General features: G+C 37.8%; 4 protein-coding genes, 1 long non-coding RNA gene and 1 other non-coding gene across 9 annotated transcripts; 3 read left to right on the top strand and 3 right to left on the bottom strand.

The window, feature by feature from the left end:
- Nucleotides 1–10,444: 10,444 nt before the first annotated feature.
- Nucleotides 10,445–14,277, bottom strand: LOC145767559 (uncharacterized). Its single transcript, XM_082579403.1, has 5 exons — nucleotides 14,003–14,277; nucleotides 13,609–13,657; nucleotides 12,636–12,722; nucleotides 11,751–11,914; nucleotides 10,445–11,307 (listed from the first exon to the last, which is right to left on the bottom strand). The coding sequence occupies exons 1-5, from the start codon at nucleotides 14,066–14,068 to the stop codon at nucleotides 11,167–11,169; spliced, it is 507 nt and encodes a 168-aa protein (XP_082435529.1). The 5' UTR covers nucleotides 14,069–14,277; the 3' UTR covers nucleotides 10,445–11,166.
- Nucleotides 14,278–21,110: 6,833 nt separating this feature from the next.
- On the bottom strand, nucleotides 21,111–26,973 carry LOC145766482 (uncharacterized). The gene is made up of 5 exons (XM_082578208.1): nucleotides 26,908–26,973; nucleotides 25,585–25,621; nucleotides 24,384–24,470; nucleotides 23,556–23,716; nucleotides 21,111–22,616 (listed from the first exon to the last, which is right to left on the bottom strand). The coding sequence occupies exons 1-5, from the start codon at nucleotides 26,932–26,934 to the stop codon at nucleotides 22,410–22,412; spliced, it is 519 nt and encodes a 172-aa protein (XP_082434334.1). The 5' UTR covers nucleotides 26,935–26,973; the 3' UTR covers nucleotides 21,111–22,409.
- A 2,322-nt stretch (nucleotides 26,974–29,295) lies between these two features.
- LOC145766484 (uncharacterized) lies at nucleotides 29,296–37,233 on the bottom strand. Its single transcript, XR_014288720.1, has 4 exons — nucleotides 37,067–37,233; nucleotides 35,936–36,023; nucleotides 31,307–31,428; nucleotides 29,296–30,560 (listed from the first exon to the last, which is right to left on the bottom strand). It is a non-coding gene; the product is annotated as an uncharacterized LOC145766484 (long non-coding RNA).
- A 4,181-nt stretch (nucleotides 37,234–41,414) lies between these two features.
- Nucleotides 41,415–41,516, top strand: LOC145767670 (U6 spliceosomal RNA). The gene has a single exon (XR_014288838.1). It is a non-coding gene; the product is annotated as a U6 spliceosomal RNA (small nuclear RNA).
- Nucleotides 41,517–45,357: 3,841 nt separating this feature from the next.
- LOC145767473 (uncharacterized) lies at nucleotides 45,358–51,148 on the top strand. The gene is made up of 5 exons (XM_082579300.1): nucleotides 45,358–45,528; nucleotides 47,045–47,090; nucleotides 47,435–47,563; nucleotides 49,490–49,638; nucleotides 50,780–51,148. Exons 1-5 carry the CDS (start codon nucleotides 45,517–45,519, stop codon nucleotides 50,897–50,899), a joined length of 456 nt encoding a protein of 151 aa, XP_082435426.1. The 5' UTR covers nucleotides 45,358–45,516; the 3' UTR covers nucleotides 50,900–51,148.
- Nucleotides 51,149–66,014: 14,866 nt separating this feature from the next.
- LOC145767309 (uncharacterized) lies at nucleotides 66,015–70,942 on the top strand. 4 transcript variants are annotated; one of them, XM_082579102.1, is made up of 5 exons: nucleotides 66,015–66,330; nucleotides 68,038–68,161; nucleotides 68,610–68,682; nucleotides 69,066–69,300; nucleotides 69,709–69,897. In XM_082579102.1, the coding sequence occupies exons 1-5, from the start codon at nucleotides 66,318–66,320 to the stop codon at nucleotides 69,777–69,779; spliced, it is 516 nt and encodes a 171-aa protein (XP_082435228.1). In that variant the 5' UTR covers nucleotides 66,015–66,317; the 3' UTR covers nucleotides 69,780–69,897. The 4 variants fall into 4 exon arrangements, with proteins under 4 accessions (XP_082435228.1, XP_082435230.1, XP_082435231.1 ...); XM_082579104.1 differs by having other exon boundaries at nucleotides 66,019–66,330; nucleotides 68,038–68,120; XM_082579105.1 differs by lacking the exon at nucleotides 66,015–66,330 and having other exon boundaries at nucleotides 67,788–68,120.
- Nucleotides 70,943–71,651: the final 709 nt, after the last annotated feature.

Here is a 71,651-nt window from a genome sequence, read left to right as displayed (position 1 = left end):
GTTAGATCTGAAGTCAGATTTGCTTTGTGCAGTATCCAAAATCGCACCCAATATTGCATCGATTGTACACAAAAACAGCGCAAATGTCTCACTGAAACTATTGATGCCGTTCTTTACGTTAAATGTTGTTTTTGCTGAATAACGCTGTTTTATATTTTTAATATGGTAAAATAGATAAAATTAGATTTTGGGTAATGGGACTTTGATCTGGACAGAAATGGGTAATAAGGGAAAAAAGGTTAAGAACCCCTGGTCTATATGAAGCAATACTTCGAAAGTGTGTCTTTGGTATTTGTCACCTCAACTCCAGTTATAATCAACAACGGCAAAGGCTGTTTTAGTAACCTGCTCTGGTGATGTCGCCAAACTTTTAAGCTTTTCTTTCACACGTTTGAAATGAATCCTATTTTTAGTTTATAGACACCAAAGTATTTCACATTTTCATGTGCTTGTTTTGCAATGAAAGTGAAAAAACATGTTTTGTTTTTCAATGTTTGCTTGTGTATAATAGGTCCTTCAGGGGCAGGATCGATTATACACTCTTCAAAAAAGTTTGTAGGCCTATAAGCTTTAACCTCACAAAAATGAATTCGATTGTCAAGATATTTACACAATCAATAAACATTGACCTTGGCCGCATTCTCTAAACATTTTGTTTTATTTTGATATAAGCTGAAGAAATGAGAGTAAAAAAGAAAAAAATGTCTAATAGGTCCTGCATCTCCCCTACTATACGAAAAAATAGTAAAATTGAGTTTTTTGCTTATAAATATTTTTCAAGTAGTCCTAGAATAAAAAGTGTTCTTAGAGCAGATATAAACATTAGGGCAGGTCGATTTTAAAATTTGATATGGAATAAAGTACCGGTAGTTGCCAATAAGTGAAAAACATCTTTCGCAAGTAAAAAAAAATAAGTAAAGTGCAACGATCGCTTGCGGAAATACGATTAAATTCTTAAAAGTTGCTCCCCGCGTTTTTTTTAAAAAGAGCTAATATGTAGCGCCGTTAGCGGAAGTCGTCATAACAGCCCCGCAAACGCGCGATGACTTTCTCCATAGTTTATAGACGATGTAGGCCTACCTAATCACAGTAAGTTAGCAGAATTTTATAAGAATAGGAGACCTGAACAGTGAAAAAGTTATTGTTTAGCTCGAATTGAAATTAAGCACTTAATTCAGTGATAGACTGTAGGCCTAGTGCTTGTTATAAGCCTGACGCGTCTCTAGATACTTAGGTTATTCATTAGATTAAGTAGCCTAATCAGCTTATCATTACAGCATTGGAGATGTGCTTCTTATGAATATAATAGATCGTTTTGAGAAATGATTTGAAAAGCCAGTTAATCAGTTGATCTAAACAAAGCTTTTTTTAAATCTTATTTAATTTCAGCTAGTATGTGATAAACTTTCTTGTTTACAAACTCTTATTGAAACATGCCAAAAGAAAATCCGCGTTTAACTCGACAAAGTGAACAGCATCATGGAGGAGACCCTTGCGAGCTTGCCAAAACGGAACCTAGCACTTATAAACAACTAATTCAATATTATTACCACCTTAACAATGCTAAAATTAAAAGAAATATTTGGGGTATTGTTTTGCGCATCAGCGAGGATTTAATTAGTATCTGGCAGGCAGTAAGCTAAATCCTCGCCTACGTTTGATTTCTGACAAAGCCACCAACAGAAAAATTAAAGATTTATTGAAATTGGTTAAGAATATAAACTGCATACACGCAAAAGGCCAAGCAAAAGCTAATCTGGGCATGTATTTGTTTGCTGGAAGTTGTGGCATGCAGGGATACTCGTGTCAACTGCAAGCTCTTGGATTGCAAGAAAGAGCATATTCTCTGTGTATTCTCTGCAAATGCCAAAATTCCATTGGAAGAAAGAGCTTATCTGATGGATCAATCATCAAACGCTAAAAATTGGTCTTAAAGGTATCTTTCAAATGTTATTGGTTGATCGATCAGCAGTTTCATAAGCACAAAATATTGAAAAATGGCTACAAAAACTTCCCCATGACTTCCACGAGGAGGAAGGCGACATACCTGGACCATCAGAATTACCCGAGGCCGAATGGATAAGTAGCTCAAGCACGTCAAGTTCGGCGTCAGACAAGGTAAGCACGATTTATTTAGTCGATTGAAAGTGATAGGCTGCATATGAATTGGTACCACAATGAAAAAATCAACACGTGCATCATATTGATGTTATTTAATAAGCTCAGTGCACAAAGAGTACAAGTAACCTAAAAATTTATATGCCGAAATTATTTTACCTTTGTTTTCCATAAATCTCTGATGTTTGAATGTTTATAATTTAGGCCAGTAACATTTGATTTGTATCACAGATTTATTATTACCGTAAGTTACTTTTTTGTTGTTGATGTCATCGTGTTTTATTTTAGGACAAGCAAGAGTGCCGGCCTGCGAATACAGCACCGTAAAATTTCCTTTTTTCCGTTTAGAGCTTGTGAGGAGTGACTGTATCATCGCTTGGCAATGCATTATTACATGACATAAAACATCTTTTGAGACCGTAAATTGATCTCCGTCACATTATTATGAATAAGTCCAAACTGGATCGAGCCAAAGCAAAAACCAAAGTTATCGGAGAAAAATTACAGACAGCAGCAAAATCTGAACTGTTTTTTTTCTTGGCGTCGATAGTAAAAATTTTAGCAGTCGCTAACTTATTTTGTATTTTTCTAGCGAGCACAGGGCAGCAAAACAGATTCCATTAGTCAACTGGAATGCAAACGAGTGGCAAGAGTTAGTGGATATCAGCGATCTTGAAAGCCCAAACCCACCACTGACAAAGGAAGTTTCAAATTAGGACCTTCAATCATTCGTTGACAACGATCGGAAACTGAACATTTCTGATGTACCTTCACATTCGCAAAGTGTGGAGAGATGCGTAAACTGGTTTCGGAAGCTTTCGGAAGCCAACTTTCACTTACTGTAGTTCGCGTATACTGAATTTTTGTTTCATTTTTATTAATTTTTTACTTCGAAGAGTACGCCTGAACATAAAAGTTTTCACTTTGAGTTCCCGAAGGATTGAGTCAAAGCAGTTTAAACGAAAAATAAGCAGCCATTTTCGAAGTTGGTTTTGCGCCATCTAGCGGTAGTGCAATTTTCTTTCAAAAATCGAAAAAAAATTCAAATCCATTTCCGCAAGCCGTTTCTCATACGTTATGGCTGATATTTCACAGAAGTGAGTTTTTCAGCTAAATCTAACTACCGGTACATTATTCACTTTAATATTCTAAAAAAAGTATAAAATCGATCTGCCCTAATAAACATGCCACTTCTGCAGCTTTTGATGTAATGTTCATCTTTTTATCTCCAGTGGTTTTCGAAATATGACAATTTTTATGAAAATGGGTACTGGTAACCATAGAAACGCCCAGTGCGACCGCGTGACGTCATTATTTTCAATTATTTTTTTCACGTTTGTGTTTGTAAAAGTCCACTACAACTTTTCAGAAAGTTAAGGAAAAATCCATGAACCTCGCCATTTTTTGGCACAGCCTATTGTCTATAATCAAAGAAAGACGGTTTTATAGACTCTCACAAAAAAGATGAAAAAACAACTCATTGCTTTTAGAGGAAACACTGTTTTAAGAGGGAACACTGTTCATAAGTTACGATAGAAACGTTTTTTCGTTGATTTCCACAAGCGTTTGTTTCGTGGTGCCTGGTTTCTTTTTCCCTGTTATTGGAGCTTATTTTTTGCTGATATGTTCAGTGGCGCGGGAACTATTTTTCTCTAGGGGGGCTGAAGCTGCCGTGGTGTTGTTAGGTTCTGGGGAGGCTTTGCCCCCCAGACGCCCCTATTTCGGTCAAAATTTGGAATTGGTATCGGGCTTTTGGTCACCTCCTGTGTAAAAAATAAACCGTACCAAAGCACACACATTGTAAACTGTAACAAATGAAGAACGGCAAATAACAAACCAGCTATTACGAAATTAAAATGAAAGCCAAAATATTAATTAGAAAGTGATATGAAAACGACAGTTTGTGGAAATGAGCTCTCACATGTTTCCGAAGATTGATTTTCGCTCAGGTGTTTTCTCTATGAATTGTGTCATGAGTTCTTTGTCATCGATAGTGTCCAAAATGTTTTGGTGGCATGCATCAACGGAAGATGAGTAAGTCTTTTTTGTGTCATTGAGCTTCTCAACCACGTTTTCAGGCGTCTTAGAGCAGCAAAAGAACGTTGTGATGATGCAGCTGAAACCGAGAGGCAAAGGCAGAGCTTCACGAATCTTTCGCGTTTCTTTGAAAAGATCTAATGTTCGAGGGTTTAGTTGCGATAGTATCTCTGCAACCTTTTGAACAAAGTTTGCGATTTTTCCACTTACAACATCGCTGAGCAAAGTAGGCTAACTTCCGTTTTTAGGCGATCTTTTCTGATGGCATCGGGTAAGCTGATCTCAGTATCAGATCTTTTTTCACCGTTTGCACAGATCAAAAGGGCCTTCTCTCTGTTGGCTGCTGTAAGCAGATCCGCCTGGTCGAATCTTCAATCAAGCTCAGCTTGAACCAAATCAAGGGTTTCGTTGTATTGCCGTTTCCACGCTCCTTCTTCCGCAGACGACAAAGCATCCGATTCCTCTGTCTTTCAAAATCTTGCTGGAGTGTTGCTCACTTGGGGATCCTTTGGCGTCTTTAGGTTATTGACAGACGCAAAGATGTTCGCTGCTTCCACAAGCTTGGAAACGGATTCATCTTTTCTGAAATTTTTGATCCGTTCGTGGAGGATGGTGATGGATACCAAAGCTGAAGAAGCAAAGATCTTCTTATTTTGGAGCTTTCTTGCGACGTCTTCTGCAGGCTGAAAAACTTCACCGCTGCAGGTAATCGCAAAATAAAGCCGCATCGTGCTCAGTAGCGGCGCCACGGGGTGGACTGGGGTGGACATGTCCACCCCACTCCTATTTAGGGTCAATTTTGTAATTCGTCGAGATTCGATGAGAAAACTTGGGGGGTGTATGCAGGGGGTTAGGGGGGCCTAGTGACTTCGTCATAAATTAATTTCAACTTCTTACATATGAATTACTTTTGCAGCATTGACATAAGAAGAAATGAAGAATCTTCATTGTTATCGCTCTGTTGTATTGATTGATTGTAGTCTAATTTTACCAATTTGAGGTGATGGCTTTTATCACAGCTGAGACACAAGCTTTGCAAGACCTAATAGACAAAGGTTTTGATGGGGCCACCAACATGTCAGGCAAGGATTGAAGGCGCACAGCAACACCTAGTTGCAGCGGGTGCCAAACTGTCGGTATATTTTCATTGTTTTGCACAACGATTAAATCTTGTGCTTGAGCACAGTGTTGAAAACGTAGCGACAGTCAAAACAATTTTTGAAACAATTGGTAACATCTACCACTTTATGGACTGTTCTCCCAAGAGACATTTTTTGTACAGTAGGCTATAAAGAGCATTTGAAAAAAGAGGGAATCATGTCTGGAAAAATTGCATTGCACTCGTTATCTGATAGGCTACTAGATGGTCTGCAGGTTTAGATGATCTGGATGTTGTTATTAATGTAGCCTATATCCAGCACTGCTGTCAATGTTCCAACAAATGTCAAACAAAGGTAACTAATAGTGTAGCTAATGGTTTGTTGTTCCGCATCAAGCAAACTGAATTTGTTACTGCTAGTCTTATTCCTCATAAATGATTTTCGTTAAATAAACAGGCTTCAGATTATTTAAAAAGTGAAGAAATGGATCTCACCACTGGGGTTGCTGCTATCAACGACTTGACAAGAGCATTTGACTCACTGCGTTCAGAGGAAGATTTTAACAAATTGGTTTTCAACTCATCGCTGTGTGCGGATCGAAATCAAATTACCAATGAAACCACCACACCGGCTAAGCGATGCCGCTACCCACCAAGCCATTTCCGAGATGGTCCGATATTATTGATAGGTTGCAACAGTCTGCCGTGGAGTGAATCTGAATCCATTACAGAAAAGTTAAGAAGAGATTTTTCTTTATCCTTTGACAGAATGCTAAATGAACTTAAAAAGCGTTACTCGGATCAAGCATGTGAATTAATGTCAAATGCAGCTGCATTTTATTTCATTTCAAATTTGCCTAAAGTTGAATATTTAGTCAAATTCTATAATTTCGATTAAAATCAGGTTGGGCAGCAATAGGATCTTCTTTTTTTGAGGTCAGCTAAGTTATAATTGTCACAAGTGGAAACTAGAATTTAAAAAGCACCAAAATGGATTGACCAAGACCGCAGTTGTGTTTGCCTTCACTTTTAAAATAATTGTTTTGACAAAACGATCTTAAATCATTTGTACAGCGATTTGTTTCAAATTATTGCTACTTTGCCCATGACTCGGCATCTTGTGAACGTATCTACAGCAAAGTTAAGATAATAAACAATTATCTACGAGCTGCCATGTCATCACAAAGACTTGAACATCTGGTGCAGATCAGCAGTGAGCGAGACATTGCCGATAACACTGATCTTCAAAAATTGGTGAAAGCTTTTAAACTGACCTGGGAGCGCAAAATAAAACTTTAGTGCAGTGATTCTTAACCTATGGCTATGGGTATTATTGGGTAGGTAATAGCTAAGTTTTTTAAAATTCTGTTTAAGGGGCCACCCAATAAATTTTTATGAGGCCGCCTATCATTGCAGCAGCTCCATGACATAAAATAACGACAAGCTTGCTAAAATCAAGATCGTAGTCGGAAATTCCATGGACCGCATAGGAAATGTATAGTAGCGTTTGGCCCCATTCTATTCTTTTGTTCATAATTTAGAGTGCGCTCATTGGAAGACAAGCTTTTACCCCCTTTCAATTTCCTTTGTTTATTTTTCAATAAATTTCACAACCGAGCTGCAGTGAATCACTTCGCAATTGGTAATCTAAGTGACCATATTTTACGGTAGCATTTTACCTCGAAATATTTTTGTCCACCCCACTCATTTTTGGCTGGCGCCGCCCCTGATCGTGCTTGCTTGTTTTACCAAGCTGAATATCTTTGCACCTGCGTCTCCTTTCATTGCACTATCTTCTGTCATGTCGGTCAGATATTACAAAGCAGTGGCGTAGCTAGGGAATGTGCCGCCAGGGGCGGATTCAGATTTTGCCGCCCCTTCAAGAAAAAGCATGTGAACATAAAATGCGTTTTTTTATCAGCACTGCAATACGCAACGTGCTTTTTTCAATTTGCGGTGTAAAGTCAGACGAACGTAGGTTATAATTTAGTAATATACTGAATGCAAAAGCACAAAAACTGCTGCAGAATTAAAATAATCAATTTGTAACCTTTTACAAGGCTACCCAAATTAGAAGAGCATGTTTCCGCCTCTGCTTAATAAAGGCTAGTAGGAATTTTATAACGTATTAAAAACATAACGGCAGAAAAATTCATTTAATTCATTTCTACTAGACTGTGTAATATAGTGTAATATGAATAGTTGCTTATCAATGTAATGATATAGACGTTTTCTTCTTTTGCTCATTGAACTTTTTTTACTTATTCGCAACGTAAGTTTTATAATTTCTCCATTAATTTTTATATACTTACAATACTTTAAAATAAAATATGGATAGAATCATATAGAATCTTATCAACTGTAAAACGAATACAAAATGAGCAAGCGCACAAATTACAAGGTTGCAAATGCAGCAAAATCATCTTTAAGTAGACTTTAGCCATGCTACTGTGCAATGTTTTCACTTTTCGCAATCTAACAGCCACATTCTAGTGACGGTAGCAAAGTTATTTATTACAACAGTTAATAAACATAGTGTTGAGCTCCCCCTCTCCCTGTATTTAAAATATATAATTCAGGATGCAAGGCCGGTTTATGTGGCCAAAAGTGAAATCCAGTGCGACATGGCATCAGTAACAATAGTACAGTAGGTAGTAGCCTATATTGTTACAGCAATTAATAAAAAATCTAAATCTGAAACAATGCACTGCGGAGCTCTGCAAAACCAGTCTAACTTACTCAGCGATAGGATTATAGTTTTGCGTAAGTAGAATTCAAAGATTTTCTGACTTGTTCTGTGGGGGGTTAAGCGTGGATCGTGTGAAATCGATTTGAAACATGAAGCGTCTGTAGACTCCATATACACTGCCTTATAGCGCTGTACGGTAAAATCATTTACTGAAATGTTTGTACTGTATAGTGCAGCAGCAGTAGATTACTATGGTTAATCAGTATTCAGCAACGATGTGTAAAAACAAGGTAGGCCTAACTCCCTATTTCACTAAAAATTTTCAAGTTTTTTCTCTACAGCTGTAATGAAAATGCACGGCCACCTTATTTAACTTATTTAATTAATTCATTCTATATCCTTTGGTCAATGTTTCTGGTAAAATATTTTGTAAACGCAAACGTTGGTTAATAGTTATTACTGTGGAGTAGCTTATTTAAAGAGTCAAATAGTAGCCTATAGCCTATGTTGCAAATGTAATTGTCTTACATTTTAAAGCAGTTTCTGTAACATAAGTGACTCAAAGTGAGATTGTGCATGAGTCACTTCAAAAACTAATTTTTCTGCTCTTGTGCTGTGCAAAGTCGTCAATTACCAAATCAAAATTAATCGAATCTGCAAGATCAGGCTCAATGGGGAGTATTGATAAATCAGTCAGTCTAAACTGGCCCATGCTTTCTCTGAGATAGTTCTTGATCAACTTCAGCTTAGAAAATGTTCGTTCACAGCTTGCTACACTTATGGCGCAAGTGAGTAAGACACGCAACAAGACAACAACAGTAGGAAGAGAATCAGCAAGCTTATAGGCCTACGCATGGCCACCTGAACATACGGCCTGATTTGTCACATTTTGCAGAAATTTCCAGGTTTTTCTAACTTTGGGCGAACGTTTAAATAAATTTTTCTAAAAATTAGATTTTTACGCTTTCCTTATTCTTTTCCCCAGATGACACAATAGGTTTTAACATTCTCACATGTTAAAAAACAAAGAAAATTTGATTTCGAAGATTTTAGTCAGACTGTTAATTTTCAATAACAGTCTGATTTTGAGTTTTTCAACTTACTTTTTCTCATTTGCAACTGCTTCCCCAAGGCAACAAAAAAGTTTTATGTCGTTAGGAAACCGCAAAAAGTAAAAACAACTCAAAAAATATCAGTTAAGCACTGACAGTAGCTGTAATCAAAATCTGCAAAATGTGACAAATCAGGCCGCATCTCCAGGTGGCCATGGCCTACGTTTGAATAAATTGCAGAATTCGGAGAGGATCTTCCAACTTTGCCTTGGTCAATCCACCAGCAGCACTAACAAATTGTTGCAGCCTCTTTCTCTCAATTAGAAAATCGTGCATCTGCACATCTTCATCCACATGATCCAATTCACAATGATAATTTTCATTCGGCAAGTTTGAAGGAATCAGAAAGTCAAACTTGCTTGCCAGCTTAAACACTTGGTCAAATCTTTCTGTTAATTCAACAATTATTTGATCAAGGATGCAGAGCATTTCTTGTTTGAGCTCACTCTCAATACTCTGCTGTATGCCACTCGATACTTCTCCAGGCATTTTCTTTTTCTTCCGAATTCTACGCTCCGTGTCGATTCCCAGATCCTTACACAAACTCATTGAAGTTGCTAAAGCATCGTCTACTAAAATACTTCGACTTTTAACAACGCCTTTCTTTAAAGCCGACAGTTTCAGTGCACACTGACTTGGGCTTAGCCCTTTGGTCTGCAGGTATCCTTGTGCGTCGTTGATTTCAGAAAGAACAGCGCTCCATAAACAGAGAAAAGCACAGAATTGCTTTTATTTTTCGTGTACTTTTGCATTATAAAAAAAAACGTCCTGCCTGAAAGTGCCGCCCCCAGACGTGCCGCCCGGGGCAGTCCGCCCCCTCCGCCCCCCCTCTAGCTACGCCACTGTGACAAAGCAATATCATGCATTATTGTAATGTTCAGAAGTACGTATGAAATGTAAATATTGCAGAATGATGTCCAATAAACGATGGACCGCTGTGTTAGTAGGGAGGGTAGCTAGTACCGCTAAATGGCGCTAATGCGAGGTATAGCTTCCTGGGATTGACGACTCTTTGTTGCGAATGATGAGTGCGACCACACGTAACAGGAACTCGATTCATCGTAGCAATTATTGTTCGAATAATTTTCTGAAAATATGCTATGTAGGCCTACCTTAAATTGTCAGAATTTTGTAGGGGGGGGTCTGAGGAAATTATTGAAAATTCCAGGGGGGGCTGAATTTGCTCTAGGGGGGGGGGGGGGCTGCAGCCTCTTGAGCACCACTACTTCCCACGCTCCTGAATATGTTTGCAGGTCACTATTGTTGCCTGTATTGCGATGTGTCAAATATTTCCTTTACTGAAACTGTTAATTGTAAGATATCGTTTGTGAAGCGAAGTGACAACACCACTCTTGCTTGGCGATGAATATTCTGATGAAACAGCTCGCTTCGATATAAGTGCGCAAAACAAGTGGCCTCGTTTATTAGGCATTGTTAAAAAAGTCAAAAGTGTTGTAAAAGGAGCTTGACCTGGCAGTAGCGGTGTTCGATTAATTTTGTTGCTGCATTATTCTGACATAAATATAAACATGTAACGCTGGATACTGGGTACGAAATGCGCTCTTTTCTAGCATAAGAGTCAACCTACCTAACATTTTATTAGTGCGGCCCGCCACAGCTCTCCTTAGTGCCAAAGTGGCCCGCATGCAAAAAAGGTTGGTGACCCCTGGTCTAAAGTCATCTCTTGTCTTGGTCCAAAATTATTCCTCACAGCACTGGTTAACGCTACTGTGGAAGGGTTACACGAAATTAGAGTTTATCACTTGAGCAAATGTTGGCTTGCAACCTCTGAATGTAAAATAGTAACGCAGTAATACAATTTAGGAATAAAAACATATTTTAATTGTATTTGTTAAGGGTTTTTGCATCCTGACTGTTTGTGCATCCCTGACGGAGTGTGTAAACAGCAATCAGTGGTCAAGAAAAAGAGCTTAAGTATGATGTTTAGCACATAACTTTCAGGAAACGAAAAAAAAGTCAAAACCATCAACAAATTGTCGAGTTTGCATCTAACTTTTGTTATCAGTAAAGCAATCACATTGTTGATAAAAGCGATTTTGATGAATTCTCTAAATATTTCTGATGCTAAAACGTAGATTGAAAATCTTTTATTAGTGGTGTGTTTCGGCCAACGTTTCTAGTGATAAATTGTCTTCAGCCGAAAAACTCCCTGTTTCCATGCAGTTTGAGCTTAGAGATTTTTCTTTGAGATTCGATGACATCGAATGTTCATTGATAGGAAAGCTTGGATTCTGAAATAAAGTCAACAAAAAAAGTTATCAATTTTTCTACAGCCATTTTACTATTAATAGTCTCTTACTGGATGCAAAAAATGTGTGTGCTATTATAAGTTTTAAATTTTTATTGTGCCCTTCGTCATTCGGGGCTTTGGGCCGAGAGATTATCTCTTTTCCATTCCACGTTGGCAATGTTTTTTCCATTGATGCCCTAAGCTCATGTAACAGTGGTTAAAAGGTATGAAGCAGCACCCAAGTTTATTTCGGCAAAGACAATCCACCTAGACAGGTGTAGGCTTTGGGATTTTGCTACTGCTGGGGCCTGGTTGTATTCAGAATTCACTCCACTTTTTATTTAGTTTGCTTGGTAGGAATTCCTTAAGATTTTCAGACAAAAAAATATTAGAATAGGTCCTAACGCCGAAGAATAACTGCAAATATTGTATAAAAGTTTATACTTCATAAGCGGTTGTAGAAGTTCTTGCTGGTTGTCGTGGGCTCACGAGTACAGGTGGGTGATTTGATTCGTGGTGTATTTGACGTCTATCATGCTGGCGCTTGTAGCATCCCAATGCAATCGCCAATAAAAGAAGAATCAATACGCCAATGCCAGTCCAAAAATCTATTAAAGTGCAAAAACTTTAGCCGGGATACTTTGTAAAAATTGAAGGCTTCTTTATGAAGCACAGAAAATTTGAAAGATCAGAAAAGATCACAATTAGTTTGAGCGATAGATAAAGTAATTAAAACATGCCAAATTCGTGCAATGTAGCTTAACCCAGTATTACAGTATGGAAAACCGGCGGCTTTGTAGAGTTAGAATGCCACTTATGGGTTGGTAGTTCTGTGTTTGATGCCAGATCTGTTTACATCGAAAACGTTTTGAAAATAGTGTTAACAAATCTTTTCTTGGTTGTCACACAGCACAAAAGTTATGGATGTTCGGAAATAGTGCACTCAGTTTCGCCTCTATAAGACTGCGCAAAAATTGTCTATCTTGCGCATCCCTGATCTTGCAAAGTGCTGAGAGTAAGGCGCATTTACGATAGTTGCAACGTTATATGGACTTGTAACACATACTGCTATCACTACCGTAGGCTATATCTTTCACTTTTAATTCGCTAATTATAGCATGAAGTAGATTTATGTTACAAAAAAATTACTGTTTTTGAGAGCTTTTTTACGTATATGTAAGTTACTTCTCATAAGGATGCCTGAAAAGAAAAATCGTTCAAAGGTTTCTTCAGCTTGTTTGGAACTTTAAATTACGTTTTTTTTCTCGTTTAAACAAATTGCTTTTCAAACACCCTAATCAATATTAGATTATATCAGTGACAACTTACACCACAAGCCCCAAACGGCCGTATAGTAGCAGCAATAGTATTGGATGGAATTATGTCCGCAACAGTAAGCTATTTTGGAACCTATGTCTGAAATAAAAAGAAAAAAATTTACCCCAATTGGAACTAGAAAGTTGTTTGAATGGCTTATCGTCAAATGCGAGCACAGTAGGCTACAGTATGAAACAAAGTTGGAAGATAAACGCTCCGTTGACGTTTTTCGGCCTGTAAACTGAATTCACATCAATTCTCAGGAAAGACTTGATGTTCCATGCAAAGTTGAAGATTTACTCCAAAGCACCATAAAAATGATTGGTTGGTTTTAAATCTTTATCCTCGGATTGACAAAGCCTTGGCAGGTTATTCTTGGTAGCTTCACACCTACTTGTACACTCGTAGAGGCTTTTGACGCACGGCCGGTTACCGAGATTGACAGAATGAAGCTTCTGGTTGTCAAAGTGTTGTTGCAGGGGAATTATTCGATTTATTAAGTGCCGCTGAATGGAGAGTAATCCTTTGAATACGTTGCTCAAGTGCATACCCTGAGAGTCGAACCAGCGCCACTTGATCTTGAAGGGTCTTCGTTCACGAAGTCAAGTGCTACGGGGCGAATAAAAATAAGTTTCAAAATTTGTCAGAAACACATTTTTTGATTTTTTTGAAATAAATAAACTGACTGAAATGTGTGGTTTTACTGTGGAATAATGCTAAGACTATTGTTTGGTAAAGTAATTCCGCTTTACATCATTAATGAGCCTTTCCAAAGTTTAGATTTGTAATTGTCAAAAAGAAATGCAGTCACATAGCCTACTTGTTTTATTCACGCGGTTACTGTTGCATACCTAACAGCTATTCTGTTTTTAATATAAATCAACATCGCTTACATAGTTGACATTGCGTTTTGGTTGTTTTGTAGTTCACTATTTTTTTCTACAAACGATTTAGGTTTAGTTAAATTTCCTTGCTATAAGCTCACCTGAACAGTACCACTGGCGGTAGTTCAAAGGGCCACAGTAGTCATGTGCCTAAACAATTTAAATTAACCCATTGAAAATAAAAACTAATCAACTTTTTTACATAGTTTATTGGTTAATATTTTTGTTTTATTTTTAATAGAATAAAAAAAAAAAAATTAGGTTTATGCTTAAACCTAAAGAGCCGCCATAGTCACTATCACTAAATATGATGTAGGTAGCCTATGCAAGAAGAGTAGGCTTAATGTAGGCCTAAAGTCTTACTTATTATTATGCAATGAAATGGTTAATAAAAATAGGCCGTAAAAATCACTATAGGTGACTTGAACTACATTTATTAATGTAAACTTAAATTTTAATTTTAGCCTAATTTGAAAAGTAACAATAGCGTCTCACCAGTACAGCATTGTAGAAGATCTGAACAATTATAATCTTCAGCAAAGCTTGGAAAAGAACTGGCATTGTCTGAAGAGCTTACCAACAAAATTAACAGTTCAGTCTTAAAAAAAGAAACGCAAACTTATTTAAAGCAATAGCCTACTTGTGCGGTAGACTAATAGCCCTGATAGCCAGCGACACGTCTCAAAAATTTTATTACAAGTTCTCAATAGCTGATATGTGGAGGTGACACCAAGCATTTGTCTTCCCACGGTCTTTCTTACATAAATATTTACATATTTGAAGCTCATTTTTTACATTGCCTGCTTTTTTTTTGTAACGTTTACTCTGATGAAATTATCTTAGCATATGTCCTCCAATTAGGCTACACTTTTTAAAGGTCGCATACTGAAGCATGGTAATGAAATTTTCATATTTAAAGGAAGATTCCTTTGTGCTCTCAAAAGGGTGAGTAATCGCCTCCCGCCCCTAATTTTATCTTGTTTCTTCCTCTCAAACAAAGTTTTTGACGCTACTACAACGTTTTAATGACATTGTATTACATGTTGAATGACGTTTTATTAACGTTTGGCTGCATTTGGGATTCATGTCGTCTACCTCCGCGTAGTGAATCCTGGAAACTGGAAACTTTTTCAGGCTAATGACGACAATCAGAAGCAGAAACTGCAAAATTGCAGGTCACAGACAAAGAAGTCTGATAAGCGTGACGCCTCCCCTGAGCATGTGCCCTTGTTAGGGCATGTATATTCTAACACCGTAAGGAAAGGCATCACGCTGCTACAGCTAAATGTAGAAGGTCTAACATCAGCCAAAATTTTGGTCATTGAACATCTGATCAACACAACTGCCAACGCCACTGTTATCCTACTACAAGAAACACACGCAGTGGATTCTTCCAGACTTAAAATCACTGGTTATGAACTGGCCGCCTATACCCATAGCGCTATTCACGGAATTGCTACTTTTGTGCATAGCTCTGCGACATGGCTTCCCCTCGCCTCCAGCAAGGAATCTGATGAAATAGAGTGGGCTGCTACAAAAGTTGACAATATCACAGTGGTTAACGTTTATAAACCACCCTCGACCAAACTATTCGATACCCTGTTATGACTCACCAAGTATATATGCTGGTGACTTTAACTCGCACAGCACGGAATGGAGTTATGCTACCACCAATAGTGACAGCTCTACACTAAAGAACTGGGCTTCCATAATTAATGCTAAATTGCTCTACGACCCAAAACAACCAGACAGTTTTTATTCTAATAGATGGGGAACTACTTCAAACCCTGACCTTGCATTTGTTAAGCTCAATGGCTCCTTCCCTCGCAGAGTTGTTTTAGACGCTTTTTCTAAATCCTAACACGACACTCTTTTATAAGCCCTGCACACCCCATTATGCCACTAAAGTCAAAACCAGTAAATCGATGGAACTTCCGCAAAGCCAATTGGACATTATTCACGGAGTATCTTGAACGCAAATGTACCAGTTTACCAAAACCAGCAACCATGGACATAAATGAAGCCTACACTTCATTCTGCTGTTAGATGCAGGTAAGGCCGGTATCCCACGAGGGCGAAGAAAGCAATATATCCCTACCTGGGAGAAAGAATGTCAGTACAAGTACAATCATTTTCTCAAGGCTGAACCTGGCAGTGAATCAATTCAAAGAGCAAATAACCTAATGGAATACCTTGATAAGAATCGCAGAGAGCGCTGGGAGGAAACTGTCCAAAGCATTGATTTTACTCATTCCAGTCGTTTGGCATGGAAGAAATTCAACCGTCTTTCTGGACGCACCTCTGCTCCCAAGCGGTGTCCTGTCTCAGCAAACGCCATCGCGACACAAGTGCTTCGTAATGGAAGATGTAAACAGATTGACGCAACATCGTCCAGAGCAGTCAACCGTGAAATCAAACAACTTTGGGCGACACACAACTCTGACATTTATCTTGATTCTCCTTTCAAGATCACGGAACTGCGTAATGCAATAAAACTCATCAAGACTGGTAAATCTCAGGGTCCGGATAAGATATCTCCTGAGTTTCTCAAGCATTGCCCTACCAATCTATTAGAATGGCTAGCTAAGTTCTATACAGCTTGCTTTCAGCAATTGAAACTCCATAAAATATGGCGTAAAGCTTCAGTGATGGCTTTTCTCAAACCAAAAAAGCCTGCCGATGACACCAAGAGCTATAGACTAATATCTCTCCTTTGTGTCCCATTCAAACTCCTAGAACGACTGCTTCTTTTACGTCTTGAACCAATCATTGCACCTCAACTACCGAAAGGAACAAGCCGCTTTTCGTCATGGACGATCTACATTTGATCAAGTTGTGAAACTCACTGACGACATTGAAGATGCATTCGAACATCGAGAGAAAGCTGGTCTGGTACTGGTTGACCTAACTGCAGCCTATGATACGGTATGGCATCGTGGACTGACTCTCAAGCTTCTTCGTTTTATCCCTAGCCGGCACACAGTTCGATTCATTTTGGAGATGATCTCTAATAGACGCTTCACACTTTACACCAGTGATGGACAGAGTAGTCGACCTCGCGCTTTGAAAAACGGTGTGCCTCAAAGATCAACCTTGTCACCACTGCTATTCAATATTTACATCAGCGACTTCCCCTGCACCAAGTCAAAGCAATATGGTTAAGCCGACGATTTAGCCCTACTAGCCACTAATAGAATCTGGTCCAATGTAGAGCACTCACTGGAGTCAGATATGAAAAGAATTTCGGAATACTTAAATACGTGGAGACTGCAACTCAGCACTACAAAGACTACCTTCAGTACTTTTCATCTCAATAATCACCAAGTCGACAAGAAATTGAAGGTCGAAGTCAAGGGTTGTCAGTTACCGTTCAAGAGTCAACCAACTTATCTCGGGGTGAAACTGGATAGGCAACTGACGTACAAGCAGCACATCCAAGGCCTGCGTGCAAAAGTAACTGCACACAATGGACTTTTGAGGTGCTTGGCCGGCACAACATGGGAGGCAAAACCATCTACCCTCCGCATAGGTGGCCTGGCGCTTGCCTACAGTGCCGCAGAATACGCAGCTCCGGCATGGTGTCGCAGCAAGCACACCAAAAAATTAGACGCCTGCCTGAACGAGACAATGCGCATTATTACTGGATGCTTAAAACCAACACCACAGCAATACTTTGCAGTGCTGTCAGGTATCCTACCCGCTAATGTACGCAGAGAAGCGCTGGTGTCTTTGTTGGTAAATAAAGCCTGTGCTGATCCGAACCACATACTACACGATTGCGTATCCACTCTCAATGTCCCAATCATACAACGTCTACCATCACGGTGCCCTTTTGTAAGACATGCTGCAAAACTCCAGCTCGCTGATTTCAGCACGTCAGATGCTTGGTCCGAGGAATTGAGCACTGTGCCAAAAATAAAATCTCGCCTTGTTCTATTTGATGTCTTTCCTGCCTCTTCACTCCCACTTGGTTCTGAACTTCAGAGAAGGGAGTAGGTGACACTTAACCGAATAAGAACGGGAGTTGGCCGCTTCAATGCATGCTTGACACGCTGGGGCATAAGGGACTCTGCTGCTTGTCAGTGCGGTGCGACGGAGCAAACAGCTAACCACATCATCTTTGGGTGTCCCATCTATTCCCCTCCCAATGGAATAACAGGCCTCCGCACACTTGACGATCTGACGAAAAGTTGGCTCCAAGTCCTTCCATTCGGCTGACCACAAACTTTCTGCTTCATACGAACGACGACGACGACGGCTGCATTTAATATAATTATATCTTTAGACAAGTTATTTATTTTAAACATTAAAATGCTTGTCCCCCCAAAAGTTGCTGTTGCCCTCGTAAAATTTTATTCTACTGTAGCTACATCTGACTAGTTTGGTTGTTTAAATTTCACTAGGGTAAGCCTAAGTATTTAATTGACTAGTCATTGTGGTGTTTGCGACTCTGTGGTACGAATTAGCTGTACTTTGCTGATAGAGCAAAACACTTATCTATTGCTGTAAATTCTTGCTAATGTACGATCGGCTGCCTCAAAAAAAAAATCTTTGCATTTGTTATTTCGATATTCGTAATAAAAAAAACTTTTCTAGCCGTTTAAAAATTCCACATAAGGGAAGATAGTGTTTGGAAGTTGCCGTGACTTAGTAGTAGGGGACTTTTATTTTGTTAATCGTCTCGATAAAACACTGAACAATCTACATCTATCACCAATCTATGCTGTACCCAGGCAAGCTTTATTTTCTAAGTAGAAGTCTCATTTTAATCAAGTTTTGGACATCTTGCAGTTAACAAACAGTGGTTTGAAGCTCTGTCAGCACAGCGTAGTTGTAATATCGCATAAATGTGTGTTTTCATCGACTATGTTTGCTCATTGATACGTTTTCAAAAAGATTTATGTAATATTTACAAGCCAATGTTCATGTCGTTTTATTTAAATACAGAATGAAGATTTATCAGTCTAGTTTTAGTGTAGTCAAACAAAGAAAGAATTCACATGTTTTTAAAATTTAAAAGTGACAGTAACTAAGCCAAAATTGTTTGTCGTATCCAAGCCTGCGCTAGGTTGGAAATTTAGATTAAATAAACAAGGAAGCAAAGAAGCCAATCATCGTGTCCACCTCTAGGTCACATACCTAAACGTGTTCTTTTATATATGGTTGGTTGGTTTTGAATCTTTATACCTCGGAGTGACAAAGCCTTGACGGGTTGGTTATTCCTAGTAGTTTCGCATACTTGTCTAGGCTTTTGACGCAGGGCCGGTTACCGAGATTGACAGAGTGAAGTTTTTGCGATTGTGAAAGTGTTGTTGTAGGGAAATTATTTCATTTATTAGGTGCCGCTGAAGGGAGAGCAGTTCTTAGAATACGTTGCTCAAGCGCACACCCCTAGAGTCGAACCATCGCAGCTTGATCTTGAAGCGTCTTCGTTCACACAATCACTCCCTAACGAAATGAGAGCTATCGTGGCATATGCATGGTTTTGAGCGGTGTTAAACCGTCAAAAAGTGAAGGTTTGCGTTTAAGACAAGTAGTAGGCCTACTTAGGTATACATATTAACTACTTACTTCAACTTCTCTTGCTTAAAAACTAGCATTAACTGGCTTTGGAAACAATCGCAAAGTCAGTAATAGCGGCCTGATTTAATCATTAAACATCAGGTCCCAAAATCAGCAGTTCCAGCTTATGGTTCGGCTTTTTCTCTTTGAAACCGCAGGTCTTGGCGTTATGTCAATCACCAAAAATCACCGGTGCCTATTTGAACAGAAAACCTCAGCGTCACGTGTAGATAGTTTGGGGGAAAAATCACTTGGGTTTAAGCGTGAGAGACAACAATAAAACGAAAAAGTAGCCAAAACTTTGGATTAGATTTTCTTATTCTTCGCAGCTTACATAGTTCATTCTAAACGATATTGTCTTATGGATTTAGCCCTTATAAATATATATATATATTATATTTTTTATCTTTGTATGAACTGTTATTGCTATCGGCCATATATAATTTATTTATCTTTTTATATATAAATGATACTCCATTGACAGAACAATTAGATTAACACCTGCCTACTGGAACTGTAGATTCAGAGAAATATGTCATAAATCTTTTATAAAATTGAGATGGTCTGAAACGTAACAGTTGTTTTATTTACTTGCTTGAAATCTGTAAAAATAAAAGTTGTTTTTAAGTGGCCTACAATGGAAGCATTTATTATTTTAAGAGTAACCTTTATTTTTTTAATTTACCACAAAAGCAGCATGCCACACAGCTTCTGATTGTTTCAACTGCACCTTTTGTTTTGATAAAAAGTTGCTTTATGGTACAGAACTTAGAAATAGCGAGGAGAAAGTTCTTCTTACCTCGAACCTGCAGCTTTTTCATCTGACTCTCTTCAGGAGCATACTCCTGATGGCAAGCTCCTGTAGAGAAATGAAAAGCTGCAGCTTCAACCTATAAAAAATCTTCTCTTCGCTATTTTCATGTTTTGATCATCATCATCATCATTTTGTTCCTTCCTCGTCTGGAGGGTTGGATACAATGCGCCATTGTTCTCGACCATGAGCTGTGCGTACTGCACATTCATAACTTAATTTTGTCCATTTTGTGATGTTTGTTGTCCAAATCATTCTTGGTCTGCCTTTACTTCTTTTACCGTTTATCTTCCCTTCTATTAATGATCTTTGATAAAGATAATTATTTTACCATTGGTTAAAAATTGATGCATTAAATGCAATAGAACTTTTTACTGAGTGTTGCAAGAAGTGATTTGACATAAGGGTGAAATAAAGTATGATATTGCATCAACAATAGGGTGGATCGAAAAACCCAAAATTTTTATTTTTCTAAGCTAGTATGTGAAAAAGGTGCGAAATACCCATAATAACATACATGCAAATTTTTGTTTGGTTTTGACAATTTTTTGATCGCCCCCCGCAAGGTTTTAATTTCCCTAATATCGGGTTGGAGAAAGTCTCCCGCAAAATTGGTCAAATGCATAAATACTGTGTGACTCACTTATGCGCTTTATGATGTCATAATAAGCGACTTGTGTTCAAACAGATAGGCTACAATTGACCGTTTTATCACCATTGCTAAAATACTTGGTTGGGTATCTCAACAATTAGCTGATGTAGCATTTGATTCTTCAAAAGAATTCTAGATACAAAAGAAGCTTTATAGTAGAATTATTGGAATTTGCTTGCACTGCAGGTTCCACAAATTTTAATAAAAGTTATCATATATGCGCTTCTTACAGATTAAAAGGCAGTTTACTTAGACTAGTATGGGTAACTCTTCTGGGCGATGGCCTAGTTTTATTATTACTTGGTACTCCCTTCATCAATCTTCACCATTCAGTTTGACTGCACTGGTGAATGTAGCATTGATCTGGCGATGCGAAATCCAGGATGCTTGAATCACTCAGACACTCACGATGGCTGACTACAGCTAATTAATAGAACCCTTAGATTATATGTCAGCGATAACAATCCGTATGGGAGACGACAAGCATTGGTTATGTTCATTATCCGTGTTTATGCTCCAATGTGGTTCACAATAAAATCACATTCATCTTGCAAAGATGGAGCTAGACACATTCACCAAATGATAACCACATCACGATATCTTTGTCAGAAACACAAGAAAATTATCGACCCAGTTATGCACCGCAACTCATGCTTTGCTCATCCGGAAAATATAGGCCTAACTTTGGCTATAATAACTTACCATCGACCACATATTCGAGAACTAGGCCTGCGTGGAGTGATGAAAGCTAGAGCTGCAAAACCCAGGGGAAAAATACAAAAATTTAAAGTTCCCTCAAAGCTTAATTTTGATGCAGTGAAATACTTCGAATTGATTAACTGGACAGATCTTCCTATCACGGAGCCTCCTGTAATTAAAACAATGACGGATGCTGAGCTCCTGCAATTCATCATGATAGATGTGACTCCCACTGTATTTTTTCCCGAATTTCCATGTCACACGCAGGCTGTTAAAAGGCTCGTGCAAGCTGGTTACCGATGCATCTAAAGCAGTTTGTGGACCGACATATCGAGACGGCTTCATTTGTGCCCGAATTGCTTCTCGTCAGTTAATGCCAACATTTGAGTCTAAACGTGACTTTACTCACTTCAACTTGTAACTGTTTGTAATATTGCTTGCAGTCTTTGTATGCATGAGCGCATAAATTAATAGGAAGTGACTTTGCCAATGGGCCACCTGTCAAATCAGTCATACAAAGTTTAAGCTTGTGAGTCTATACTCGGCCATCTGATGGTGATGGTTAATAGGCGTTTACCTATTGGAACCGCGGGTGGTCCATCAGCCAAGTCACTTTAAAATTAATATGCTGAAAGAGGGTGAAGTCAAAACTCTTAAGTACACATATTTTCATTGTATTTGAACCTTATATTAGAACCTTTTGCCATGTCTGCAAAGCGAGTTAAAATCGAAAAAAAATTTGCCATGCAGTTCTTGTATGTATAAGTGCCTAAATTTGTATGTCGCGGGGGGAGATCAAAAACTTGTTCAAACCTCTTCAATTTTTTACATTGTGTTATGGTGATATATTGGCAACTTTTGCCATATCTAGCTAATCAAAATTGAGAAAAAAATTTTTTTTTGCCATTTTTGATCCACCCTAATCAACAATGGCAAACGGATGTTCACTTTTTCATTTTATTGAGACCAGACCCAACGTTAGGCCTATAAAGGGTTTGATACCGATTAAAAAAGATGTTAAGCAATGGCTAACCGACGAGTACCCTTACATTTCATGCGAAAATACGAGAAAGGAAAAAGAAAAAGACACAAAAACAAACGACGAAACATTACACATTTATGCTTGCTTTTTTAAAAAGTTACACTGTTTTGGCGTGGCGCAGGATGCATCCATTGGTTTAGGTTACTGAATCTGAAGAAGTTGATGGCTCATTATAAGCAGACTGCTGTGAACAAAGTGCATAGCAATGGATTTCGCTGTAGGACGGTGGACCCAGGTCAACTTGAAACGATTCTTTTGAAGGTTCTTTTTGCAAAAATGACTCCTCCTGTTGTTGAACTTGTTCATACGAAGGAAGAACATCTTCATTGTAAAACTGGTTACTCTAAAAATGGGAATATTTAGGTTAGTACGTTGTTGATTGATTGAATCTTATCCTCCGACTGAGAAAGCTTGTTTGGAAGCTTAGTTTTGGCAGTTTCACGCAGACCCCGTCACCGAGTTTGACAAACTGGAGTTTCCGGTTCTTTTTGAAGTGTTGTTTCACAGCAAAAAGAAATTTTATGCAAGCTGGTTCTTTGTTAATTGCATAATATTACTTACTGTCTACAGCCAGTGCAATCTGCTCGTTTTACGATTGGTAGCTTAGGCTACACATGTTCATTTTCAACATGAATATTTTTAAATGAAAGAAACGCTACAGCATTGTCATCTTCGTCAAACCTTTAAGGCAACCAAATTATGCCAGATCTTCTTAGTATTAGTGTTTCTCTATATTTGTTTTCTTATATTTGCATTTTATTGATCGGAGAAATGCCTGGACCACTGTATAATTGTTTGTCTGTTTACCGCAACTCGAAAACAAGCAAAGTGAAGTTGTATGACCTGGAAGGGAATCGAACCTTGGTTATAAGAACAGGAGAAGATGAAGCATGTTAGTTTCCATTTCAATAGGCTGCTTATGTGGGATGCATAATTGCATAGCAGAGTAGTGAGAGCCTTGGTAGTCGAAAAATTGGCAGTCGAAAACAATTATAGGCGCAAGCTTGAAGGTGGCCACGACGATTAGATGCCTTCCCATCCACTTAATCTAAACCTTTAACTATCCGGCATAGGTGGACACGAAATCGGATACGACAAGAATAAGCTTAGATACGACAAAAGCGGATGCTTTGTCTGCAGCAACCATTTTTCCTTTATTAATGGGCTTGTTTCTAGATACACAATCAATAAATTTGTTTTTTGTTTTAATATTATGTAAGCAATTACATTTTAAAAGCTTTCTACTGTATTAATGCAAACGTGAGTGATGAAAACTGCATACCTGACCACTTGATGAGTTTGTAATTGGAATGGGACGTTGACGAAATGATGAGCTTTCACTAACAGAGCGGCTGGGAGTGGATGGGTAGCAGAGTCTATTTCTTTTTCTCATCACACAGGCAGCTAGAGTGAGAAGAAACAAAACAACACCGACCCAAAAATCTGAAAAACAAACATTGAACGATGATTTATTTGGAATCGCACAGTAGGTTATAAAATAATGTTCTCATCAATTAGACCTTTGGCACTAATAAGAGTAGGGTGGCCAGTTCCTATGTCTCGGCCGTCTTTCCTTCAGCAACTGTGCTCACCCAATTTATTATACACTCTGGGTAATAGAGTTTAGCGTTGTTTGGCTTAAGCCGAGTGTCGAACCTGGTTATTGGAAAGCCAACGCTTTATCTGCTACGCCGGGTTATAAAGACTTGACACTGTTTTATTTGGCAACTGGTATCATTGAAAGAAGTGTTAGAGGTGGAAAAAACACAGCAAAGTTATAACGTACCGCTTCAAAAATAATGGAATTGTCGCTTCGCATAGCCTAAGTTTCAAACTCGTACCAGAATAAGGGTTAAACCTCAATGGTACGTTCAGAACTGATTTGAGAAAGCAACGTTATTGGTGCATTATTTGGACTGAAAGATGCAGGTACACAGAAATTGGGAGATACACAGATATTATGAATTTTTTTTCGTTTTTTTCAAATACAAAAATATTTCTTAGGCTGCTTGCTTTTATCTTTTTTTAGCACGTATAGTCCTAACAGTTTTGTCTTTTTTTGTTGAGAAATGCAAACAACTAAACTGAAATCATATAGCCTATTACTTACACCACAATGTGAAAAAGTGTTCGTAGTAGCAGCAACTGGGTTGTCCATATGCATTTTTACAGCAGTGTCCTATTTTTGGAATACGATCTAAAAAGAAGAAAATATTACGTAATATGGACAAGTAATCTCATGAAAAATAGTAGTTGTGTCAACAACAAAAAACTGTAAGTATTTTGTACTTGCAATAACTTTCATAAACTGAAAGCAGTGTGCAACCTGCTGTGCGTAGTCTACACTTATAAAGACTAAGTATATAGTAAGCTGGTTTATAAACCAAGAGGTAAAATTGTTTGATTTAAATGTGTATAATGTTAGTGCCGTACAGCTCAAATAGGCCTAAGTGTTTAAAAACAAATTTCTTTCTGTCAAATCTGTAAAGTTACAATTAAGTGTGAAGAAATAACTGGAATGTCCATCACCAGTAGGCTTAATGATGAATATGTAGTTATTTAAAAACAAATGTAACCAGTATCGTTTTGAATAGACCTACTTTACAAAACATAAATAACAAGTAAAAAAGTAGAAAACGTAATTGTACGATTTCCAAATGTTTTTGCTGAAAAAAAATTACCATAACCAAAAATTAGGGTCTTATTGCAAAATGTAACAAATTGTCATATTATTCTTTCATCACGCCATTCTGAAAGTTGTATAAATTGTGTTCTTTTTTCCTAACTGGTTGCTTTCATAGTTAACGTGCCAAATAAATTTATCTCATTTTTTCTGTTCAGACATACTGTATATACTTATAGCCAGCCTAAAGTTATTAGAGGAAGTAGTTATTTTAGTGTCCATACTGCGATTTATATATTTGCTACTGACATGTGCAGGGCATCACGTAGTGGTTTTGGTTATTTGTTCGATTTTCGGGTATGAATGTGTAACTGTGACAAAATCCTATAGATTCATTGCATTGAAGCAACATATTTTGTGATTTAAGGGTTTGTTCTGTAGTTTACAGCAAATGCAGTGTTTTTCGAAGTTTCTTCAGTAACTTTGTTTCCTGAACAGCAGACATCAAGAAAAGAATTTCCATGAGAAGAAAAAAATGACGCATTGCTTTTAAAGCTTTATACAAAAGAATGCGATGAGCAATTTGTCAACCAGGTTTATGTTAACTGTTTTAATATGTTGAAGCAATGCGAATCTATTGTATTCAGCGTATCGGAAACCAATCTACAAAACAAAATTTTTAACTCACCAAAGCAAATCAAACTCCCTCCGCAATATTCCTTTGCCTGAAATAAACATGTTTTTTTTTTAAAACTGAAGAAGTGGTTGCAATTTTACTTGATATGTTACCTTTTATTTGTTAAACATAAAGCAAATATGGATTAATACGAAAATACTAGGCTATTGCAAACTCTTCTTGCCTTTTAAAAATACACTAGGGTTGTAGCGCAAAATGTAGCCCTTCAAACTAAACTTACGTTTGTTAATTGAAAAACATATTGTAGAGTTGCTAGCACAGTTATATAACCTAGGCACGCAGACTCCATCTTGTAAAAACAAAAGCAGATGATAACAAACACAAATTCTAGAGCAGTGTTTCTCACACTTTAGGTTTCCAGGTAACAAAATTTGATTGTTTTTATTGCTGAAATAACTTTCAAGACCTATTTTAATCTCGCTTTTCCCTTGTTTCCCCTGTAACTCTCTTGCAATCAAAGACTTTAAAAAGGCCCAAGTTTAATTTCTCCTCGATCCAAATGCGGCCGTGGCGCATCGTCGAGAAAGCAAATGTCCCTTCTTAAACGAATCCTGTTAATACAGGCAACAACCAAAATTTTATTTTGTCACAAACTTTTGTCTTGGCTTTTTTACTTAAAATCCAAGATTAACATGAGCTCATAGCATAATTCAGGCTGCACGAAGAAGCTCTGGCTATTATACTTTCGCAACAATCCAAAGGTGACAACAAAACATCAAAATTGTGTGTTTTTAAATAAACCTACCGATTATTTTGACCTATTTGTTAAACTGTTATGAAGAAAATAATTTCTCATTTTTAAAAACTTCTTTTACATTAGTTTGTGTGTAGCCTATTTTGTAAACAATGCTAGTTAATACTGTAAACAAAACAATGTGTTTTGTTTGTATTTTTTCTTGGATTGGACTACCGGCAACTATAACGCCAAGTAGACAACTAGACATGTTAAGGCTACTGCGTCTTCATTTTTAAGGTGATAAAAACTATAAGTGTAAGTAGCAGGGCTATTGAAAGCATAATTTAGGCCGGACTCCAATGCGATCCTTACAGTACAAATCAATACACGTCTGAGATGAACGCACTATAGGCTATGCAACAAATACGAGGCGGTTTCTTTGTTTGCAGATCCCTTGGAAAGGTTACTGGCCCGTGAAATCATTTCAGCCATGGTCTAAAAGTACCTCATGGAGCCCCTACCAACTCTATTAGTTATTAGAATCTATTCTAAAAGATTACGTTTTCTTGTCATACAAAGTGACATTAGGCTTAAAATATTAGTAGTTGACTATTTTGTCTACATCCGAAACGTGGTACCTTTGTATTTAATGGCCTTGCTTTCATACTAATCACCAATAAGTAGACATAGACTGTACTACTCTCCATTGGCTGATCTTAATGCACCAAGTAGGCTACAGTAGATTAGTTTGCACTTTAACAGCAGCATATCGGTCACCATGCTAGTCACTCTATAAACAAAGTATAACTGAGGCCCTGAGGGTGCTTCACGAAGGCTTTTTAGACAAGGAGAATTAACGGTTAATTCCTAAAAGCGTCACAATTTCTAAACAGGCGATTTTTTTCACATGTAAAAGACATCTCAAAGACTACAATCGCTGAAAAAGTTAAGAAATTAAAGTTAAGATTTGCTAAACTTGTTGCTGACCTATGGCTAACCATTACAGCAAACAAATTTTCTACAGCTGAACTGTGTATCTTTATGCAGTTAATGTTGTACATTAATCTGCAGTAAGTTACTTACAGTATATAACATAATCAAGCAACCCTTTTCTTTATTGATAAAATTATATGTCTAAAACTTTCTGTGTTAAGGTCTCTCACCGTTTCAGCTCATTTGGCTACATTGGGTTTTTAATTAAACTATTGTTCAAATTGTTCTGACACTCGTCCAAACTACAACTATAGAACTTTAACCATTATTCAGGAAACTAATCAGTAATCACAAAGTATATCAGTGTTACATTTGCATGTTTTATGACGCCATCTTGTACGAGTTCTTCTTTGTCTCAGGCTTTACATGCCACGGCGTCACGAAGCGAGCTATAAATAGCCGGAGAACAAGAAGCGTTTTCTAAATTTGCGCCTTCAAAGACTTCGAAACTATTTCTTTTATCATTTTTGCTGACTAGTCAAATACATCAAAAATCACTTTTTGTCGCTGACTAAATACAAGCCAAGTGGTGGTCGTTGCGTGGATTTGTGGACTTCTGCTTGCTCGTTTCGTACATGCATAAAAGAAATAAAGCGCGCTAATTGAAAATAAATTTTAACTTTTCAATCTAAAGAATTCAAAATCTTGAACGATCTAACATCTTGCTTTGCAGCTCATAAATATCTTCAGGCATTATTTTGTGGTTTAGCCAGCAGATTAAGTGTGATAGTGAGGATTCACAAAAACTGCTTTATCATGGCACAAAACATCTTTAGAGACGGACTTGAAAATTATTTTGAAAACAAGAAAAAACAAAGATAAAAACATTTATCTTTTGTGTGGTAAAAAAAACTTGTAATATTTCTGTAGGTTATAATGTTGAACACGGCACAATGTAGGGGAGGTGCAAGAAACGTAAGTTACAGTAAGCTATAAGCAGAGTTGATCCACTACGAAAAATCATGTAATTTAAAGCATCGTAATGACATACTTGAGGTTCAGGAGCGTAGCCAGCACAAAATTTCGGGAGGGGGAGGGAGCAAATAATTATTTTGGCACATGTGATTGAGTCTGGAAAACGCACCATTACCAGAAAATTTTGAAAAAATATCTAATAAATGCGCATTCCGAGGGTACTTTCAGCCTAAATCGATAATAAAACTTTGTCAAAATGATCCTGTGCCACTGTATGAAAGCTTTATTTAATATATTGTTTGGGGAAAGCAATTGCCTTCTTTGTCGTCCCCTGACTACGCTCTGTTAGGGTTTTCAGGTAGCCTATTCGAAAGAACGCCATTTTCAACTCGGTTACACTGCCAAGAAAAGGGTGGGTTAAAAAAACGTGTTGCCAGTTGTTTTTTTAAATTTTAGGCAGAAATGGTATTTTATTGTGTTAGTTGCCAGAATCTTGTCCATTCAAAAACAGCCCAAAATTGAAGGTAAACAAAGTTAGTCCAACACAATTTGCATTCAACTCATCTTGCTTTGTAAACTTCCTTGTTATAAAAAGGATACTACACTTTAAAAAAAAATACTTGGTTGAGGTTTTGAAACTAAAAACATTGAGAAAATGAAAACTACGCCTAAGGCATTATTAGCCTATAGAGCATCATGTGTCCAAGTGATAAATTTTCCAATTTCTTTCTGGTTGTAAGTTTTACAAGTAAATTAAACTTGTGTGAACATTATCATCATGTTATGATGAGTTTGCTTAAGGTGATAATGTAAAATAACACTTTACCGAAAAAGTTTGAACAATATCTGGAAATACTAAACTTTAATACATCCTCTTTATTTCCGGGAGTTGGGTATGCCGCACTTCTAGAAATCCCTGGCAGCCTTCTATGTGCAATATGCAGCATAATTGCCATTTTGGTTCAACTACGGTACTGTAAAGTAATTTTGTAGGTAGCCTAGCCTTCAGCTCGTCGAAGTGAAAAATGTGAAAATCAAACTTAAGTGAAGTTTTGAGTCACAAGCATTATGACTTAGCTTTGTCAAAGCGAGGCCTTTTTATCATAATCATTATAAAAATTATGCTTTATTTTGCGTCCATTGCAACAACATACAGTACACTGCGATTACATATGCAACACAACAGTCAACAGAAAGCGGCGAAGGAACATGTAGTCATCGAATTTGCTACCATAAGACAACTGTAGCAACTACAGGCCTTAGTGACACCTGAAATCTATTATTTTCTCATTTGAATAACACTTTATTGTGTATTTTTGAACGTAAATGAACTAATACTTGAATTACTTTGGCATTGAAAAATATCCATTGAACCAGCTAATTTCTCAGCAACATCTATACCAATAACAAATTCATTTTATATACGGTAATCTAAATAATGATTGGAAAACATACGATTTCACATTTGGTATTAGAGTTCTTTGCTCACCACTCCAAGCACCTGATTTGTTTGAGTTTGAAGTTCCCCACTTTTAAGGCGATAGATGTCAATTTGATACATAGGGTCACTCAAAGGCTTCACAAATATATTACTCAATCTTCATTTTCTTTTGGACTGAGCTTGAACGGAATGAATTTATAACATGTGCTCAGCTGCGCCAGTACGCGTCTGTTCCAAAACTGCTATTATTATGCAGGGTCGAGAGCAACGCATGAGTATCTTACCACCATTGTACTAACGCTACTTCAAAAAGGCAACCGAAATTTTTAATATATTGTCCTCAACTGTTGCTTTTGCAAAGTAATTGTACTTTCTAGCACCTCACATTGCTGTGGTTTTCATATAGAAAATACAGAAACTTAAGGATTGCACGGTTGTTTTTTCTTTCTTTCGTTTGATGTGATTTTAAAGCGCTTCTCAAGACTTCCAATTTTTTTTGCACCCAGGCTTACGCCCGGTGGTTGAAGTGGACGAGAAAGCAAGGAAGCCAATCTTCGTGTCCACTTTCAGGCTGGCCTTAAAGCGTCTTTCCAAAGACACAGCCGTATGCTCTTAAGCGGTATCGAACTGGCGCACTTTCGAGTGACGTTTCCAAGGCTCTCACCAGTCACCACTGGGTTATGCAACTGGCCACCATTGATCAGCAACAATTGGATAATACGATGTTTCAATCTTCCTTCTTTGTTTCATAAGTTAGTGATATACTTCAATCTCTATCATCAACACATCAGCATCATCTGCAAACGCAACATCACCAATGGCGACGGAAAGGTGATCCAAAGGGAGTTCGATGTACTGCACACTGATCGGAGTATTTCTTGTCTGTTTTTCTTCTTTTGGTTGATGTCGACATGGAGTCACTGTAGAAATGTTACCTTTACTCTGAAAAACAAAGTTTACAAATCGGGGATAAAGAAGAAAGTTCGAGATGAGTTAAATTGATTTTATCGGTGCAATTAAGCTTAACCTACTTTAATGTAAGCTTAACGTACATTAATGATTGATATATTCCAAAGCTCACTGTAATGAGAATGCTTTTGTTTCCAGTTTATGTCCCATTACGGTTATTGTCCCAGTAACTGTCCTTGATCAAGTTTGCTCATATGAAGGTTATCAGCAAGGGGTTTGTAACTTTTCAAAGTTTGTTGAGTAACATTAACTTGAATGACTGAAGTGCACCAGCATTCTATTTGTGAACCAGCGTAAGTGTCAAGTCTATTTGTGAATTACCACTGCTATTGCAAGGTTTCTTCTACAAAAAGAAATAGAAAAGACATTTTAGTCAAATCTCAATTGGATGCAAGCCAACATTGTTGTGCGTTGTTAAATGTAGGCTACTTGCTGGAATTACTACATCAAAGCGTTGTGATTACTGTATGATAACCGGAAAAACGTGGTTGCTGGGATTTGAGTGGTGTAGCGAGTGTGTTATAAAGCCATCTCTGCTAATCAACTTTGTCGTAGGCCTATATGAATACTCAAAGCTACTGCCTGAAGACCCGGATAAGTGAAAAAAATGAAAAAAAATCAACTAATGTTTATCTTTAACGTGCTATGGTTGTCATGATTGCTGCCATGGCGTTTGAGTAAAGAAAGCTTTTATAAATAGACCATATATAAAATATTACCTTTTTTTCATTAAAAGATGACGAGATGTGGCGGAAGAACTTCATCTTAATTGATTTTCCTGACAGTTTCTTGTGTTGTTTTTTCAATGTAAATGTATTGATGCTACCCATTAATCAGTAGTCTATAAAGAGGAAATACGAATTAGATTAGAATCCATCAATCACAAAAACATTTTTCGTGTATGAAAAAATATTCTAAACATCACTGAGCAGCTAAAACAATTTGTTTTGGTGGTTCTTTGTTTTTTTCGATTCTTTGGATATCAATTAAAATTAATTTATTTCGATAAATTACTGTTGCGTACTTAGATAGCCTAAGTTTTGAAAATTTTACTGCACAAAAGAAAAAAAAAACAAAAAAAAACACGAACAACTCTGAATTACAGTTGACCACTAAAAGTTGCTGTGATATGGTTTTATTGCAACCGTTTGGTTAGTTCTATTTTTTTTCAAGATCTTTGCAATCTTGTCTGTTTGTGCAAACAATTTATAACTTGAATACGTTATATCTGATCACGTTTCGCGATCAGGCTGCTCTAGATACCTTACACTTTTCGTATAACCTATTCCGAAACTTAACTGTTGTAATGAATTGCACATACAGTTTACAAGGACAAAGGTGTTTTCTCATTCTGTATTTTACACTATACAAAGACTCTGTTACTTCTGCAAGTGATGAATCGATTGAAAGATGGCTGTGACTTCTGAAAGCGAATGACAACATTTTCTGTTGTTTGAGTGTTAATAAGTGAAGCCACTTCCTGCATTTACTTCCGTTTCAAAAAGAACATTACGCAATTGAAATAATGAACCATAACCTCTTACGTAACAAGTGAGCGGGGATAAACGGAATATCCTACGCACCAACAATGTCTCAGTGAAAGTACGATTACTTATCTGCCCGATAATGGATTTTTTTTCGAACTGCGACGTCATTGAGAATTAAATCATAGGATGTCCACTAACTCAAACTCGTTTGAGTTGGTTTCGTTCCAATAAGAATTCTTTAACTTATTTCTTAAACTAGTTTAATAAAGTTATAGCTCTGGCAATGATGAAAATAGTCAGTCGCAATAAACATTGATAGTTAGCTGTCAAAGTATTGCTGGCATTTATTTGTCATGGGACGTTTATTTTTATCACGAGGTGATTTATTACACATTATCACTGTAACTTTCCCAACAGCTTACCGTAAACTGTTGGGAAAATTACAGTGACAGTCACAAAATTTAAATACAAGCAATTTAAAAAAACGTTTTGGTCTCCCACAAAAAAATCTCATATATCTTTATGCCCAATCCTGAGGTTATGACCTACAAGAAGCCAAGCAAAGTTGTCACGCCAGCTCTAAATATCTGGAAGCAAAACAAGGTTAGGATTTCAGTCCTAATCTCAAAGCTACCGTTTTTACATACTAACTACTGTAGGGATGACAAAAATGACTTTTTGCACGCTTTTAACTGTTTAGTGATTTTCTTTTCCTTCTTTGTTTGATGATTTTTGTTCGTCCCAATAGCTCAGCCTTTGTTGGTTAGCGCGTGACTTCGTGAACAAAGACGCTTTAAGATCAAGCAGCGCTGGTTTGACTATCGGTGCGTGCGCTTGATTGAGTAACGCATTCTAATGGCCACTCTCCAGTCTCCTTGCAGCGACACCTAACGGATGGAATAATTTCCCATCAACAACACTTCAACAATCAGAAACTTCACTCTGTCAATCTCGATAACCGGCCGTGCGTCAAAAGCCTCTAAAAGTACACAAAACTCCCAGGAATAACCTATCAAGGCTTTGTCAGTCCGATAATAAAGATTCAAAACCAAACCAACCAAATTCAACAGTTTTTTCACTTTTCAAGTGTAGCTCCACGTTCCACGTTTTCTGACGTCACTCATTCTTGCTTTGCTTCAAAATTCTGTTATCTGTAAAATCCCGCAGGCTCTTAGTTCTTTCCTGCGGTTCTCGCGGCAGGCTTGCTTTCCTTCATAACCTTTAAGATAAAATTTCATACAGTGCTTGATCACTTTCTCATATTGCGTTATATTTGTAGTTTTGTTTGTGCATTTACCGTTTTACAATCTGTGTATCGTGATTGGAACGCTCTGAGCAACACATCTTCAATCGAATTAGGGCTTTTAAGCAGCTGCCACCATAGCTGCAGACTTCAGCAGTATAGTACAGTATAGTGCTGTTTATGTTGCTAATTTTTGACTCCGGGATTGTCAGCCTTTAGTTCTGTTGTTATAGTTGTTGGTCTCATTTAGAGGTCGGTTGAAAGCGGTCATGGATTAATTTCGACGCTAGATTGGTCGACCTATGCTTGTTCTCTGTTTAATATTCCGTTTGACATTATGCTTGCTGTGTTGTATTTAGCCTTCAAACTTGGACTCAAAATATATCAGAACGTGAAGGACTGAAAGCTGTGTGTCCTGCTCCTGGTCACCCCTCACCACCATCGTGCCAAGGGGTGTTGTCTTCGTGTCAACGGCTATATACAGGAGCGGGCGTCCCAACATACGACAGGCCAAGTCCGCTACAACAAGCTATAATGAAAAACTTAGTGACTGACAACTACTCCAGCTTTTCTAAAGAGAATTGTGATTTCAAGACGAAATTAAATATTTTGAACCTCAATCAACTTCTTTGCGCTTTGATATGCGTAAAATTTTGGAAGCATTGCAAGACTTTTCAGAGAACTGCTTGGTAACGGAAGATCGCTAAAACACGACGTCGACTTCGTTGCATGAGCCTCTACGGCCGATGGATGCTTAATATTGATTGGTTGAGTGGCGTTTATTTTTGTTGCGAGTATAAATACACACATTCAAAGCAGTCAAATAATACAAACGATCACATAGAATGTGTGGATACTGCAACGGGTGGCTGCGAAGTGACCTGGAAGGTCTTCTAGTCAAGCAGCCACCCTCAATAATACAATCTTTATAACTTAAGCTCAATAATGATAAAGACAATGGCAAAAATCAGTTGATTGACCGAAGACAATGAACAAATTTTGATTGCCTTTCAGTTCAGCTCAAAAGTATTGACTATTTGTGAGTTTGTTAAAGCAAGTGCATTCTTGTTTGGTAGAGCCATGGTTGGTGCAAGGCTGTTTGATATAGGTAGTAGGTACCGTTGTGAGTGTTTTCACGATTGGTTACGCTCGAAACAAAATGTCGAATCGTTTTTGATTCGAAGATTGAGTTGAATCAAGTCCGTCTTGTTTTTCAACGATGAAATCCACAATTTTACGTTTTCATTGAAAACGTGCAACAATATCCTCAACATTAAGGTTGGAGGTTAGTTGAAAAATTTCGAAAAACAAATTGCATTTCTCAGCTGGCAAAATTTGTGTTTTTACATTGAATCAACACAAAAAGGGACCATATTGGGCGGACTTAAGTGGAATTCAGGCGTAAGTGGCCACAACCGTCTTCGCACGGTCGTCGGACTTTTCTGCTCAGCCATGCACCAATGGAGAATGGTCTCTTCTTCCTCCTGTGAATGTGGTGCCGAGGAACAGACCGCAGCCCACATTATGAACGATTGTACCATCTTCAAGCCACCTAACGGAGTGGAAGGTTTGCGCGTCTTGAATAATAAAATTAAAAACTGGCTGCTCTTTGATAGCCTCCCAGTGTAGTCGGGACATTGTGAATCTGGGGTGGCAAAAGTATAGACCCTCGACTCCTCGAGGCCTCGACCGTAGTGACTCACACAACGAAGAACGTAAAAAGGACAAATTCTGCTGGCTAAGTTGTTATACCTTAACTTGGATCAACTGTAAACTTATATATTTTTTTTGTTATAGCCTAAGCAACATTTCCGTTTTCAAAACTTTCTATGACTTAATCAGCGCAATTCAAAATAACCTACAGTTCAGAAATCAGTGTTAGACATCGAAAAAATTTGCACAGTAAACTGGTATAGGCTGTTTAGAAATTTAGCAACATGCATTCGAACTTCTGGTTTCATTTGAAGATAATTCAGTGAAGCAAGTAGGTTAATGTGAAAAATGTTTGAGACTCGTGTGCAAGCCTTAGCTTACGCAAATGCATGACTTCGAAAGCGCATTGGCGTAGGCTAAGTACATTGATAATTATCATGTTTTAGTGACTATTTTTGTAAAGTTATTGTCTGTATGAAAAATTTCTTCTTTGGCCATAGCCTAGTTATGAAGTCGAAGTGCAGCCTACAATCTGATTCCAGCCTTATTACGTCAGCACTCTATTGTATATGAGATGCTAGGTTTGTGGTCATTGCAGACAACGAAAGTCAATAACTTGTAACCTATTTTGTAACTGCAGCGTTTTTATTTGTTGCTTATCTTTGTTACATCATCAGAATACAGTGAGTTAAATCTGAATAAAATCATGCCTCTGTAAAACTGTTATTGTTTAAACTAAAATATTATTTCTGGACATAACTTGGACATTTTTCGTGATGTTAAAATATCAAGTTTATTTTAGTTGTAAAATGAACAGGAAAAATACTTTTACACGAATCAGCTCTATCATAAACAGCTAAAAATCAATCAATTTTGATCTGCTAGCAGCTAGATCCTCCTCAGTTGAGCCTATTCAAGTAGTTATAGGCTAAATGAGCTATTTGAATGTAATGTTCATAACTTACGTGTAACGGTAAGTTGATCTTTGTGGGCTCTTCGTAAATCAAGATGAAGGCAGATTCATTTACTCTAAAATCTGGTGACCTACCACAGCTGTAAACATCACATAATAATAATGAATGGTTTGATCGGTACAGTGCAGTAATCAGTGAAGCGTGTTAAATCCGCATGAGGCAGTATTGCTTATCTGTTACACCTCCCTTCTTGCAGGATGTTCTTAAGCATTACTAATGACATTCACAACTGATAACAAATCACAAGCACGGTGTAAATAATTCAATCACGATATCTTGCAGGTGTCTTAATATGTCTGCCAGATCGTGTCGTGCGATTAAGAGTATTCTCAACAACCTGCGGAGTAGTTTCATTTGGTGGGGACACTAGGTTGCTCTGTGTGGATGACACTTGAGCATTGTGTGGGAAGCTGGATGAAACTATGTCATCTAAATAATCATAGTTACGTACAGGTGTTGAATTACAAGCTTTGTACAAATCACGCCGGTTTCGTCTAATTTGTCCATGAGAATTTTCAATGACGTACGAACGAGGCTCATCTCTTTCATTATTTACCATAGCTTTTTCCCAATAATTGTCTTTACGATAACGTACTTCATCTCCCTTTTTCAATACAGGCAATGACTTAGTTCCACGGTCATAATAGTGTTTCTGACGACTTTGCCGGTTACACAAATCATCGTAAGCGTCAACAATTTGCGGTACAAGCAACTTCGTCGCGATAGGCAATTTTGTACGTAGTCTTCTGCTCATCAACATTTGTGCAGGTGAATACTGCAATCCAGCAATAGGCGAGTTACGATACTCTAACAATGCAATATAGGCTACAGATCAGTATCATCATCATACGCTTTTTTCATCAAATTTTTGACAGTTTGGACAGTTCTTTCAGCCTGGCCATTACTTGTTAAAAATTTGATGAAAAAAGCGTATGATGATGATACTGATCTGTAGCCTATATTGCATTGTTAGAGTATCGTAACTCGCCTATTGCAATATAGGCTACAGATCAGTATCATCATCATATCATCATCATATTGCAATATAGGCTACAGATCGCCTCCGAATGGAGGCGTGGGTTCGAATCTCACTTCTGACACCATGTAATGTTCATAACTTACGTGTAACGGTAAGTTGATCTTTGTGGGCTCTTCGTAAATCAAGATGAAGGCAGATTCATTTACTCTAAAATCTGGTGACCTACCACAGCTGTAAACATCACATAATAATAATGAATGGTTTGATCGGTACAGTGCAGTAATCAGTGAAGCGTGTTAAATCCGCATGAGGCAGTATTGCTTATCTGTTACAGAATATATCTAAATGTATTTCAACAAAATGTTTGAATCTATTGGCATATGTTTAAATACAGATGATTTAGAGACTAACATATGGAAACCGATTTTCTCTTTCTAACTGTTTATGATTGAACTGACACATGTGAAAATGAATTTGCTTGTTTTGCAAGACAGGTAATCGAGTCGTTCATATCAAACATCGTTGTAGGTTTGACATATGTCAGAAAATACTTTTTCATTTTCTTGATGTGGGGAAAGATTGATCATTACAATGAATTTTAAACGCTTGTACATTCTTGAACAGTTCCGATAAGCAGGGCAGTTAAGAAGATAGTTTTGGCTCGGTTCCAATGAGATTCTTGGGCCCAAGTTAACACAAGAATACGAGGTGGTTTTTTTAAGTTCCCGGACCCCCTGGAAAAGTTACAGACCCCTAATATCCAGTAGCGTAGCCAAAGGGTTTTTTTTTGGGGGGTACAACCCTCCCTTTGGCACGCGTGTGACGTCACGATATTGAGAATGATGCTTTCAGTCTAAAAAAAATTGCCTAATTTTAAACAAAATTGCATTAAAAGAGTGAGTTTTGCCAATACCAAACATTCAAACATCTCAGCCAGGAATTAGCAACAAGAAAACACAGAGACTTAGCTTTATTTCCGAAAAATACCGAAGAAAACATGACCTTATCCTTTTGCTGTGCCACCGGACAGCACCATTTTACAGAAATATTCGTACCCAAATTTTTGTTGAAAATGCTCTCAGAATGCACCAAATTCAAAGTAATTTTTCAAAATTTCCTGGGAGAGGCCCCCTAGACCCCCCGTCGCTAGGTGGTCAAAACCCCTCCTTTCAAAATTCCTGGCTACGCTACTGCTAATATCATCTCGGGGCTGGGTCCAAAAAGTATCTCTTGGACCCCCCTGTCAACGGTAATGCCGATAAGTGTCAAATTGCTAAAACACTTTCGGAGTTTAGGCCAAAAACTAGCACTCATAGCTTTAAGACATCGTGTTGGATTAGTTTGGTCTGCGTGCAGAGTCAGCAAATCTATCTTTTTTGCATTGATTTTTTAAACTATGAGACAAAATCCTTGTGTTTGCTTTGCCGTTTCGATCTTGAGCATTCGCGTTTTGTGCCTTTCAGTCTTTTCCAGACCCCTGCTATGTTATGGCAAGTGGTAACAGTTTTGGGAGAGCACTTAGTCCCATGCCCACGCCAAAGCGGAAACTCCTTTTTTTAGAAAACTTGTTCGCTTGCATTGCTTGCTCAGTCCCATATCATAAATCAATTTAACGATATAAGTGCACGCGTAGCAAGGGAATTTAAGAAAATATTAAAATATCTTGATCACAGCTCTTCAAAAACTAAAGAATAAAGATAATTTTATAAGTAAAACAATCCTCATTCAAATTAGCGTTTACAAAGGGTACTTTTGGAACCATGTCCGTTTTTTGGGGCCCCTTAACATTTCCAAGAGGCCTGGGAACTTAAAGAAACCATTTCCTATTGATTAGATCATCATTCATCATCATCATCAGCCAGTCATGCCACTGCTGGCAGATAGTCTCCATATATGTTACCACGCTTTCATCCAGGTGACGCCAATCTTTTGTTCAATGTCATTCCGCTATCATCTTTACTTGGATATATTTGCGTTTTTTCATAGAAGTACCATTATTTTTCCACAAATTACCGTCTGAACTGTCCTGCATATTCAAGTACATTAAGTTGGTAAATGGTAAGCAACTTCTAAAGTCTTCCTTCGTCCGAACTATCATGACTTTCACCAAATTACTGAAAGTTGCTGTATAAGTTTTTAAACATATTAAATTATAAAATGATTTTACTGGACTTCATTTATTGTTATAAAAATAGTAGCTTTGAACTTAAACCAAACGTCTACAAAACTCCAGGATTGGATTGATAATAAATCATGGTTAAATAGTCTACAAAGTGTATGTTCTACACAAAATTCATTTATATGTTAAACATGCACAAAAAGCGACCAAAAGAATGCAAACATATTAGAATTTTCTGAGGGTACCACACATTTCCACTTTATTTCTTTAGCATTATTCAGGTTTTAAACTATTATTTTGTTAATTATGTATACATCTAAAAAAAATTTGCTTTAACTCAATTCTGGTGCCCCCCATTTTTTTCCAGAGGCGCTACTGATGGCAAGTGATACTTTTCGCTTTGGTGGTCGGAAATAATACATAGAATTGAAAAACTAAACCTAGTGACGGAGGACTGCTTGGCTGGCTGGGAAATTATCTGAACATGAACCGCACGATGCCGTCAATATTTCGTAGTTAGGCTACAATACATCATCAGCTTTGAATGGGGTAACTGCTGATTACACAGTCATTCCAATATTCTTCAGAGCAGTTCTATTCCAGCCAAAAAAATGTTTTTTTTACATTGATTCAACACATGTAGAATGTAGACCTTAAAATATTGTACTGTAAAAGCAATCAATTTTGCTAGATAAAATTTATGGTCATTACAACCTGAATGGAATTTCCCTAATTCTTGACGTTTCGGAACTGTAAGTTATGACGTATCTCCTTTACAAGTGTTGGCCCCGTCGATGCGTTAAATCAGTTCTTTTGCTGGTGTGTATGTGCGAGCGTGACATTGCCTCGGCTATTTCTGCGAAGCTGAATTCGTTTCACATGACACATTTTGTTTACTGCATGGTTAGCAAGAGCTGGTTGCGAAGAAGTGTTACTGCAGTGAAATTAAACTGCTTCAAGCAGTTTTCATGATTGCCAGAAGAATGGTTTAGTCCAGGGGTCACCAACCTTTTTTGCATGCGGGCCACTTTGGCACTAAGGAGAGCTGTGGCGGGCCGCACTAATAAAATGTTAGGTAGGTTGACTCTTATGCTAGAAAAGAACGCATTTCGTACCCAGTATCCAGCGTTACATGTTGTTCATAGTTATGTTAGAATACCGTAGCAACAAAATTAATCGAACAACGCTACTGCTCGGCCAAGCTCCTTTTACAACACTTTTGACTTTTTTAACAATGCCTAATAAATAGAGGCCACTTGTTTTGTGCACTTATAGCGAGGCGAGCGGTTTCATCAGAATATTCATCGCCAAGCAAGAGTGGTGTTGTTACTTCGCTTCGCAAAAGATATCTTGCAATTAGGGAACGTTCAAATATTACGTAACGCCTTCGAGGGGGAGGGGGGGTTTATGCAAAGCGTTACGTTAGCGTCACATCGGGGGGGAGGGGGTTCAAGCAAAGCGTTACGTAACGCTTTCGAGTACGAAATGGTAGTTTTTTGTGCTGAATTCGTAGTGAAAAAGCGTTACATGGGGGAGGGGGGGATTGAAAAAAGCGTTACGTTGGCGTTACATGGGGAGGGGGGGTCAAAAATTCGGAAAAAAAGCGTTACGTAATATTTGAACGTTTCCTTAACAGTTTCAGTAAACAAGGAAATGTTTGACACATCGCAATACAGGCAACAATAGTGACCTGCAAACATATCAGCGAAAAATAGGCTCCAATAACAGGGAAAAAGAAAACAGGTACCATCTTCTCTTCTCTCGTGTTGTCGCTATATGTCAGGGCATCCGTTGGCTAACCACTGCCTGGTGTCGTCATCGATAGAAACTAGGCCTTCCATACCATGAGGAGGTCTGTATAGCCGGCAATCCTTGATAATGTGGGCTGCCGTCTGCATTTCACCACATTCACAAGCAGCACTCTCTGCCGAAGAAAGCAAGTACCTCCACCCGGCCGCCCCGGCAAGTACCGACTTTGGAAAACTAAACTTGCTACAACTGTCGCTATAAAGTTATGCGGAAGAACAATCATCAGAATGGCACCCCCAGACCAAGCACAGCGCCCTTGCGGCCCTTGTCAGGGCGAACAGCACCAGCTGTTGTAGGTCAAGGAGTGACCATTCTGCAACTAAATGTTGAAGGCACCACCAACGCTAAACTAGACATCATCACACCAGGTGCCATGAAACAAACGCTTGTGGAAATCACCGAAAAGTCGTAATTTATGAACAGTCTTCCCTCAAAAAAGCAATGAGTTGGTTTTTCATCCTTTTTGTGAGAATCTATAAAACCGTCTTTCTTTTATTATAGACAACTGTCACTTGCGGTGCTCATCAGCGTGGCAAGAATTTGTTGATTAACAACATTTTGCAGTACTTGCTTCGGCAGTACATATACTATAATTGGAACGATACAGATTAGCATGGCTCCTGCGCAAGGATGACACGCAAAATCGTGAAGCGTTTCATATTTCTTAAAAAAAAAAAGTTTTGCAGTAGGCCTACTAAGCTAAATATTTTCATAATATACTCAGAAAAAGTCTCTAAATTTATATGTAATATATTACCAATTTATTATAAATTGAGTTGGCACACCGACCCATTTTGTCAACAAAAACTTGCATAAAGAGAACACTGCTCGTGAAACACAATAACGGTGAAACTCGCACTAGTGTTTACATGACATTTGCAAACTTAAAATAAGCAACCCTATGCTCACAGACAATTTCAAAATTCGAAAACAGACGTTTTAATCAACCACTGGGACAGTGTGGCTGGACATCGCATTGGAATAACTTTAAGCAACCCCCACCTAGAACTATAATCTGATTGGTCGATCGGTGGAATCGTATGCAAAGCGAAAATATGCTTCCAGGAAAGTATTTTTTGCCTTCGTGCTCTGTAACTCCTTCAAGAAAAGTATTTTTGGTTATACTTGTATGCTGATACCTTCCGCGGGCCGCAGCGATACAGCGTGGCGGGCCGCATGCGGCCCGCGGGCCGCCATTTGGTGACCCCTGGTTTAGTCAGTTTGGTTTAGGTTTGGCTATGTTGTCTCTTTGTCGAGAAAGTAGCCACAAGGGGAGGGGGGCTAGAGGAGCAAATGCCCTCCCCAAATAATTTTTTTTTTAAGCTCTCACAACGTTTTAATGACGTTGTATGACGTTTGCATGACGTTTTAATGACGTTTGCATGTTTACTGACGCTTCATAAAAGTTTTACCTGCATTTACTAGCAATAACCTATTTTTAAACAAACTCTTTGTTTCAAATACTAAAATGCTTGCCCCCCAACAGCTGCTTTTGTCCCACCATAATTTTCTTTCTGGATACGTCACTGCCTTTTGGAAACATCAGAAACCAGTTAAATTAAAAATGCAATGAAATTTTGACAGAGGTATGACTGATTTGCTAACTTTTTTTCTGCTACGGCTGTGTGGTCGATAGAGCTTGGAGTTAAAAGTATGATTTTTTCTATAGATGTTGTAAGTTACTAATACGATCAAAATGTTATCGATATTGTTATGACTAACTATGATCTATGTATTTTAGGAAGAAAATTCACGACTAGTTTATATGTAGAAAGATTTAGCCTCTTTTTGCAAATAGTGTTTCAGATTCTGTTGTGTTGAAAATGAATTCTTAGTTCCGCCCGTGAACTCACACCCATAGATGAGAAGTATAAAACAAATGATAACTTTAATGTACAAACGATACCACCCAGTATATCGTGGACGCGTGAAAATAGCAAGACAGTCCGACCCTCGTGTCGTTATCTTCTATCGTTGATCACGGTCTTTCTGTAAACGAAAAGACCTTAGCTACTAACATGAAATAATTGCGCTTAGAATTATGTTATAAGCACGTTCAAATCAAAACAATCTACGATATATAAGAATCAAAGGAATCTACAAAACGGCAAACAAATCTACAAATCAATGTTACGTCGGAAGAACCGAATTATTAAACATTTTATCGAAATGTGCTCCGTTGATCAATAATAATTAAAAAACAATAATGAAATAGCAATATACACTCACCAAAATTTTGTCGGGCGATCCTTATAACTACTAAATCGATTCTCAACAGAATTGGTACGTTCATGTACTGTAGTTAACTAATATAACATTAAAATTATGAATTTCGCTAAGAAAAGACTTCATATATAGTACGAAAAGAGAAGAGAAATGATTCGAATGATAGCGTCATACTCAAAAAGATACAAGCTGCCTTTGCCGGCGCAAACTGCTAACTACGTTGGTTCAACGACAAGATACACAGAGTAGACAAAATGTAAGATTTTGCTGACGCTCAAATAAACGGCTAAACGAAGCAGCATTCACAATAACAACACATTGGGCATTACGTAGCGGGTTTAACATCAAAACAAACCAGTCAGTTGAAGTCAGTCGCCTAAAAAACTCTGTTAATGGCACAAATTATCAACGGGGGTTATCAATCAGTGGGGACATTCTCTTTAAATGCTCGAAACAAAGGAAATAATTTGTTTTTCTTGTTATGACCCGAAGTTACATAGACATCAACTTCCGATTTTGAAACTAAAAAACAATGATGTAACAAGGGTGCGAACAGTGAACGTAACAGATTCTTTTTGAACAATATTCAGTTGTGCTGAAAACGCCGAAAGCGCTATAGCAAGGTAATAGACCGTAACCAAAGCTAAGAGAAATGCAATTGAATTTATTCTGATAAGTTATTAGTTGATAACAAACTGATATCATTATAGCCTATTGGAAACGCAGACTAAAAATGCAAGCCAAACAAGGTTAATTTCGTACACTACTTGACAATTGGGACTAGGAAACGATCAGACCTCGAAAAAAATCCCCTGAATAAGATCGTGAATATTACGTGTCTGGGAGAAAGGCTTTCGTCTTGTTTACTTCATAACTTCAGTCCGAGGCTGCCTGAAGCTGGGTAGGTTGCTTGAAGTTAGGTCAACTTTTTTTGGAAAATTTGCAATTCCTTTAAATTTGTGGAAAAGTTTAGACGAGAACCATCAAGGTCACAGAAATTTCAAGACTGATAATAATCGTTTGACACATCTTTTGTCGCATTGCTGGAAAAGTGTTTTGATAATGTCAAAAAAATAGAATAAAAAAGCATGTCGAATGCTTAGTTTGACGTTTGGATGCCAGGAAGTAGGCAGAATTAATAGGTTAGAGGCCTAATAGCGTAAAACATTTCTTTATAAATTGGGGTAGTGATAAGCAGAAGTTACAGGCAAAATATCTAATTTGGAACACACTATTGAGCTGTTGAGAAAAATATAAATTCACCTCATATTGTGAAGAAAGAAAGATTTTAAAAAAAGGAAAGGATCTGAATTTGACCATTAGGTGTGTTTCACTCTCTGCGTCGTTGGTCAGGTTTAGCTTTCAGTTTCCGGTACAATCCGAAGATTAATGACTAAGATTGATCGTCAACTGAGATCACTGTGGCATTGCCTGTTTGTAGCATATCGATTCAGTAAACAAACTCTAAGCCGAATTCAACACACGAAACTGTCAAATAGTTTTCAACAAATTTCAAAATTCAAATGTGAAACTGTACATTTGGATGCGGTATGCTATTTTAGAGTTTGGGAAAAAGTTTAGTTGACATGACAATGAGAAAGTGTAATCTATGCTTATGCACAAGAAAGTGTAACCTATGCCTGATAAACAAAAAGTAGCCTAGAAGCTAGCCTATCTGTGTAGCATGCCAAAGGTTTATAAACTGATTAGACTTCTGTATCTACAGTTGATATGCAGATTAAAAATAATATCCATAATAAGAATTAATAATAACCATAAAAGTTGATATATTGATTTGACTTCTGTATCTACAGTATAACATCTAATGTATGATGAGCTGACATCAGCACAAATATAAAATCTGCAGACGAGCGTTATCTTCAGGGGCGCGGGAACGATTTTTGACTGGGGGGGGGGGGGCAGGATTATGAAAAAAGGGCACTTTTGTTGTTTTAAGATAAGATATAGCGATAATGCTGGGCAGTTTGTTAATCGTTTCCCCTCTATTAGTCATATAAATCAAAATGCGAGACAAATGAAGATAAATAATGAAATATACTGAAATAGCTTGAACAAGAAGAAATGAAAGATAAATTTCACGTTCATAGCGTCACAATCTGCTGCAAAGTATACCTGCAAAGCAAAGCAATAGTGACCTTCAAAGAGCACCTATGTCCCCCTATCCAGAGACAATTTGAGGGCAGGGGCATCCGCCCCCTTTGCCCCCCGCTTCCGGCGCTCCTGGTTATATTCTTACATGCCTAGGTAGCCTATGGTAGCCTAGCCTACACTGAAAATAAATGTTGAGCTAACAAAGTGTGGTTTCGTTTCACTTTCTTTTTAGTTGACGTTGCCAGGCTGCCTTAAGATTTCATTAATTGATAAACAGATTGTGTAAATATTGACAAATACAAGTCGGTTTAAAATTGAATTAAAAAAATGAACATGCTAGTAAGTATATATGCTACAATTGATCGTTGTTTTATTTTTTATTTGCTGTGCATTTCATATTACTAAAGCTGTGCCTACTTTTATGCATTTCAAGATACCAGTATTTCGTTATTCGAGTTGTATTTGTCAGTTGTCCTTGAAAATCATGGTTACCACATTTTTTACATAGTGTAAAGATATAACGTGGCCATTTTGTCTAGTTGACGCCAAATTTTGCAATATAATGTTGACTCTTGGTTGGTTGCTTTGGTTTTGAGTCTTTATCCTCGGACTGACAAAGCCTCTGTCTGATAGATTATTCCTGGTAGTTTCCCATACTTGTAGAGGCTTTGGACAGACCCCTTGTGTGCATCAAGAAATGTTGCAAGACATTTTACCATAAATTGATTTTTATCTATACTTAATTTTATTAATTTGTTTAATTGATTCTTTTTTTTAATTAACAGGTAATGCAGTGTAGAATTACAGTAATATCAAAAGAAAATGTTAGATTGATTGATTGAATCTTTATCCTCGGACTGGGAAAGCTTCTTGAAGAGCATAATCCTGCCAGTTTTGCATACTTGTAGAGGCTTTGAATCACTGACGCAGGCCCGGTCACCGAGATGGACAGAGTGAAGTTTCCGATTGTTGAAGTCTTGTTGCCAGGGAATTATTCCATCCATTAGATGCCGCTGAATGGAGGGCAGTCCTTAACGTGCGTTGCTCAAGCGCACACCCCGAGAGTCGAACCAGCGCAGCTTGATCTTGATGCTTGATCTTTGTAAAAATTGTTATAACAAACTCAATTTAAAAAGTAACTACATGGGCCAAATTTAAAAAAATCTAGTTTGAATAAGCCAAAGTAATCAACTCTTTGGCAAAATACCTATACAGTGTAAAAAATCTGGCAGCTCTGGTACGAAATGATGAAAATACATTTATTACTTTATGTTTAGCCGCCGGATGCGAACCTTATGTATTTTCATTTCTTTAATTCTACTTTATTTTATTTTGCTAGTTATGCCATACATAAAAAACAGTTGTTGCATCACATAAGAGATACGTAAAACCTAGGACAAATGAGCTGAATCTAAATATTGAATTATTATATATACCCAAGAATGTCGCAGCTCCTCTTCGTTTTAAGTTTTGGAATAAGCTTATAAGTGAATGGCCGCCCCAATTGTCAACCGCACAATCTTGGAAGAGTTTATTTGCAAAATTAAAATTTCATTAATTTTGCAAATAAACTCTTCCAAGATTGTGCGGTTGACAATTGGGGCGTTCATTCACTTATAAGCTTATGCTTATTCCAAAACTTAAAGCGAAGAGGAGCTGCGATATTTTTAGGTATATGTAACAATTCTATATTTAGATTCAGCTCATTACCCACCCTGCCACCCTCAAGTGTGGGTAATTATCCATACAAGTCAAAACCATTGCTGTAGTTATTGAATTTATTTTATTCATTAAATTTTTACAATTCTTGCTTTTTGCAGTAAATTTTTTCTTTGCACTTGATTTTTTTTTTCAGGATCGAATTCCGTGCGGTTTCTCAGACAATGTGGTCTATTGCAACGGTAAGTTTTTCGCTCTTTTTTCTCAACCAACAAACAAATTTTTTTCACATTGATTTAACGTTTGCAAACAGCAGCCTAAATCAATTGAATCTAATTTTTCAATATTAACTTATCGGTTTCGGTTTGTTGTCTAATATTGCATATTTTTTTATGATAATCAAGCCATCGTTCGTTGTCATTATAATAAACCTATCGATTCTTTTGTTAAAGTGGTTTAGCATCCTTCATTATGCATGTGGTTGCCTAATGCCTATGTTGAAAAACATGCTTTGTCGTTATGATGGATGCGCGTGGTTAGTTTACCTTCAATCAAATTTTAAAATACTATTTTTTTCTTAATTCAGCTAAGCTTGAACGATGCTGTGATGCAGAGTTACGTTTGTGTTGCTTGAAGACGAGTGATTATGACAGTGACGATAAAATCCACATACACTACAACACATATACTGAAGATTTGTGGTATCACAAATGGTGTAAGTATGACTATTTCAGTCTTTGTAAAATAATTTATAATTTTCTGGCTGGGAAGTAGTTTTCTAAACCTTTTACAAACAATCTGCTTCGATACCTTCTTTGGTTAAGCGCCTGACTTTGTGCATAAAGAAACTACAAATTCAAGCAGCGCTGGTTCAGCTCTCGGGTAAGGGCTTGAGCAATGAGCAACGCATTTTAAGGACATTTTCAGGATAGCTCTTTATTCAGCGGTTTTGTAGATGATGTAATTCCTCGGCAACAACACTTCAACAAGCAGAAACTTCACTCTGTCAATCTCGGTGACCGAGCCTGCATCATTAGTTCAAGATCTCCACAAGTATGCGAAACTGCCACGGTTAAGGTTTCAAATAAGCTTTCTCTTTCCTAAGATATAGATTTTCACAACTAAGCAATCAATCAAACTTTGATAGGCGAGTTGCTTTGTTGGAAGATCAGCATATGAAACCAAGCAACAGCTCTTTATTTACCACGTCACAAAAAAAAAAACTTTTACGAGTACTTCGAATTCAAGTGAAATACAAACTGGTCTTTCAAATGCTCGAAGAGGGTTAGAGCTAATACAGTAGTTTGATCACATAGTAACATTACTTTGACGTGTTCAAAAGTGGAAGAAAACTAACTGGAAAATCTGGTATTAAGACATTTCCTCAAATGGGTGATCAACCTAATACTGAAGCAAACACTAAGAAAACAAATCAACAGTTTATTATGTACAGTCTAAAACTCAAATCATTTGGCTAGACAAGGGCTACTCAACTGGCCGACTGCGGTCCGAATCCGGACCTTCTGGGTGCTGATGGTGGACCTTGAGCTTTTGGAAGAATGACTTCATTGCCACGTTTCAGCACTTCTTTAAACAGATTTCTACTGGGAGGAAGCAATTTTTACTGTGATTATCCTAGTTTCTGGGGGGCTTCGACTGACAGACTCCCCAACACTTTCTCAGAAATTTAATTTGAGTTACATTTTACCTAAAAACGTAGTTTGGTACAGATAGTTTAACTTTCGTGGTTGGGTGTAAAATAACTTATTCACCGGACCCCTAAAAATATTCAACTTGTCAAACTGGACCTTTGGGATTAGTTGAGTAACCCGGGGCTAGACCAACACGCACAACAGTATTTCAATAAAGGTTATAATTTATGTTGTGTAGTCGGTTTTCGTCCAATAGGACTCCCCAGCACAACTGGATCGAAACGTATAAATTACAATAAATTGACAGTAGGCTAGAGCTAGCCCGAAACAAACGAAAATTAAATAAAAGTTAATTAATGTTTAAAACCTCCATTTCTTTTCTTTTTTCTTTTCATGATACAAAATATGATACAATGCGTGATAGGATTAGGATTGGCCCATGACACAATTATTATTTTTAACAAATTCCAATCATTGTTTAGCACAACTTTTCTCAAAAAAATCACACTTTCCAATTGGCGGTAAAATTACGTTTCGCTGGAGCCCGAAATTAGAAATTAAATCAATTCTCATTGGCTTATCAAATCACTCTTAGAAACCATCATTTCAAAACTTCAAGACAACTTTCTACTTTCATTTTACTACGCTGAAGAGATCGGAAGATCTAAACACTGGCCACTGTCAGTAGTTACTTTCATAATGTATTTTTGGACATTGTTTTTAAAGAAATAAAAAAGAGTCAAAAGTCATGCAAATTTCAATTTGTGTGGAGCTACATTATTTTTTTATTCACTTGTTGATTGTATCAAGAACTTGTATGAATATTTTCACTAAAAGCAAACGCAGGCTGCAACGTTTCGGTCACCCACAAAGCCATTTTTGATTGTTAAAAAGACTGACATACCAATCACTATTGCACGTCTCGGAATAGCAATCACAAACAGCCACTCTTTTCTCAATCATTTTTAAATACGTCATTTGATTTGTAGACTTTTGGACTGGGATCGCATTTCTTCATCTGCTTGTCGCTGTCCTTCTGATGGTACGATATCGAATGAACAGATCACGAACTATCCCATATAGGTCATTGCCGGGAAATCGCAACAGTCCTTCTAATGCTGCGGCTTCACCACCATGGGTAAGAAAAACGAATTTACTCAGAATTAGAATTTCAAAGTTACCGATAAGCTGCTATGTGACAATATACAGCAATCTTCACAAACTATAATTAGATATATTCTTATTGTATATGTGGCTGAGTGGTGAAAGCATCTGACTGACGTTCTGAAAGTGATTGGTTCAATCTCTACCACGAATCATACCAGTAAATAGTAATACTTACGTCTTAATTTTTTTTCACAATTCTGTTTATTGAAGTTAACATTAACTCATAACTCATACGACGAAGAAGAACATCATTGTATACGTTTTTAGTATGCGATTTTAGCAGGAATTGAGAACGATAAACACGTGTTTTACCTGGCAGGCTAAGCTTTTTTTGCAACTGTTTCTATTGAACAGGCTGCTCAGCCTTGTGCTGACTACCGGGAAGAACGATTTTTTCTACATAATGTGTACCCTTGGTACCTTGACAAGTGGTGGGATTCGGCCAGTTCGTACCGGTTCGCGCGAACCGTTTCCTAAGAATAGAAAAGGTTGCAGAAACGGGTTCCTGGCTAATTTTTTGGAATGAAACTGATATTATCACCGTACACAGGGTTGCCAAATGTGGCTAATTTCAGTCAAAGCAAAGCGGGTGCTAACTAGATTGAATCCCACCACTACACTTGGCACATGCTGGTTTAGTTGTTTTCTTTTCACTAAAATAAGGGTTTAACTGACTGGTAAATGCCGCGATCGATAGTTTGCGACGTTGCACGTTTAAACAATGGTGGTTCTATACTGTACCGATCAGCATCACGGGCTATAGTTGATAGTTGACGTAGACGTAGTAGACGTAGACGTAGACGTAGACGTAGTTGACGTAGACGTAGTTATAGTTGACGTAGGCTATAGTTGATAGGATCGTCTTAGTGACTAGCGTGGAAGCTACAGTACACAATGATGGTTAATGAATCGCAATTTATACGCTGTTTCCAATGAGTTGTCTATACCGCAATGCCGGGAAGAACTCTCCTTTCTACATAAATTTACATGTAGGTCTACAACAAATACAGTTACTATCCACTATTTTATACATTTTGCGCCAAACGTAGTTCGTACTTTTCAATCAAACGTTTTATGTGAAAATAAATAGGAGCATGCTTTTTCTGCAATAGGACAACCGGCAAGAACCTCCACCACCTCCCTACTCGGACATTACATCTTCTCCTCCAAAACCTGTCCAAAGAAATGCGGAAGAAGCTCAGACCGTGGAAGCAATAATTTTGTGCGAATGAAATGTTTCATGATTTTCTTGTTGCACCCCAGCCAGACAAACCGACGGACTTGTTGGCTGGGACAGTCATAAACAACAGCAGAAGACTAAAAGTTGTACAGTATGCTTGTTCTATGGCCAATTAAAATAGATCAAACTACATAGCTTCAACAACTCTTTAATCTTTAATTGTGTAAGATTATATTTTGTCAATACGCAATATATTCGCTTTGTGAAAACCATTGAAAAATCACTTCATTTTGAGCATTTATTTGTCATGTGACGTTTGAGTGAAATTTTTGACACGAGATGATTGATATCACGTGATCGCAAATTGAGTGTCATGATTCATGACAGAATCAAACAATTTTAGCCCTAACTACTGTACAAGAAACTGAGCAAAATTTGGATGTCCGAAAGAAGAGCTGTAGCCTTGCACAAATGCTAACGTCCGGCACGACTTGCACAAGACCAAGAATAGTATTAATGTCGTTTGCCAACTATCTCGCAGTGAGAACAGGGAAGAGATGGAATTACTGCTGCGAGATAGACGTTTATGTGCTGTAAAATGATTGATGGCCGTTTTACTCAGTTATTTCGTAAGAACGGCTTGTCACTAAAAACGAACATATGCATGTTTACTCACAAGAATCTTGTCAATTAAACTAAGGGACATTTTACTGTCTCAATACAAATCGTGAACTTTTAAGCCTACCAGCACAATTTTTCCACACTCGGAGGCCGAACTTAAACTTTTCCTGACGAAGCTATATGTAAGCGAGTTCTTGTTTTCTCATATATTCTGAATACTTTTGGCAAAAACTTAGTCATAGTGTTTCAAAAAGGAATCTAACTTTTTATCTTAAGTACGAAAAAAGTGCAAGGATTCGAAATTCATTGGCTTTGGTTCTATTTTCATTGACGTCACAAATTAAGCTACAGCTTCCGTTTCTATGAGAATGGGTGACTAACAATGATAGTCAATTAAGTAGCCTGTAAGAAATCATAACCAATTAATTTTTTCAAAGTACAAAGAAATAAAACGTTTTGTTTGTGTCCAACCAACAAGTTAAAACCTTTCCAAGATTTGCGTTCAGCCTTGAGGCATAAAGATCGCTGAATGAATTGAAATAGTCTCCATCAAAATCGTGATCACTGCCAAAAGTTTAGCTGAAAATAACGTTTCAAAAATGTTGCTGAAAACATACTTAGCTGGTTTTAATTCAGCAAGTCGGTTAACCACATTAAAAAAACACATGAGCACACATATAGCCTGCAGCTGAAATTGAAAGAGGAACTGAAAATAACATTTAGTAGCCTATACAGCGGAAAAGGCAAAATGTTGATTTGACCGATCTATTCTTTTGTACTGATGATTATTATCTAACAGGAAGACTTCAAGGTGCCCATAGCCGTAGAAGAGTAAAACAATTTGTTTGGGAGGGTGAACAAAATTTGCCCCAATTTTGTCTTTTCAAATATATTTTCAGAACCCCATTATTACTCACAAACTCTGAGGTGGTGTGGAAAGAGAACCTTTTTAGGTAAAAGAGCCATGAAAGCTACATTTTGGAAATGTATTTTCGTAAGAACCATATAACGCTTTAACACTTAATACAACTAACATGTAGTGGCAGGTAGTGTTGTAAAAGTAGAGTCATGTGTTCATCAAAGATGAGAAAAATAGCGGGGGTCCGGGAATCCCCCCCACAAAAATTTGAAACATGCATTTAATTTGGTGTATTCTGAGCGTATTTTCAGCTTTAAATTGCAATGAAAATTTAAGATAAAACTTGTGAGCCAGATGCTGTCACTAAGAGCCATATATGGCTCGCGAACCATGGGTTCCCGACCCCAGGTCTAATCACAGTCATCAACTTGGCAGTGTAAGAAAACACAGGCAACAAAACGTTTAACTTGGGTAAACATTAAACAAGGCTGACTTAGCTTTAATCTGCATTTATGGACTTGTGCGTGTCCTAATCGTAAATAACCCATCAAATTGAATCTTTCTTGCATCAAACTTGCACGTTTAAACAAAACTACTTTTACTATTTGATGTAATATTACAATAAAATCATAGTTAATGTTCTTTCAGTACCATCGTTACGTTAATAACTGGACATTTTTGCCCAAATATTTTTTACAAATAACTGCATTAGTAGGATATCGACAAAAAAATCAGAAAACTCTAAACAGGTTTCCGATGCTAAAACAAAAAGCTCATGAGATTACCACTTACCAGTACCCAGCAGGCTTTCGAAATTGTACCGATGATGACATGTAGGCTATAGTAGGCTATCCTAATGAATATCTCAAAAAAGCTTACACCTGTTTACCAGTTGCATTCTTTTACATTTAACTTCCGCAGATACTCAATCGAAGCCATTCAGCTCAAATTGCAATAGCCTACCAAATACAAAAGCTTTCAAAATTGATGAAGCTACATTTTAAATTCTATGAAAAATGTTAATGTAGCCTACTTCAAAATACAACACTATACAAAGTTCCTAAACTGGTAAAATGTTGAAAACTCATGGTATTGATTTGTCCAAATAACTACATATTATTGCCCAAATGATTTTATTAATAACTGCATTAGCAGGATATAGAGAAAAAAGCAAAAAAAAAAAACTCATAAAGTTACCGGTACCCAGCAGGCTTTGAATCCTGCCCAGAAATGTAGCCTACATGCTAATAAATAAGGTTACCTCTGCTCTCCAATTATGCTCTTTTACATGCAATAATTTTCAAAATCGGTGATAATGCATTTTACATTCAATGGAAAATATCAATTTATCTCATAAATTATAACAATTATGTAACGTTTGTGAACTGGTGAGATGTTGAAACATCATGGTAACATTGATTTGTCTAAATAAATGAATATTTTTGCCCAAATTTGGGACTTTTTTTCAGCTGGGAAGCGACCGCCTCCCTGCCCCCTATCTCCTACGGCTATGAATGTGCTTCAATCAATTTGTTTTTATGTGGTTCAGGTTAGTGACACAGCCAAACAATCTTAGGGATGTAAAACTAATCTCTTTCGGTAAATAGATCTTCAAGAATCTTTTTTGCTAGATTTTACGTTCTGAGACATCTCCCGCCTACAATCCGCCGGGTTAGGGTTCTTGCTGAAAGATTGATATTTGAATTTTTTCTCTAGACATATAGTTTCAATAGCATTCAGCGTACATGTTTTGCAAATTCGTCATCAGTATACTAAGCAGTCTTGTATCATTTGCTATTTATTGTGCTACCATGTAGCTAGCAAGAATATTATTTTCTGATTCATTAGTTTTCCTTTCCTTTGGAAAACAAAACCGACCCATTAAATTCATGTTTAGCCAACGTTTCGGAATGCAGATAAATATAGATATAGAAATTAAAGCAGATCAAATATAGTTATTACTATCTGAAGCCTTTACAAATTGTTTCACCTAACGGATCATCAGAAGGTCTTATTCAAATAGAATCTATAAATAGAATAGAAATGGAGTCTTATTCAAATATGATTCTATTTAAATAAGACCTTCTGATGATCCGTTAGGTGAAACAATTTGTAAAGGCTTCAGATAGTAATAACTATATTTGATTTAATTTGCTCTGCTTTGCCTTTTTGCTTAGCATTGAGCACTTTTTGTAGTATTAATAGTTTTCATTGTTTTTGAAATCAAAGCAGATACATAGCAGATAAAACTGAAACTATATATGCACAGTTCATGTTCAAGTACGAAAATAATTTTTTGCCAGCATGTTTCTCTGGCTACTTTGTTAAACTAGACGACATACATCAACATGATACAAGACATAAGGCTAAAACCAGATTTTTTCTTCCCAGGTTTGAAACAAACTTTGGCAAAAAAACACTCCATTTCTTGTGTGTGCAAGTGTGGAGTGAAATTTCACACGATATAAAAGATTTACCGTTCCAATGCTTTAAAAAAATGTCAAAAACCAACTGTTACATGAATATACATGCGTACCTTAAGTGCTCAATACAAAGGATAACTTACCTTTACAGTATATCATCATATCGTACTTATTAATCTTTGTTCTCTATAGTTAGTATCAAATTGCCCTGTTTTTGTATGCTTTACATAAAAATTGTTGCAATTCGGTGGTGGTATTCACGTTTTTCCCCGTTATTTCAAGAAAACTTTTGCAAGTGCTGTAGCCTATTATAGCACACAATCACTTATTGGTCGTTGGTTAATTCTTGGTCGCTGGTTTGAATCTTCATCCTCGGCTTACTCAGTTTGAGGATGCAGATTCAAACCAACAGCAGTTGTTTTTCAATCTCAGTGGCGAACCTTTTTATTCAATGAAGTAGTGTGCCTGCCTCTGCACACTATTGTGTATGAATGTGTAGTTAGATTTACTGTGATGGGGTGGTGGCTGACTAGATGACTGCTTATGGTCTTTCGCTACCATCCTGATTGCGCCATAATCTAACCAACAGTTGTACAATGCATTGTTTTGACAACTACATTTTACTCTGATTGTTTGTTAATATATGGCGCTGTTAAAACAAAATAAATTGACTTGACTTGATTTGACTTGACTTGAAAGTTAGACTATGTCTGCTATATATCGGAAAGGTCTAAATGTTGATTTAAAGAAGTGTAAAATCCTCCAATCAGCTTATTTTTACACAGTCCAGATCAGTGGTAACGTAGGCAAACAATCTTAGGGAGGCAAAACCAACTTTTGGAGACAAATAGGTCTTGGCAATAGCCAAAAAAGAAATGTATCAAGAAATAAATTTGTGAAGGCAAGAGTTGTGGTGACGTTTTGTTGGTCTTTTCGTAGCGATCATTCGTTTTGCGACAACATACAAAACAAAGTAGGCTAAACATGCCCAGGGCCTCCGAGAGAAATCAGCACTGGTCGGGAAACAACACGAAAATTGGCCCCCATAATATTTTTTAGCAAATATTGCATTGCATGTTCGTGTTAAGCTGAAATTAGCATACTTTCCTCAGCATGAAAAGAACTTCGTTCAATGTAAAAATCATCAATATATAATCACTGGGTTACATTTGCAGCAAAAATGCCATTGAGGCAAAGATCTTTAAAAGGCATTTTGTGTTCCCTTTTTCTTATTATAACACAATTTGAATTCAAACAGTACAGAATAATGAAATTACAGGATAGTGAAACATTATCACGAGTTATTACATTTTAATTAAACAATCAATTTAATGTTTTTCTGAGAGATGAACTGGTCTAACTGAGCTCTGCTTGAGCTGGTCCGATTTGATAGAGCTCTTTGTCTAATTGAGCTGGTTTGATGTGATCAAGCTGGTCCGATTTGATAGAGCTCTTTGTCTAATTGAGCTGGTTTGATGTGATCAAGCTAGTCCGATTTGATAGAGCTCTCGTCAAAGGGCGAACAAACCCTTTTATTTTCTGTTCCCTTTTTTCTATTTACTTCGGGAGCAGTTTACACGGAAAATTACAGAAACTTTAGTAAAAGGCAGGAAAACTTATATGTTGAAATAATGGATCGCTACACAACCAAGCATTTAATTCAGGAGTGTCCAAACTTTTCCCACGCGATGCAGATTTGATAATAAGTGTTCGCGGGCCAACAGCCACAATGATTTTTCTGAAAACTGCATGTTGAATTTACATGATTTTTGTGTGTCTGCAGGCCAAAAATAACACATCGTACAACAACAGGTACGGGCCATACAAAACGTCTCGTGGATCGGAGTTGGCCCGCGCGCCGGACTTTGGACATCCCTGATTTAATTCAAACTTACTTTGGACATCCCTGATTTAATTCAACCTTTTCTGGACTTTTTGCAATGCAAAGTTACGGATCATAGCATCAAATGATAAAATTTTGCGACGTCTGAATTGATGCACAACATGTATAGTTAGGCTTTTCAATCGGTTTTGAGTCATAGGCCAACTGGAACGCAAACAAATCTTTACAAATTTCAGTAATTGCTAAAACCACGTTCTCAAAGCACAGCCGTTGGAGGTAGCTACCGGAATACAAAACAAAATCATAACAAAACTATTTGTAAAAATCTTTCGAAAGTTGCAATCAATGATTCCTTGTGTAGAGATTATGGGGTGGTTCGTTCTAGTTTTCAGCTGAAGTTTGCTGTGTGACTTTCTGTCAAAAGTACCAACTCATCCAAAATGTCTTGAAAAATGTCATTGTTGTAGCCTACAAATGGTTTAAATTTGTCCCACATCCCCGCACCTGCACAACAGACATACGATGAAATTGTCATGGAACTTCAAACTCATCGTCGATATGTTTAAGTTTGTTCATACATTTGTCAATTCCAACAACTATCGAATCCTTTGCAATGTACGATAGAATACATTTCCTTCGAATGATTCAGCTAGTTAAGTGGAGTTATAAAAGCGTTCTATCCTCAGGAAAACAAAGTCATTTTTTTTTAAATTTACAATTGTCACTGCAACTTTAGCTTGCGAGTAGTAGCCTACTCTTCTCAGTTTAGGAGTTTAGGGAGTTCTCAGTTTAATCTTGTTTAGGACCGTAATCCACATAATACAAAGCAGTCACAAATTTAAAACTGCTAGTTGGAGGCTACTTTAGCATTGACTCAGCTTCCGATCAAGCTCTTGTTGGTTCCAACTTGATGCATTTAAGAAACGTCTTTAGAGCTTCAATTGCAGAAGGGTGATGTAAAGCATTGGGTTTGACTGCACCACGCCTTGATTACCTTCTCGAAGTCAATTTTCTTTGCAAGATGATAGGACAGCTTTCTTTAGATTTTTTAAAATTTTTCCTCTGACTGGGCTATAACTTTAAAGATGCCCCAAGCTTACAGATAATCAATTACACCAAAAATGATAAGACATTTGAACAACGCTGTCTGTAGGCAACATTAGGCTATGAATTCTAACTAGATTCAAGCAACAACATCCATAAACAAAAAACTCAAATAAAGAAAAAAACTCACTACCTTCCAAAATCACATCATGAGAAGCATGACCAACAAAAGGCTACTTGACCACACGAAAACAGAAGATCTTTTAACTATGACAAAATTACATCCAATTGCAGCAATAAGTTAATAAAATCAAAAGTTTTAAAACTGTTTGGCCACACTAAAAGATCACAATTCGGAATCAGCAAAGTTTGCACAGAAGGCAAAGTAGAAGGAAAAAGAAAACGAGGCAGACAACCAAAACGATGGCAAGACAACATCCAATCATGGACCGGACTCAACTTGGCGACAGTGGGCGAGCTGGCTTAAAATCGCCACTCTTGGAAGCAAATAACTCATGTTGATGCGCAATCTGCTGCAGGCGGAGATAATGACTGATGATGATCCATAAACAAAAAATATACAGGATTTACTTTCTTTAATCGTGCTTGGAATGATACCTTTAACTTTCCCAGATAACTTATGTTGGATACAACATCCTATGCCTGGCCAACGCAGATTTTGAAGTTAAGGTTCAGTTGTCAAGCAAAAATAGTTCCCGCTTAGCTAAAACAGCGCCAATTTTCAAGTTGAAACTATCAATACAATCGAAACCGTTCAGTGATACAGAAATCATTTTAGCTTCAGATTTTACGTTTTGAAGCTGTTCAACATCGCCTACCTTAACACGAAAATGATTTGTTTTTGATGAGAAGCATCGAGAGTGACATTTACAATGAATGAGAAATACTTGGAACTACGCACTTCATTTAAGAATTTGTTGATTATTTAGTTGGTACATTTTTACTTTAGTACTAAAAATGGGCCCCCCTCAAAAGTGCAAAAACAAAAAACTACTCGTTTTTCCTTTACAATGTTTTGCTAGGGGGGAAACTGGCCCGACTTCCCCCCCCTCTCGGAGCCACTGAACATGCCACACAACTAACAGTTGAAAGCAGCAAAAAGTAGTCTAGCTTACTCGCCATAGTCATCGAGTCAGTCGCTCCTGTTTTAATATGTCATAATATAGGCTATCATTCCAATTTCCAAGACACAGCCACGTGCTTTTGAGCGTTGTCGAATCGACGTCCAGCAGACATTTTCACCACTTAGTTCAGTAGTGCCAGTGTTGCCAACCTTGCGGTTTTCCCGCGAATTTGGGCTTGTTTTTTTCTGGGTTTGCGGTTTTTTTTAAGGCTTGCGGGTTGCTTGTTTTTTTTATTGTTATTGACATGTTTCATTTTATTGATATAATTGTTAGATGTTTAAAATTATTATGACATTTTTAAATGTTATGGAACTTTTGCTGTTTTAATTTTCTGTTTAAACGGATTTAGTATCTGACAACACTGGGCAGCGGTTTCGGTTTCCACTTAGCAGTTGGCACTTCCCAGCACACACTACAACTCATGTCACAAGTTTAGTCACAAGTCAGTAGGCATAGCCAGGTAGTCAACAGGGGTAGTGTGTGCTTCTGCCTGGTAGTGTAACTATAGCCTAGTAACTCCGTATTTACTGTACCAAATAACTCTACTTCATTTTTGTTACACTTAATACCGGTACGGTAATTGTTGTATCATCAACAAACATTATAGCATTACTTTCGGAAAGGCAATTATTAAAATCATTCACTAATCAATGTAATCATGTCTAAAAAGAATGCCTGGGCAAAGTATGGAAAAAGGTATGGTAAAGAATGGGAAAAGCGACCCAAGTTGAAAACATGGATTCAGCCTGTTGTTGGAGACGACTCAAAGGCTATGTGCAAGTTTTGCAAGTGCGGAGCACGTGCTCATTGTGGAGATTTAGTGCAACATGCAAGCACGGACAAACACAAAAAAACTCACAACCATGTTCATCCGTGCGCCTTACAGATATTGGCATATCTCATTATATACCGTAGAATGTTTTGCATTATAAAAACTTGCCATATTGCAACTTTTTTAAATGCTATTTTGACTGTTTTTTTGTTGCTTGTTTTTGTGTTAATTTGCTTGTTTTGGGCTTGTTTTTCAAATTTTTTTGCTTGTTTTTGTAAAATAACCTGGCAACACTGAGTAGTGCCTAGTTCTGGTACAGAGACATCCAATAGGCCGCGGATGAGCTACAAGTAGCCGATGATGCCCTTCATAGTTCTATGAAACTAATTCACACAATCGCAATTCGCAAGTAGAAAAGTTTGGAAAGTCCAGAGTTAGAAACGCAGATTCAAACTTGTGGAGATTTAAATCTTCTAAGCATGAGTACGATTAACACCCAAATGAATATAATTAACTCATCAAACACTACACGACCAGTAGTGTTTTAACACCAATTATAATCTTGTCAGTCTACACTCCTGAATCACGTCAAAAACTGGCGAGTTGATCTGAAAATAACGCAAAGTAAGGTAGATCATCAAAATTTGATGATCAACCGTTCAAATAGTGCACGTCGAACTTCTAAACAGTTTTGTCGAACCCAGGTTAAGAACCACTGTCCTAAACTAAGGCTGATTCAAATAATGTCACATAAATTCAACAAAAAAAAAAAATCTTAAAGGCTGTAATTAAATGCAGAAAAGTTGCCACTTCAAGTTATTTGTTAGCTGGTTGTGTGGAAAATGTCTTTCTATTTTACAGCAATCTTTTTACAACATTGCCTACATATTGACCAATAGCCTATATCACAAACGCGATCTATCCTAGAAAGTTTTAACTTTTGATCTGCAATTCGAAATGGAGATGCGAGGAAGCTCGTTGGCTCTTACTTTTGTTTTTTGCTTCACACCTCTTCGCACCAAAGCGGTACGTTGGCCAATTGTTATCGACGATTTGCTATAGGCTACTTTGTTTCACTTAACCTTAATGTAACCAAAGGGGATTGTAAACACGCCTTATGAGTCGTGCGTGACGTCAAAATACTGATAATTTTGACGACCATGGCACTCATTACAAACACGTAACTTTGTCAAGTAGGACACTTAATCACCTAATCTAAATTTTCAACCACCATACATGACCCTGGATAGGACAAAAGCGCAATATTATGTAGGCCTTATTATGGCTACCTAGAGATACGACCTAATTTGTCACATTTTGCAGAATTTTCCAAATTTTTGGTGACTGCTTGAACAAAATTTTATAAAAAATAAATTTTAAACATCTTTTTTGTCTTCCCCAGGTGACACAATAGGTTTTAACATAACCAAACGTTGAAAAACAAAAAAAAATTGATTTTAAAAATTTCAATCAGACTGTCGCTTTTTAACATGAATGAATAAAAGTTTTTCAATGAATGAAAGTTTTTACTATGAATGACAGTTTTTGAACTTACTTTTTTCATGTTCTACACTGCTTCCCAAGGCAACAAACTTATATATCATTACGAGTATCAAAAAGTAAATGAGTTTAAACATTTTTTAGTCAGGTACTAGCAGTGGCGTTAAACAAAATCTGAAAAATGTGACAACTCTATCCGATATATTTTACACCTAGAATAAAACAGGGAGACTATTACCTTCGAAAGAGAAATTTATAAAGCGTAATTATCAAAGTTGTAAAACTATTTCAATTAAACTCAATACAATACATTACAAAGATTATAAGGACATATTCTCAGTGTTCAATTGAATATTAATAAATCCAGAGACATCAGAAAATCACTTCTCTCATGCAATTCCAGACCGACATTACTCGCTTAAGGTTTTTTTTTGTTAAGACAGACTTAATGTTCAGAGCAAAACCAGCCATCACAATGAACATTTACAGAAGTATACTAATTTACAGTACTTAGATAAGCAATGAAAATTAATAATTTATAATCCTTATAATCTTTGTAATGTATTGTATTGAGTTTAAAATTTAACCGTTGTTATTGTGTTCATAAATGTAGTGGCACTGATCGTCGTCGTCTGAGCTTCTGGGGCCGAGGGTCTATCCTTTTACCACCCCAGATTCACGATGTTCCCGGACTACACTGGAAGGCTGCTAGAGAGCAGCTAGTCTTTAGTTTCATCATCCATGACACGCAGACCTTCCACTCCGTTAGGTGGCTTGAAGATGGTACAGTCATTGATGATGTGGTCTGCGGTCTGTTCCTCAGCACCACATTCACGGGAGGAAGAAGAAGCCATTCCCCATTGGTGCATGGTTGAGCGGAAAAGCCCGACGCCTGTACGGAGACGGTTGAGGCGCACCCATGACTGTCTCTGTAGTGTCAGGCCGATGGGGCGTGTGTCGGCGTTGGGGATGAATGAATGGAGTCTGGTGGTGCTTGACCTCCATTCAAAATTCCATTTATGGTCCGCCCAAGTAGCCGCAGAGATGTCTTGTTCATCAGCTTCGTTGATCAGAAGCCGAGCGGCTAGCACGAATGGGTGTCTTGATTTCAGTCGGCGGGGGTGCCCGTTTGGGAAGGCAGAGATCTTGTGGTGGAGAAGATGGTTAGGCTCCAGTGCCCGTCGACCGAGGGATAGAGTGGCTTCTTCGCGACAAAGCTCAGCAGGTTGGATGCCAGCGAGAATGGGGAGATTGTCCAATGGTGTGGGACGCAGGCATCCGGTCACTGTGCGCAGGGCGCTGTTTACGGCAGTGTCGATGTTGTGGCAGTGAGCACTGCGGCACCAGACAGGTGCACAGTACTCTGCAGAAGAGTAGACAAGGGCTAAGGCTGCTATTCGCAAAGTGTCAGCCCTCGCCCCCCAGCTAGAGCCTGCCAGGCGCTTCAGTAGTGCAGCGCGGGATGTCAGTTTCTTGCGCAGTGACACCAAATGGTGGCGGTATGTGAGCGATCTGTCTAGTGTCACCCCAAGATACCTTGGCTCGGGCAGAAGGACAGAGGTTTTCCGTTGTTGTGGACATGTAGCTCACGATCAGCTTTCCGATTGTGTAGGTGGAAAACTGCCGCCAAAGTTTTGGTTTCGCTGAGTTTTAGTCGCCAGTTCTGGAGATAAGCTGAGATGGTTTGCATGTCCTGGCTCAAGGTGTCTTCTAGATTTTCCCACGACTTTGTGGAGTGGAGAATTGCCAGATCGTCCACATAAGCGTATTTTGCGGAGACCGTGGTTGGCAGGTCGTGGGTGTAGATGTTGAAAAGAAGTGGAGCCAGGACCGATCCCTGTGGAACGCCGTTTTTCAGGCGTCTCAGTCTGCTTAGCCGTGGATTGCCGGTGGTGAGGGTGAAGCTTCGGTTCCTGACAAGTTCCATAATCATATGGACCATATGTCGGTCAGGAAGCAGGCGAAGCAGCTTGTAAGTAAGGCCGCGATGCCATACAGTATCGTAGGCAGCTGTGAGATCTAGAAAGACAGCGCCGGCCTTTATTTTTGCCTCAAAGCAGTCCTCGATGTCTTGGGTCAACAGTGTGACCTGATCTACAGTGGATTTTCCGCGCCGAAACCCAGCTTGCTCTTTTGGAAGGAGCGGATCGATGATTGGGCTGACGCGGGCATAGATCAGCCTTTCGAGGATTTTGAAAGGAACGCAGAGGAAGGATATCGGACGATAACTCCTTGGGTCCTGTGGTAGCTTGTGAGGCTTAGGAATCGCAACTACTAGAGCTCTTCTCCAGATTTTTGGAATTGTGAGGTGGTGCAGGCAGGAAGAGAGGAATCTACGTAACCAGGACTTGAGGGCAGGGCCAGCATGGAGTACAAGCTCAGGGCAGATCTTATCCGGCCCTGGAGACTTGTGTGGTTTCACTAGGCGGAGGGCGATGGCGAATTCCTCTGGAGTGAAATCTCCAGAGATTGTTTCTTCTTGTGGTGTTACCACTCGCCACAGGGCAGACATTTCCTTGGCGACAAGGCGGGATGTCTCGCGGTCCTTTGTCTTGTAGACCCCGTTCTGCACTAGCTGGGAAGCGATGGCATTTGCAGAAACCAGGCACTGGCGAGGGGAGTTTGCTGAACGCCCAGTGAGGTTGTTGATGATGCTCCATGCTTTGCGGCTTGAGTGTGAGAAGTCGATGGTTTGAACGGCTTCATTCCATCGCTCAAGCTTCTTTGCGTCCAGCCGCTCAAGTGGTCTGGTGGCGGCGGTGTTAGAAGCAGTACCCGGGGTGGCGTTTAGGTAGGAGCGATAGAGAGCTTCACACTCAGAGTCCCAGCATGGTGTATAGCTGGTTCGATGGCCACGTGGTATTGTGACCTTTGCCGCAGTTATTATGGCATTGCAGAAGTCCTGGTATGCCTCGTCTGCGTTGCATGTTTCAGGTGGTGGTAACTTTGCAGTAGACTCATTGGTCAAGAGGCTGTATTGATTCCAATCGGCTTTTTTGAAGTTCCATCGCTTCACCGGTGAACTCGGGACAGGAGCCACAAGTTTTAAGGCGATGATGAGGGACGGCCGGTGTTGGGACCGCGGGAACTTCTCAAGCACACGTCTGTCTGGAAGAGAACTGTCGACACTCGCGAAAGCCAAGTCAGGGTTTGTCCCTGTTCCCCAGCGGCCAGAGTGGAAACTGGCTGGTTTCTTCCCCATAAACATTGGCTCGTGAAAAACACGTGAAATTCTGGGGGAACTCGTGTAATACTGGGGTACGTTTTTTTTACACCTCTTTAACACGTGATTAACACGAGATTTTTTACACATGTCATCAATTGCAGTAATGCTTTATATCATATTTGAAGTAAGTTTTTCAACTCTAGAATATCAATTGATACGTTTTATGTTAATATCTTTGAAAAATTTCTGCAGTTGCATATTCACTTGTTTCTGCATACTCACGTGTTTTTAACGTGTTATGCACGTGTTTTTTACACGCCAGTACCAAGTTTGTTTCATCTTGTTTTTCACGTTTAAAATAATTTTTCAACTCTAGTAGGCTATTTGATACGTATTATGTTAATATCTTTAAAAAATTTCTCCAATTGCATACTCATTTTTTTCTGCATACTCACGTGTTTTTAACGTGTTATACACGTGTTTTTTACACGCCAGTACCAAGTTTGTTTCATCTTGTTTTTCTCGTTTAAAATAATTTTTCTACTCTAGTAGGCTATTTGATACGTTTTATGTTAATACTTTTAAAAAATTTCTCCAATTGCGTATCCATTTTTTTCTGCATACTCACGTGTTTTTAACGTGTCATACACGTGTTTTTTACACGCCAGTACCAAGTTTGTTTCATCTTGTTTTTCACGTTTAAAATAATTTTTCAACTCTAGTAGGCTTTTTGATACGTTTTATGTTAATATGTTTAAAAAAATTCTCCAATTGCGTATTCATTTTTTCTGCATACTCACGTGTTTTTAACGAGTTATACACGTGTTTTTTACACGCCAGTACCAAGTTTGTTTCATCTTGTTTTTCTCGTTTAAAGTAATTTTTAAACTCAAGTAGGCTATTTCCTATTTGATGCGTTTTATGTTAATATCTTTAAAAAATCTCTGCAGTTGCATATTCACTTTTTTTTGTATACTCACGTGTTTTTAACGTGTTATACACGTGTTTTTACATGCCAGTACCAAGTTTGTTTTATCTTGTTTTTCTCGTTTAAAGTAATATTTCAACTCTAGTAGGCTATTTGATGTGTTTTATGTTAATATCTTTAAAAAAATTTGGCAGTTGCATATTCACTTTTTTTGTATACTCACGTGTTTTTAACGTGTTATACACGTGTTTTTTTCACGCTAGTAGCAAGTTTGTTTCATCTTGTTTCTCTTGTTTAAAATAAATTTTCAACTCTAGTAGGCTATTTGTTGTGTTTTATGTTAATATCTTTACAATAGCAATTGTGCAACTCAGGAATACAGTGTTATGTAATTTTCATTAAAACCGAATTTCTCCCCTTTATTTTTCGTAAACCTTATATCGCGGTTACCAGCGGTCACCTGATTAAATATCCCTGTGAGTCTGTGACATAAAAAAATGGCACAGAATTTCACTAAGTATTTGCTTATCAGCTTAGGAGAGGAATTTTTAGAGTGACTGTTAAGTAGGCTACAAGGTTTGTGTTAATTAATCTTCCATTTATATTTAGAAATCATTAACTGATTTAAATCTACCGAAAAGCGCCTGAAGATAAAAGGTTCAATCTTTCTTTTTACCAAAAGATTGTGCACGAATCGCGATGAACATACCGAAATGGTGCAGTGCTGTTCAGAAAGGTAGCGAAAAGCTGTGCCTGTTTTTTGTCATCTATCGAAGTATGGTACCTACCTACAGGCTACAGGGCTTGCTGTAGAGTGTAGACAGTGCATTTATTTCTATTGTACGAATAGTTTTACTCGATTGGCGTATCATTTAATGTGCAGTCTTGAGAAACAACACTGATTGAAAATGCTTTACTGTCTATGTTAAGTAAGTCCAGTCTATTTTGTGCTTCTGTAGATTAAATATATGAAGACTATGACTGAGAGCATTTTCAGTCGTAGACTTTATATCAAGAGGTGAAGTTGATCTTGTCCTAGAGAAATGGATATTTCATGATAATGATGTTTTGGAATGTTATTAGCCTGAGCTTCCGGTTACAAGGTTCGCCAGTTATGCCTACAAAATTCAGATGTCAATCCAAATTGGAAAAAGTATCATGTACGAATTATGTACAAAACAGGTAAACATTAATATTAATTTATACTACCCATTAAGTTATAATACATACGGCACTTAAATAAAAGTTGGAAAAATCAGAGGTAGGGTTTTGCCAGTAGAGTACCCAATGGCCGGCTATATTATACATATATATAATTATGGTGACTTAAGAGTTACCGTAAGAGTTGGAATTCACTGGCCTTATGATTCTCTCTTACTAATTTACATTGCCAAGTGTCAAGGTTGTTTCATTCAACAATCAACATGTACCCATAATCCCATATGTATATAATATGTTTTCCAATATATGGAGTTTTGTGCAACAAAATTTATGTTTGCTCTGTTGTTTCTGTTGCAGCACAGCTGCTTGTCTTAATTAGCTGTCAATTTTTTGATGTGTAATTTCCATTTAACCGCTTTAGTAGGTTGTTAGGTATTATTCCATATGCAATATGCATGAGATCTTATTCTTCAGTGTATCGTTTTTACTAAGCTTGATCACTGTTATGGGAAGATGACATGTTAACATTTTGCAACACATAATTTGGCTAAAGCACTGATAAAGTTACAACATGCTGAAAATACTTCGAGACCAGCATGTGCCCCAGTTGGAGCGCGATACATTGGACAGTCCAGAATAACATAGTCGTCAGTTTGTTTTTGTGTGCGACACTTGTAGGTGTAGAGTGAGCCAAGCATATCACTAAATATATTTTGTTTAAGCAAGGGAAGCAATAAGGCTGGCGGGGGGTTAGAGCGTGCCAAAAGCACGCATATTTTAGGGGAGTCCGGGGCATGCTCCCCCGTAAAAAATTTCCAAAATTACACTCAAATTATGGATTATAGCGCTTTCTGGAAACACTTTCAGGGTAATAATTGTATGAAATTTGTAGGCAGATAAACAGCTATTAACTTATTAAAGGTAGCTGTTACACACGAATGGGCAAAAACTGCGGCTAAAATTAGAGAACACAAAAAACTCAGCTACACAAAAACCCAACAGAGTAAGCGATTCTGAAATTGCTTCCACAGATTAGTTTAAAGAAGCGTAAATTGCATCAACTTTGCGCGATTTACGATTTGCAAAATTTATTGGTGTCTTTCTGTGTGTCTAAAACAAATCCTGGGGGTGTTAATAGCCAGATGTCTTGGAAAATGATTTAAATTTATACAAATTATATTATATTTTCAACAAAGGGTTCAACTTCGGAATCCAAACTTTGAAAATTTGGGGGTGGCATGGCCCCTTTTGCCCCCCTGGCTACGCTTATGCAGTAATGATGACAAACGAAAAAAACGCCCCAGTACAGTGCCGGTCTTAGGGTATTTCGGGCCCTGTGCGGAGTATGCTTTGCGGGCCCCAATGACAATGATCCAATTCAGTAGCGTAGCTAGGTATTTTGAAAGGGGAGGAGGGGTGGTTTGACGGTCGGTGGGCGAAGCCTGGCAGCATAATTGCCGAAGGCGACACCCAGCGGCGGGGGATCTGGGAGTCCTCCCCCAGAAAACTTTGAAAAATTACGTTGAATTTGGGGCATTCTTTGAGCATGTTCAACAAAAATTTGGGTTTGAATATTACTGTAAAAAGGTGTGTAATTTCCATTTAACCGCTTTAGCAGATTGTTATTATTCCATATGCAATATGCATGAGATCTTATTCTCCAGTGTATTGTTTTTCCTAATCTTGATCACTGTTATCGGAAGATGACCTGTTAATATTTTGCAACAGATGATTTGGCCAAAGCACTGATAAAGTTACAACATGCTGAAAATACTTCTGATTTGGCTTCAACAGCAGCTAGTGAAGAAGAAGTAAATGATAGTAGACAACCTAAATCGAAAAGAAGAAAGCGGTATAACAATGCATTCATTTTTCCCTGATATTTGTTCATTTCATTTTGATTTTAACTGCTCAAAACTAATTTTACCCTTTCTTAACTTAATTATCATACATGGGTGCATGCCAGTACTTCGCATTATAGTAACTTATTGCATTGAAGTCACAGTTACACTAACGTGGCAGTTGTATATAACGTTTTTGTAACATTGTTGTATAAATTGTATTATATCTAATGTAAGTACATTTTGGCTTGTTACATTGTACCTGACAACACCGTGATGCAAATATAAGCTAATCCTTTAAGATACCGTACACCCATGCATTTCTACGTTTATTGCATGATGATTGGTTGTATATGCAAAATATGTTGATGTTGACGAGATATCAGTAGGTAATGTACTAATAAGCAAGGGCAAGCATGACATCTAGCTGAAGTAACTGTTTTCAAATTATAAATGCAGGAATTGCCGGTTGTCTATGAGGATTGCATATACAGATGAAAGCGACTCACCGGAGTCAGAAAATATCATTACTGTAAGTAAACTAATACTTTAATCACTTATTAATTATGATAATCCCAAAATTTGACGATTTTTAGGTGTTGTTTTTTAGGGAAGTTGAGCGGTTTCTAAAAGTAATATGATTTTAAAAAATATTGCAATCTCATTTTTAAGGTTAATAGCACGGATTAAGGTGTTCAATCAGAACTTTTTGAACGTTGCCTAAATATGCTGTCGTCATCCAGGATTTTGAGACCAGCATGTGCCCTAGTTAGAACGCGATAGATTGGACAGTCCTGAATAACATAGTTGTCAGTTTGTTTTCGTGTGCGACACTTGAGGGTGTAGAGGGAGCCAAGCATATCACTAAATATATTTTGTTAATGTTCACTCTGACGGTCACTAAATCTTCCATAGGTTTCTACTCCTGTACGAGCAGCTGAGGTTGCTACAACCTTGCAGCAACTGCCACAAGTTCCGGAATTTCCACAATCTTCCTCTGTGAGGGCACCACAGCAATCAAGTCCAGAGCGCGAACAATCAGTCCTTGATTTTCACTTGGATGACAATCAGTTGAATGTTGCAATCGACACTACGCCTGAAGTGACCAAGAACATATCTTGTGACGAATTTGTTGCGCTGCAAAGTGAAGGTTTGCACCTGGTTAAATTAAAATCTTGAAACTTGTTCGATTAACTTTGCTCAACAATTGCTCAGCTGCATCGGTGTGATGATATAGTTTTAGCTATAATTCTTCACTTCGTTTATTTATGTTTACTCTCTTTTTTATCCTTCTTTAACTCCCATCTTTACTCACAAGCAGCGCATTTTGAAAATTCAGTTTCTCGAATTTTGGAAGATCTTTTGAGTCTCTCACGTGAGCGCCCCTACAAGAGCATTGTTCTTAATTGGCAGTATTATTTACCACTCGCTTTTCTTGTTTGGCAGCTGCTTAAATCACAACTGCCCTAGTCTGGGAGCTATTCTTTTTGTATTGTCAAAGCAAAGCACCTTTGCTAACACCAAATCATGTTAAAGCAACTATTTATTTTTCACACAGTTCGACGAATTCGAATTGCTCAACTGGAAATTATGGGAATTTTAATTCTGTCAACGAATAATTGGATATAATAATGACAAACGAAAGAAGCGCCCCAGCTCAACAAATAGAGGAACCCCCTTCGGACATTCCATCTTTTCCCATCAACAGCCTGGAGGATTTTGACCAGCTTGAACACAACCTGGGAAACAGCACTGTTCAAAATAAACTGGTAATTTTTTTTTTACTGTTAACATGGCTGTGGAATCGGTATCACAACTCCGACTCTCCTCATAGAATAGACATACAAGAAATACTGGTTATTTTCACCCTCTTTAAAACAGTTTTGCAATGTCGTACTGCTGCAAATTTCTTGAAAGTTTCAACCAGCATTGACTGCAGCAAAACAACGATTCATTGATTTGCAGCAAAACAACAAAATATACATTTCCCAAAGTTTTTAACACTCTGACAATGGATAATTTTAAAATTCCTCGCAATGTAGAGCATTCCTCAATTTTATATAGGGGTAGGAGTCAGTGCAATTTTTAAAACTCCGACTCCTTTGGCTAAACTACAAACATTGTTACGGCTCTGACTCCACGGCCCTGACTGTTAACAATGAAATTTAACAGCTTGCAGTATGAGTGCGCTCTACGTTTATTCTATGGAATATAACCGTGAAGTCTAAGTTTTATATGATAAATGTTGTTTTGCAGATTTCTTATTTGAGTCGGTATTTTTCGACGGACTACAAAAAGAGCGTAAAGCAACTTCTTTCTGGAGTATTTACGGATAAGCTTATGACGAAGTTTAATTGGATGGGTCAACGCGGTTCCAAGCGCCCAATTAAAGATTGCAAACTTATTTTTGTAATTTATGGTATGTAGCCTAAACTTTAGATTTTGCACGTATACCCTGCTTAATGAACGTATGTTGCAATCTATTTTTAATATATTTGATCTGTGAAGAATTCTGTATATCTATTGCTAGCCTATTGCTTTTGTGACTAAGCACTAACTCTTTTTTGCTTACAGCATCAGTTCGAACATACAGTTACACAAAAGACACAACCATGGGCGATGTTAAAGCTGTTGTGCAAGAATTCCTCAAATCAGCTGAAAAGAGAATAAGAAGACAGTCAGTTGCAAGGACATCTTCATCCAGCACGGTTCGCCCAACTGATGATGTGTGAAACAGCTGTACTGTCTTCAGTTATATCTGTGTTTTTTGGTATGTGTGATTTTGGTACCAAATAAATTGCCATATTAAACACGGGTTTGATGTGTAAAACACGGGTTTAGAAGTCGTGTAAAACACGGGTTAGAAGTCGTGTAAAAACACGGGTTGCGTTTGTGCAAACACCCGTGTAAAACACGGGTTTAGAAGTCGTGTAAAACACGGGTTAGATGCCGTGTAAAACACGGGTTTAGAAGTCGTGTAAAACACGGGTTAGATGCAGTGTAAAACACGGGTTTAGAAGTCGTGTAAAACACGGGTTAGAAGTCGTGTAAAACACGGGTTTAGAAGTCGTGTAAAACACGGGTTAGATGCCGTGTAAAACACGGGTTGCGTTTGTGCAAACACCCGTGTAATACACGGGTGCACATCACGGGTTTTACACGAGAAACTGGGGTAAAAAAACACGTATTTTTCTCGTGTTTTTCACGAGCCAATGTTTATGGGGTTTGGATTGAATAGGAGGCAAGATGGCTTGTAGAGGCCCAGTCAGCCAGCAATTCTCCGTCGCTGCTTGTGTTGTTGTAGCCCCAGTCGATGTGCTGGCAGTTGAAGTCGCCAGCGTAGAGACTGGGGGAGGGGAACGTTAGAAGGGATGATGGCAACATTCGCGAGGGTGGGGGCTTGTAGATGTTGACGATGTTGTAGTCTGAGATACATATGCACACCCACTCAATCTCGGCATCAGTTGGAGATTGGTCGACAAACGTCCACTTCAGGCTCTC

The sequence above is a fragment of the Aplidium turbinatum genome, chromosome 3 (genome assembly GCF_918807975.1).
Source record: "Aplidium turbinatum chromosome 3, kaAplTurb1.1, whole genome shotgun sequence".
In the NCBI taxonomy this organism is placed as follows: Eukaryota; Metazoa; Chordata; class Ascidiacea; order Aplousobranchia; family Polyclinidae; genus Aplidium; species Aplidium turbinatum.
The sequence above is the reverse complement of the archived record's forward strand: the minus strand, read 5'-3'. Positions and strand labels throughout refer to the sequence as shown.

Coding starts and splice junctions, on each gene's coding strand:
- LOC145767473 (XM_082579300.1), top strand. Junction 47,091..47,434: donor CAATGTGGTCTATTGCAACG/GTAAGTTTTTCG, acceptor TTCTTAATTCAG/CTAAGCTTGAACGATGCTGT. Junction 47,564..49,489: donor TTTGTGGTATCACAAATGGT/GTAAGTATGACT, acceptor TTTGATTTGTAG/ACTTTTGGACTGGGATCGCA.
- LOC145766482 (XM_082578208.1), bottom strand. CDS start 26,934: ATGAAAGCAAGGCCATTAAATACAAAG. Junction 23,717..24,383: donor ACACTTTTTCACATTGTGGT/GTAAGTAATAGG, acceptor TTTGTTTTTCAG/ATTTTTGGGTCGGTGTTGTT. Junction 22,617..23,555: donor CAAACTCATCAAGTGGTCAG/GTATGCAGTTTT, acceptor TCCCATTTTTAG/AGTAACCAGTTTTACAATGA.
- LOC145767309 (XM_082579102.1), top strand. Junction 68,162..68,609: donor AAATCGAAAAGAAGAAAGCG/GTATAACAATGC, acceptor TTATAAATGCAG/GAATTGCCGGTTGTCTATGA. Junction 69,301..69,708: donor TGTTGCGCTGCAAAGTGAAG/GTTTGCACCTGG, acceptor TTTTTCACACAG/TTCGACGAATTCGAATTGCT.
- LOC145767559 (XM_082579403.1), bottom strand. CDS start 14,068: ATGCCAGTTCTTTTCCAAGCTTTGCTGAAGATTATAATTGTTCAGATC. Junction 12,723..13,608: donor CCGCCAGTGGTACTGTTCAG/GTGAGCTTATAG, acceptor TTTTTATTTCAG/ACATAGGTTCCAAAATAGCT. Junction 11,308..11,750: donor CTTCTACAACCGCTTATGAA/GTATAAACTTTT, acceptor ACTTTATTTCAG/AATCCAAGCTTTCCTATCAA.